Raw genomic sequence first — 72,089 nt, 5'->3', positions numbered from 1 at the left:
TTCTTTTATAATTTTTTTAAACAGTTGTGCTGTTTCAAAGGGGCATATGCACCCCAATGTTTGTGGCAGCACTATTGACAACAGCCAAAGTATGGAAGTATGGAAGGAGCCCAAATGTCCATCTACGGATGAATGGATAAAGAAAATGTGTGTGTGTGTGTGTGTGTGTCTGTGTGTGTATACACACACACACAGACACACACACACACACACAATGGAGTATTACTCGGCAATCAAAAAATGAGATCTTGCCATTTGCAACTATGTGGATAGAACTGGAGGGTATTATGTTAAGCTAAATTAGTCAGAGAAAGATGAGTATCATATGACTTCATTCATATGAGAAACTTAAGATACAGAACAAATGAACATAAGGGAAGGGAAGCAAAAATAATATAAAAACAGGGAGGGGACAAAACATAAGAGACTCTTAAATACAGAGAACAAACTGAGGATTTCTGGAGGGGTTGTGGATGGGGGGATGAGCTAAATGGGCAAGGGGCGTTAAGGAGGACACTTGTTTGGATGAGCACTTGGTGTTATACATAGGGGATGAATCACTGGAATCTACTCCTGAAATCATTATTGGACTATATGCTAACTAATTTGGATGTAAATTAAAATAAATAAATAGTCGTTACCATAGAAAATAATAAAAAATAAATGAGCTATCAAGCCATGAAAAGGCACGGAGGAAACTTAAATGCATATTAATAGTGAAAGAAATCAATCTGACAAGTCAGCATACTTTGTGCTTCCAACTATATGAAATTCTAGAAAGGGCAAAATTATGGAGACAGTAAAAGTATCAATGGTTTCGCAGGGCTGTGGAGGAGAGAAGGAAGAGATGAAGAGATAGAACAGAGAATTTTTAGGGCAGTGAAAATACTCTGTATGATATTATAATGGTGGATAAATGTAATTCTACATTTGTCCAAACCCATAGAATGTAGGACATAGAATGTAGGGTTTAGAATGTGCAAACCCTAATGTAAACTATGGACTTTGGATGATAATGATGTGTCAATGTAGGTCTATAGATTGAAACAAATGTACCCCTGGTGTAGTGTGGCCATAGTGGGCAAGGTTCTTTGTCTGTGGAAACAGGAATACATGGGGATTCTCTGTACTTTATGCTCAATTTTGCTGTGAACCTAAAACTTCTCTAAAAACAAAGTTTATTAATTTGAAGGGGGGGAAAAGAGTGGTTTTGTTGAGCTGACCTGAGTTTGAAGAAAAAAAAAAAGAATAGAAAATTTAGGTTATGTAAGAATGTTTGCCACCTTGATTAGTTGGGTATCTTTATTGATTCTTGTGGCATGATATATATATAGGTTGAACTGTTCTGGTGAAGAATCATACAATTAATCAAATGGAAATGAGTCAAACAGAAAGTTAATCTAACATTAAATTATCTGAAACATCCCCTATTCCATAAAAACAGGCTGAAAAACATTGACACATACTCCATCTCTCTTCATTCATTTTACTTCTTTATAGAGAGATGTGCATAATTAAAGTGTCAGTGTTTCCAGGAACACATGGCTAAATAAGACATTCATGTCACTTTGTCTTTCTGATAACTTCATGGAAAGTTATTCAATTAATTAGACTAACCCCCAGTATAAAGGGAGACATCTCTATGTAAGTCGCTATGAGGCAGGAGTGACTAAATCAGACTGCTGGAGTTGCCTTTGAGCCAAGTTTTGACAGGTGTTTTGACCTCTTTCTCTTTTCCTTTCTTTTTTTCTTTCTTTTCTCCCAACCCCATGGAGTTTTGACTTGTTCAAAATGTGACAGTGAAACAGAATAGGCTACATTTGACTGTTTTCTAAAAGAAAGGAAAACATTTGGGAGTGGGAAATCAACCACGGTGCATTTCTGATCTGTCTGATACATGCTATGCCTCTTAAATGCATTGCCTCTCAGTTCCAAATCGCCCCTTCTTTGTTCTCCTTTGAGATATTGAAACTATACCCTGTAGACATTTCTCCCTTATAGCTGTCTCATTGTTAGGGTTTGTCACTAGAAGGAGCTGGAGGGACATTGTAAGAGGAAGGGGTTTCCTGCTTCTGTGTACTATTTCCAAGAGCATGGCAGGCAGCGAATCAGCATCTAAGAGGTCTAATAGTACTCTCTTCAGGAAGCTTCATAGACTAGCTATGGCTTTCACTATCCAGTGGGATTTTTCCCATCTGGCAGGCCACTTTTGCATATGAGTTCTGGCCTACTCATTCTGGCAAATTTCTTCATCTCTGGAAGGCTGGTGTTCTTGTAGTAGCAACATACTCTCCAAAGGGGTATGAATTGAATATGGGAATGGGAAGCTATATTAAGTCTGTCCTTCTATGTACACTCCCTCAGCTCTTCAGGATACTAGTAGCTGATTTAAGCCCTTTCCACTTCTGTAAAGTTTATAGTTTCCTTTTAACCTTCAACCACCTACTTGATCATTCTGTACATAAAATCCCAACCCCCCCCCCTTAAATTTCCACTATGGTTTATGTCTTCTGACTGATACACATGTATTAAGTACCTATTGCTTGACAATAGGAAGTCCAAACATGGCGGTTTAAGTCCAATTATTTTTATTAGAGGAGGCTAGGGCAAAAGCCTGCTTCTTCCATAATATTGCTTCGTAAGAAAGCAACTGTTTAAATTGAGCATGCCATCAATGAAGACTAATAAAAAAATTTTGTATATCCAAGATTTGTCCCGGCTTTTCATGGTGCATGTGTGTATTTATAGTATGTGATCTCTACAGATAAACCCACTAACTCTTCAGTTTCTTGAAACTATTATATTATCTGCTATACTTACTGGCACAATTCTACTTTCTTTATCACTAACATGTGGAAAAGGACATTATGGTGAATTAATCCAGCGACTACTACATGAATGCATTGTTTTATAATGGTCTAATTGTCTTACTTTTTTTTTTTTTACCAGAATAAAATTGCATTGTACTTCACATATAGAAGTCAAGCAGCTAAGTATTTGGATATAAATGCATATCCTGTCTGCTGGATAAGATAAATTGCAGAATTCATAGTACTTTTTCTGCTGCTTCTCCTAGGTATAGATTTCCCTCAAGGTAAAATTTGAATGTTTGTTAGAAGGATTTTTATGCATGAGTATAAATATCAGAAAGAAGAGAATTTTTCCAATAATTTCTCCTTGATTTACCATAGTGAAGGGTATCTAGCACCTGTTTGCTAAATGGTTTATCTACTTGACTTAGCACTATGAGAGGGGATCCTGGCTATACTTTAAAATTCAAATATCCTGAATCTCCCCCTGGTTATTTGTTATAAATTACTCCATTTTTTCTTCTTCAGTTCTAATCCTTGTTTTCTCATTTTACTCCACTTTAAGTCATATATCACCTGTATTAATTTCTTTGTTACTGCCCTCACCCTACCATGTTCAATGACTTTAAATGGAAGACAGTAATATATAATGAAAACCCACTTTGTGTTCTAACTGCTTCTTGATTAATATTTTATCTTAAGTTACTTAAATGCTCTGAGCCTTTCTTTAAATTATGATAATAATATGGTCCATGTGATATTTAATTATATAATTATATTAGTTAGGGTCTGCCTAGATAATGCTTTGTAACAAAGAGTCCCATAATCTCAATAAGCATTTATTTATTGTTCAAACCTCTAAAAGTCTTGTAGGACAGTTCTACTGAGGAGATAGTTCAGGTACATCCCCATCACTCTGGGAACTACAGCTACCTGGGCATAATCTTACTATGAGTGATGCTAAAACTGAAAAGACTGTGCTAAACCAAAGTTTAAATACTCATATTTAAATGCTTTGTTTACATTACCTCCACTAATATTCCATTAACCAAGACAAGCCATGTGACTATCCTCAAGTCAGTGAAACAAGGATGTACATTCCACATATTCTTCAAGCAAGCACTGCGAAACACACAGGAAAGTATGCAGATGTATTAATCTATTACAGGAAGGAAGTGAAGATTTGAAAACCACTGTCCAATCTAACATAGTCTTACCTCTTGTTTGTAAGCACTTACTTCCCTGTTACATGCAAATTCCTCTTCCCAAAGAAGACACATCAGTAATGTCAGTGTTATCCAATAACTGCATGAATCTCAGTGTTTAAAATCTCATGTTCTGCATCATAGCTGTATGTAGTTCCTCTTTTCTTGGAAACCTATGAAGTAAAAGGATAACGTATTTTCTCCCTCCCCCAAGTAAAACAGGGATAGAAAAACCATGTAACAATCCCATTTGGAAAGGAGCAAAGAGGTACACAGAAGACTGGCTCAGAACAATTCCACAGTCTTTCTGGGTAAATGTTGAAAAGTTTTGCCACTCAACATGGTAGGAATGCTTCTTGATTAAGCTTCTATTTTGCTAGTCAATAGGTCCTAAAACATTGTTCTTAACAATTCTTGGCTCTGCCCCATGACATCATGCCTGTTGTACAATATGGTGTTCTACTGCATATAGATTACTTCAGGTTGCTTACTTTTACCTCCGACATTGCAAAAGACCTTTCCTTAATAGCAGCTTTCTTTTAGAACACTGGTTACAAAAGCGATTTGTGTATGTGCTTATGCATTGCAATAAGCCTGTGAAAATATTTGCTTTCTCCTAAGACATTAGGAAAATGCAAACACAAAACAAGAAATGTGATCACCCTCTCACCTATCCGTTTGTCATAAATAGTTTATATCTGGTGTTCTAGAGTTTGCAGAGAAACTGCCACTCACACAGGTGATGAGAGTCTAAATTGGTAAACTTTCTTGCAGAGCAATTTGTTAAGTATCTACAGTAAAAAGTATGCATCTTTTGAATATTTGCTGGGAGTTTAGCCACTGAACACATTGTCAAAAAATGCCAGTTCTTTATGTGAAGGGTTTACTGCAGCATATTTGCAATGACCAAAATTAAATAAAATAAATAAAAATTGTTTCATTAAAAGATTCAAAAATAATCTAAGTTTCCAAGAATACATCACCAGTTAAGTATAGTATGCTACTTAGGTACAACTAAGTACAGAAAGTTGTGCAATTATTGAAAGGAATAAAGAAGATCAGTACTGGCAGAAATGAGATTATGTCTAAGATATATTCCTAAATGGAAAAGAAAAACAAAGTGAGGCCTTTTATGTTTTAAAATTTGTCAAAGCACTGATTTGTTGATAGATACACCGTCCCATCCTCCCTTCCCTATCCCAACCTTCCCTTCGCTATCCCTGTCCCCCCGCCCCCCCACATACACCCTTTTATTTCTGCTAGAGGAATACAAAATAAAGGATAGAGATAAGATGTGGTTTGGGGGAGAGTGACTACTCTTTTTTAATGACTTTCAAATTCTTTGAATTTTCTAAAGTGAGCGATGTTACTTAAAAAATGGAAGGAAAAATAGAAAAGAAAGTTACTCTGCCGATGATGTGTTAGTTAATGGTTCGGAAAATATTTGGTATGTGGCAAATGAATCTATAGATCCTGAGATCTTCTGTGGTAGGGTAGTGGATGTGAAATAGGATGTCGTGGAGAGAGCATGCTTTGGACTGGCTGCTACCCCTGAAGCAGAGTGAGAATATCAGGTGAAGAGATGGGGGTGGTCAGGGGGCTTTCTATAAAATCAGCAGTTTAGCATAGTGATTGGATGAGATATTTATGAAGTCGGTTGGTCTGAGTTCAGTTCTCAGTGCTAACATTTACTATGTGACCTTGGGTATGGTTTTTATTGTTTCCGTGTCTTAGTTTCCCCATCAGTAAAATTCAGTTGATGGTAATAATGCCTATATCTTGGAGGATTTGTGAGAATTAAAATGCTATTCAGAAAAAGCTTTTAGGATTGTGATTTGCGAAGAGTAAGCCATAAATAAATGTTAAACAATATTGTAATTAACAAGATTTTAAGAAGCATTAGTTGTGGTAAAAATAGGCTATCTTTTTGAAGAATATCACTGGCATGATAGGGTGACTGGATGAGGCTGCGAAGAAGTCTACTGCATTTCTGGTAGTGCTTGAACACTTTGATTTTAGCTCTTTCCTGCTCAGAATGGGCCTTTGTTTTTAGAATATTAAGAAAATTGAAGCTGATCACCTCTGGCTGATAGGTCAGATTTTGTTTTCATGTCTTTCTAATAGAAATTCAAAACGAGTACAAAATTCCTTTGGTCTCAATAGATCTGAAAAAAAAAATGTTAAGAATTTGGCTAACTGCATCCAATGAAAGCTTTTCTCCCTGAATACTGAGCTTGTTCTCTGGATAATATATGAATATACTTCTAAGAATTACGTGTGAAAGTCTTCCTCACCTCTACTCTTAATATTAATTTGGGAAAATCATCCAATTTTTTTTTATGTATATTGATGGTACATCATCCTGGTTCATGTTACCTAAAATGAAGCCAAGACAGGCTCAGTAAAATTCAGGTTCACATTACCCTTGTAATGCCTGGTTTTTTTTTTCCCCTTGTTCTTCCAAGTGTATGCTTCCACAGAATTGTAAGCCATGTGCTCTGCTTCTTAAAATCATTGTGTTGTTATTTTTCATGCCCTTAGTGTCATGTTGCCACATGCCATACTGAAACTATCTTCTTTCCCCATAAAAGTAAAACTTTAAACATAAATAAGTAAAATATACATGTAGATCAGCAACTTCTTCACAAATCGTCTGTCAAACGAAACAAAATAACAAACAAAACAAAACAAAACCAAATCCAGACCTGATTAAAGAAGACCTGTTGGGAAAGGGCTATTGCAAGGGAGGAGGAGCTAATGCAGTAAGGAGAACATTCTGACCATAAGGTACGCAAGTGTCTCAAAGGTTCCACAAAAGCAATGATTTTTTGTTGTTATTGTTTTTGTTTTTGTTTCTGTTTTTTTGTTTTTTGTTTTTTGTTTTTTGTTTTTTTACAGAGAGGAGTGAACAGGGAGGAACCAGAGTGGGGAAGTAGGATGAAGGGTGTGCTGTGACCTTGATGGGCCAGAAGACCATATGCTGTTTCTCTGTGGGGCCAGTCTATTCTCAGGCGGGGCTTTTAGGTCATATGCTGGCTGGGGCCAAAGGTTCAAATGAATAGACAACTATTGAATACAAATATGGGCCAAAGTTCAGGGCCCGGGGGATGGGAGGGTGGAGGTGGGGGTGGGGGAAGAAAGAAGATTGACCAAAGTTTGGTTAACAAGCTGTAGAAATAAACAAAGAACAACCAATGCCTTAAGCAGAGGTTATTTATCCCGAGTTCCCTGTGTCAAGGGTGTGAGCCACCATCACCTGGGTTTGCAGAGACACAGAAGCAGGTAGAGTGAGAAAGCTTTCTAGCAGAAAAGAGAGGGAAACTCAGGTGAACTGGTAGGAGGCTGCTGTGTGGGGGAAGCTGTACTCCGGCTAACTAGAGGTGCAGTTCTCTATGTGATTGGTGAGGGGTGCAGTTTGGCTTTCTCATTGGTGCTAAGTTGAAAACAGGTACAAGGATGAGGGAAACTGTTAGTTATTAATTCCTGACCATTAGTTGACTGCTAAAGAAGTAACTGTTTAGCTTTTTGGATTGTCACCAGGGATAGCAATCTGGCTTCCTGGCTGGGTTGTTGTAGGTAAGGGTTTGGTTCCCTGAGCAGGTTGCTGTAAGCTTGGGGTCAAAATTCTGTATTTATATATGGTCTGGCTATTGTTCATTCCTATATTCCTTCTCTCAAAGCTTTTTGTTCTGATGAATCAGTAAGAACAAAACACTTGAGCTAATCACTTACGAGGATAAGAATGGGAATTCTGAGGGTGTGTTTTTGGGTTTTGGGCTTGTCATGGGTAAACAAGGGAGGCATCTAAGGTGGTTCTGTGCAGTAAGCCATTTCCAGGAACACAAAAGGGCGGGGGGAGTTTTTTAGAAAAAATAATTAATGTTTATTTTTCAGAGAGAGAGACAGAGAGACAGAGGGTGAGTGGGGGAGGGGCAGAGAGAGAAGGAGATACAGAATCTGAAGCAGGCTCCAGCACAGAGCTGAGCTGTCAGCACAGAACCCCACGTGGAGCTTGAACCCATGAATTGTGAAATCATGACCTGAGCCGAAGTCGGAAGCTTACCCTACCGAACCACCCAGGCACCCTGGGGGGATTTTTTAACTTTGCTGTTTTCCAGGATCATAGAGTTTATGTAAAATTCAGCATTCTCTGACCCATATATATACAGCAATATACATATGTATGTGGATAGATATGTAAGTGTTAATTATGGACACAAACACCTCATAGAAGTTAATGTGAATATCTCTAACATATCCATCTATATTTGTCTTTAACTACATATAGATATAGATATATTTTAAAATATTAAATATTTAATTTTGAATCTTTTGTTTGTGTATTTACTTTTTGAAAAAGAGATGAATCTAAATATTTGGGAGTATGCCTGGGGCTTTTCGGTGTTCCTTCCTACGATACATCAATGAGGTATTTGAGGAAATTTAGAAAATATTCCTCACCTAATGAGGTTGCTGCTTTTTAAATTGAGAATGCACTTCAGGCCATCACTAATATAAGACTCCTTCCTCCGTTACTGAAATTAATAGATATTTTATCCCATGTTGGTCATAGATGTGATTCCTCAGGCTTTGTTTTCCTTACCCTTAGTGTTAAAGACTCAGCCATCTTTTTATCCAAGTCAGTTTCTATGACTGTGCTATCACGGACTTGTGCACCTTCAGGGAACAGTGCTTAGAACGGATACAACAGACGCTATACTTTAGGATCTACCGAGATTGCATTGTAATTCAGAGCTAAAAAGAAATTCAGAAAAGGTTCATTCATAGGATTCTTCATTATCACCTTCATCGATTTCCTCAAATTTAACTTCATGTGTCTATAATGATTCAATAGAAGAGCCTCAGGAAATTTGAAAGGGCTGTTTAAAACAGCGTGACTGCCTTGTTTGTGTGGACATCTCTTTGATCATCTAAAAGTGAAATAAATTAGATGGTGGCATTTCCATTGTTGCCCTCTCACTGCTTAATCTATATCAGAGCAATATACACGTTATCAACCCATTTCAATCTTAACTCGATGTGAGGCTTTCAAAATTGAGCCATAAATCATTTTGAAAAAGGAATCCAAAAAAGGAAACAAAGATTTTCATGTAAGAAGCAGCATTCTAAAATTTAATTTTGCAAGAATCTTATTTAGAAATGTGAGATATAACGTGCATGGCATGGAACAGCTAATGGAAAGCACAGGGTCATGTGGAAGACAAGGATGTGGCCTGTGGATTAAAGAGGTATACTCTAGTGTCCCTCCTGTGAAAGAGACCACTAGCATAAGTTAGAAGATGCCGGAGAAGCTCCCTTTCTCCCCAAGATATGTGACCTTGCCAGTTTAAATGTTGAAGTGTACCATGTATATATTAGAATCATCAGATATAAATGGAAGAAATGACTATGTAAGGATACGTGAAGCATTAACCTTTGTAAAGTGAAGAGGTTTTTTTGTTTTTGTTTTTTGTTTTTGTTTTTGTTTTTTTGGTTCTTTGTTTGCTGGGTCATTGCTGCTTAATTGATTGAGCATCCAACTCTTGATTTCAGCTCAGGTAAGGATCCCAGGGTTGTGGGATCAAGCCCTGTGTTGGGCTCCAGGCTGAGCATAGAGCCTGCTTAAAATTCTCTCTCTCTCTCTCTCTCTCTCTCTCCCTCTCCCTCTCTCTCTCTCTCTCTCTCCCCCCTTCTCTCCCTCTCTCTCCCTCTCTCCCTCTCTCTCCCTCTCTCCCTCTCTCTCCCTCTCTCCCTCTCTCTCCGTTTCTCTCCCTTTCTCTCCCTCTCTCCCTTTCTCTCCCTCTCTCCCTTTCTCTCCCTCTCTCCCTTTCTCCCTTTCTCCCTCTTCTTCTACTGTGCTCTCTCTGTTTCTCTAAAGTTAAAAAAAATGGACTTTTGAGAGCAAGAACATTTTATAAAATTATGGCCAATAATCAAATGCAAAATATGAGCATCTTTAGAATGAGATCAGCGAAGGATAAAAGTAACAGAATGGGTAAGTGAGAGATATCTGATTATTGTCACAATCACTCTGGCTTAAGTACTACGAAAACTTCGCTATTTTAAATCAGATTCCAAACAAAACCAAACACTAATTAATTACATCATGGAAAATCTGAGAACTTTCAAAACAAATTTGGTTTAAAAAAGTAAACTACTAACCCATGTTTTCAGTGTAAATAAGGCAAGCAGAGATGAAGTAAGTGGGAGTGTGGGTAAACTTGTCCCAAATTTCCCATTTACTAAATTTGGCTCTACAAATGCATAGCAACTAGACTGGGGTACGTACTCTTTACTGAGTACAGTTGTTCAGTTGAATTCAATTGTTCAATTGAATAACAGCACTATCCCCAGTATTGTACATGTGCCGCCTATATCCCCTTCTCTTTACCAATTTGATGCGTGCTCACCTGACTTCCACAGCAGAACCTGTATTCCTTTACCTGAGATCTTTCTATAGTTAGTGAGCAAGGTTCATCAACCTAAGCATGGGCCATTTGTGCTGAGGCATTAGGACCACCTGGGAGCAGTACTTACTCAATGACTAAAGGGAGGTTATGAAAAAATTACACCACTCTTCTTTTCCCTTGTGTAGGGTGACTTGGAGGCATGATCTTCACACTGGCTCCTAGGATTTCCCCAGCAGAATTAAGCTTCAGCAATCCCCAGTAGTACTGGGCTTGATTATGTGCTTTCACTCCAGTATCTCACTTCCCTACTATTTCCTTCATCTGTCAAACAAATAACTTGCAAGAGATCCTGGTCTCAGGGTCTACCACAGGGGAACCTAAACTCAGACAAAGTGGACTAAGTTACCTTATACATGTAAATATATCACGGTTAAATCCTCTAATTACAAAGATGTTATGCTAATATAACCTGTTTGGTGAATGTACCTTTGAAGTCTCCTCTTGGGGAGAGAGAATGAGAGACAGCGAGTGAGTGAGCAAGCTTGGGTGTTTCAGTGGGTATAAGAAAACAAGATTCATTCTGATACAGCCATTTTCAAGAAGTAAGGGATGCTGTGAGCAGCAGCTTGTGGTTGAAGTTAGTGATGTGGGCACTACTGCCGAGGCATAGATTTGGCCTCCGGTCCATATGTATGCACAGCTGGCTGGGCTGCTGGAGGAGCCTAGTGTAGAAGGACAGCCTGCTGGGCTTGAGATAAAACACACCTGCTCCTCATTGCTTCCTTCTGGGACCTTCTATGCTAAAAGGGATCATCTCTTTTTCAATAAACACTGGGCTCTGTTATGGGAATACATCATGCAGGACTGAAAAGAAAGCCAGAATCCACAGAGGAAAGTTGGTAGAACATTATTCCAGGCAAAAAGAGAGTTGTAGCTGCCAATTTATATTGGTCTCATACCCACTATCATTACTAAGACATCCATAATCCTAAAAAGACTTTCAGTAGAAAAATAAGCTTAATTGTCAAAGGACCACAGATTTGCAGTTGGTTTCAATGGTCCTTTGCCAGTTACACTACTTGACATTTGAAGTCCTCCAAACAAAAATATTAAGAAGATCTACTGGAAACGTTAATTGTTGTATAAATAGATCACCGGTCTCCTTAAAATTAAGAGTATTTTTAAGCAGTATTTTGACCTATGAAAAATTAATATAGCCAACAGCATATTCTATGTGATTCAAATTCCCCCAGATCTTTTTTTTTTTTTTTCTTATGTGTTTGGTTTGTATTCAAGAATCAGAAACTACTACTCAAGGAAGCAAAATGGTTCTTGAATAAATATGTAAATTTTGCCTGATGTAAGAATTTCTAATAAATTCATTGTTTCATGGTGTCTTAGAAGGAGTTATTGGGAGTTATGTCCCTATGAGCCAGAACAATCTGAGAGTTGGGAGAAAGGGGAGATCCATATGCCCAAGATAGCTCTGGGTTGGTGAGTCAGTCTGTCTTTTTCTCGCTCTCTCTATCTCTTTTCCTGCCAGAGCATCTTTTCAAAGACCAGCTTACTGCCCCTTTTCTAGGAGACACAGCTACTTTTTCCTCTTGCACATTCACTCTGAAATGTGCACTGCAGGGTTTGTGGTTTACTGGAAGACTATACTTGAGTTGTCTTTCTATTTCCTGTAGCTATTTCTTCTTGACTCCTGGGTATCTTGATTTTCATTTGATCCACAGACTGGTTTCTAATGAAGAACACCTAAACCACATTTAGGTAGAACATAGCTGCAGTTTATACAGGTTGGAAAACCAAATATAGAGAGAGGTTTTTACAATTTTTTTTTAGGGATTCTGTGTTCGTCTCCAAAAAGTCACTACCTAACAGTATTTCCTCTCCTTCATACTGAAGAAGTTAAGAGCAATTTTTTGAATTCAGACCAAGGGAGAAATAATAAATTCTGTGCCAATTAATGGTAATATTAATGAACTCTTGCCATTATGTAATTATGGAGCTTTTTGTAAATGATGTCAACTTTGATTTTGCCAATACCTTACAATAGCTCTTTTAATGATAGCTTCAACCAGGAGTTGTTTATAAATGTCAGTGTATATCAATTTGAGAAAGAAAATCCTATGAAAGGATAGTTCAGTTTCTCTAAGCCACATTCAATAGAAATATAATGCAAAACACATGTGATTTAAAATGTTCTAGTTGACAAATTAAAATTTTTAAGTAGGTAAATTGATGATACATTTACTTAAATACATCTAAATGTTTTTATTTTAAGTTCTAATCAATATAAAATGATTAATGAGATATTTTATATTTTTTGGTACTAAGCCTTTGAAATTTGGTATGCAATTTATGATTGTAGCACATTGCAATTTGGACAGGCTACATTTCAAGGACTCAATAGCCACATGTGGCTAGTGACTACCATGCTGGATAGTAGGTCTATATAGTATCTAGATACAAAATCCAAGGATGAAAAGTTCTCTTACTTTAAGACCCAGTAAAACACTGTATTGCTCTGGTGGCATTTTTGAGAGAGAAAGCTTCTATAAAACAGTGATAAAAACTCACAGCAGATAATGCCTTTTTCCAAAATAAATTGCTTATATTTAAGAATTAGTTGTACTGCTCAGTGCTGTACATTTGGAATTGTCTCAGTTTACTCCTTGGCATCTGCAGAAGGATACAGTGACTTTTACTGCTTCTTGGACATGATTTGTTTAGCATTTTGTAGGTAAGCAATGACAAAAATATATGGAAGGTATACATATTAAGGGAGGTTTACATTGTACATTTAGGTGTTTTTAGAATAAGAGCAGTTGTTGTTTTTTTTTGTTTTTCCCCTCCTCCCTATCGTATAATCAGTTTGTTGAGATACCATCATGGTGACAAAGAGTGCTGCAAAATTGATAGGGCGGCCTCTCCTAAATCAAGTTGACTTTATAATCATTAGAAAATGGAATAGAGACCATTTTTAATGGTGTCATTTTTGTTGTGTTCCAGTCACTGTGGGCTGCAAAGAATACAGAAGTGTGCACTGGCTCCAACTTGGATGCCTTAGGCATGAAACCGTTCTGCTCTACATACTGAGAAGAAACCATTTCCACTTAATCCTACATAGCCATATCAACAAAACATTCGAAGCTAGAATGCAGTTCCTGTGATGCTTATAAAAACATAAAACACTTTATTTGTTAGGGCATTTATACCACATATATTTCTGACTATGGGTGACAAAATACGAAGTGAATATATGCTATCAGTACGTTTTTACTCGTTTTTTTTTTTAAATTGGAGTAATCCAGTATTTCTTTCCAACTCTTTGTATTCCTTCTTCATATTCCTTAAAGATTTTGCTCAAAAAAAGCAAAATGTATTATCCTGTCCAGGAATGTTCCCACAATGAAGAATATAATTAGAGTTTTCCATTTGTCAATATTTCCTTCTTAGGTAAACAAGAACTTTAGGAATCAGTCGATAAAATCTCAACTACAGAAAACCATTTTATTATAACAAATACTCTATATTAAGGTTTCTCAATTTTTCACAAATTGTATATAATATTTTTTTTGCTAAGCCCTAAGTCAAATACCAAGGGAAGTTTTAATAACTCATGAAAAGTAAAAAATACAAAAGAGAAAAAAAAACTTTTCTTTATAAGAACTCTAGGAAAATAGTGGGTTTTGCTTGTAATTGAATCATGACACTTTTAAAATAGAATTAACTCTAAAAATTTGCCTTATTTTATCAATGGACATGAGATTTTAAGTTATGTATAAAACATATTCAGAAATCTTTCTCAACCCACAGGATCTCCTTTTCACAAAGTTCTGGATCTGTTGGAAGAATGTCAAATCCAGAATACATGAGGCCAATTATCTAGGAATTGTTAGAAGCTTAGAAATATGATGTGGTAAAAAAAAACAAGGGGAAAGGAATGTAAAAAGCTGATGAAGAGGAGATATTATTGAAACTGTCTTAAACTCATTTTTAAAAGCTGGAGAACAGTTTAACTAGAATGTTAGACTTTGTTGGTGGAGGAGTTATGGAAAATTTGTGCTTTTGGAAGTGTTCTAAAATTCATTAGGAAAAGCATTAGGAAAACGGGTTTTCTGAAGTGGAAAAAGATTTCATAATTTCATATTTGGATGAAGACCCACTCCCAGAAACATAGCCATTGAAAAATGCATATTATATACAGAAAAAAAAATCCACATGAGACTAGCAGTGAAAAGAATGTATGAGTACAAAATAGAAATTGACCAGAATGTCACAAATTTTAAGTAATTTAAAATCTATTGTCTTTATATTTATTGGCTCTTTTTGGTGCAAGTGTGTGTGTGTGTGTGTGTGTGTGTGTGTGTGTGTGTGGTGTTCAATATGAAAACTTTCATGAAATCTGTTTCCCAAGCTGTGTTTTCCTATAAGATCTTAAGTCCTTAGAAATGATTTTTTTTTTGTATTTTTTTTTTACCCTACAGAGTTTAATTTGACCACTTGGTTCTGTAGTGATTACTTAATGTGTATTTTGCATGATAGTTTGCAGTTGTCACCCATTATAAGCAATGCATATTTTTAGAAAAAATATTTGGCCCTGAGATATTATATTCACATAAGCATCTCAAAGTTCCTGCCAAGGCACATCTTGCTTTCCCTAATATGATGCATTTAATGCTCCCATATTAATACTACCTAGAAATCAACATTTAGTCTCCATTATTTTTGCACAAATATTCTAAGTACATTCATATTTAAATGTTTCACACAGCTAATTCCTGCTGCCTAGAAGTTCTGTTTGACTCAATAGGACTTGAATGTTTAAACAGTCTAACTTTTATGTCATTGCTTCCCAATAATTTATTGCCAGGAGGCTAGCATTTGATTTGTTTTTCAAGCAATTCTATATTTGAAGGAATAAAGAAAGGGATGTAAATACCTTATATAATAGAAGTGCTTTTTTTCTAATTCAAATATGCATCTTTGTTCAGAGGCTATATTTTTGTTCATTAACTGAATTAATCTAATATTCAATTATTTAAAATAGTTCAATAACTAACTATCTAGAAGCTACTATGGACAAGGCCAATGAGCAAGTGTTTATGGGGTGGAGGTGTGGGGTGATATAAAAATGAGGAAGCTTTATGTTATCAAGGAAAGCTTAAGCTATTAATGAAAAGCTATACATAAATAACTATAGTACAAGGAAAAAGTAGTAAGTTCATGAGAATGGATGGAAGTATTTTATATTCAGAAGAGAGAAAACTCACTCAGCTGTGATGAGTGGAGATTTCATGCAGTTGGTGACATATTAGAAAAATACAAAAGAGGACTAAGATTTAAACAGAGTACCATACTCAATGAGAGTAACAGTTCAAATTAGGAAAAGCCCTTATTGTATATAGGAAATGAAGCTCACTGTGAGGAGAGCAAATGTCCCCTGCAGTAGGGTACCAAACCATTTTGTGAAGGGCCTGGAAGAACCCAGGAGTCAGTCTTTGGTTGAGGTGTTCTATTCCCAGTATTTGAGCAGAGAAATCATATTACAAAATAGTGAACTTGGAGGGGCACAGTACTGTGTGATTAATGGAAGAAGGCTGGTGGCAGTCTTGTTAGGGCAGGGAAAAGCTTGTGAAGGATGCAAAAGGTATTGTGAAAAACAGTCAACCAAGTGTTTGTCATAAAGGAGTAGGAAAACTCAAAGGTCCATTATAAAAGTTAGGTGAAATCACCAGGAAGAGAATTGGAGGCTGAGGGAGGAGCTACTGTGTGAGAGGGAAGACAACCTAATAACAAAGTACAGAATGAGATGTGGATGTGCAGATGTCTAGTGGGCCAGAAAACATGAGGACTGGAACACAAGAGTGATCTGGGCCATTTGAGAGGCAAGTCTTTATTTATTTAACTACTAAACTTTGGTAGGTGAATATTCACTGATGTTGAAACATCTTTTAGAAATTGGGAGGGTTGGCCATGGGAATTATGACATATAAGAATATGAAACTTACAGAGGCACAAATCCCATCTGTGCTCTGGCTGGTCATGTACATGAAAGCAAAACAGGGCAAATGAATGGATGTGTTAAAAATGTGTGTCTTAAAAATTAATCTCTTTATACTTACCTCTAGTTTTGGAATACTACAGATTTTTGGTGACTATTTGGCAAATTGTGACGCTTTGTCATGCATAAAATTGAGATTAAGATGGGAAAGAAAAGAAATCTGGACACAGTAACAATGAAATACTCAAGAGATCAGATAAATATCAGAGGTAAAGCAAGTCATGGGTAAGAATCAAGGCAGCAGGCCATAGAGAGATAATAATGTGCAAGGATCAGAGAAAGCAGTGTGTCAGGATCCATTCAAGAACAAAACTTAGAAGTTCACATATTCTGGAGAGCAGAGTAAAAATGAGAGGTTCAAAGACCTGGGAAATGTGTACACCAAAAAGCAGAGCAAGCCAGCAAGAGGCACCTGGAATGAAGTAGTTACTTAATACCCAGGAAATGTCTAGCTGATGTGAAAAATTTAGGCATGCATAAACTAATAACTCAAGTCACTTGTAGGGATTAATTTATTTGCTCATATTTTGTTTTGTTGTTGTTCTATGGCAGCAAGTAAAAATTCTTATGGAATCTCTGTGTGTCCCTGACTTTCAACTTCGGCTACTCATTTGAATGACCTGAAGTGCTTTAAATTTTACAGATGACTATGCGACTCCCCCCAAAATCCAAATTAGCTTTCCTAAGTGTAGTTTGGGCATCTGTAGTTTTGGACCCTCCCCATGTGGTCCTACTAGCCCAGATTGAGAAACCCTGCATATGTAAAGCTGACCATAATGGAATTGATCACCGGAAAGGAGAGTAAAGGAACCTGTGTGCTGCTGGTTGTCTCTGCACCAATTTGATCTAGGTTATGAAGCAGAATACCTAGGGGATAATTCTAACAATACAGAAGCCTCAGTCCCACCCCAAAAATATTAAGTGGAATCTGATTGTTGAAGGTAGAACACAGGTGATTCAGACACACTAATTCTCTTTTTAAAGTTTCCTGCCATTAGGTCTCCCTAACATATATACTCCATAAATCACTACTACAAATAAAGATTTTTGACTTCTGCTGAGTTTCCAAGCTTCTTATGAAAGATCATACTGTGACCTGTTTAGGACTCATGATGCAGTGCTATTAATTTCTATTTCTATATTACATAATACTTAATTACCATAAATTAAGAGCAATGTGACAAGATTTTGGTAGTCCCTAAAGATTTATAAAGAATCAAGTCATGGTCTTTGTCTTTAAGAAGCCGCCCACTGACTGGAGGAAAAACAAGTAAATGATTGTGACAACGTGGGGGCTGATTGCTCTAATAAAACTGTGTGGAGCATGTAGGACTGGCACAAGCAGTAAGGAAGTCAACAAGACTGCCTCAAAAAAGTGAGAGCACTTCCTTGGTAGGAAAGATCAGGAGAAGACAGAAAAACAGTGTGTTAGGTAGGAAAATGGGCAAACAAACTAGGAAGTAGACAACACTCTAAATCATGCAAATTTCAAGGTTTAACCAAGACATGGGCTACTTTCTCTGGGAGCTTCATGATGTCTCTTGCCTTCCACCTCCCTTTGGAGTTCAGACTAATAGAGTATATGCATAAAGGCCTATTAGTTTGCCACAGGACACGTGAGAGGATTCAGGAAGCAAATGTGTATCTTTTAAGCCAGCAGTTCTTCCTCTTACTAAAACAAGACAAAATTATTTTTAATCTCTGATGAGTCAGGTTGACCAGTCCTCCCTCTTTGGGTACTGGATTAAACGTGTATGATAGGGTAGGGGAGAGGGAGAAGAATAGAGACTTTTTCTCTTGGTCCTTCTATGACAAAGACCATTAGTTGCTGACTAATATCCATTCTCTACTTCCTTAACAACATAACCCAGGTTTTATTGAGACTGACAATGTACCCAGTCTAGAAGCAACATTCATGAGTCCCATGTCAGGTATTGATGTCTATGGGACAGAGTTCTGACTAGTGTGACATTACTGGAAGTTGGGCAGAGCTTGCAGGAAGTTTCTCTGGAAGAGTGTCATTCTTTAAGGACCTATCAGTTTTTATATGTGGTTGTGCTGTTTCCACTGTCTTGAAACTCAGATGTGAGTGTTGCTGGAACAGCACCCATTTCATGAAAACAAATGTGAGGGTATAGGCCTGAGTTATACATAACAACATGAAGTATGGTACCAATATCGGATGGCCTATCTTCAGACTATCATTACTAGAAGAAAACACCCAGTTCCCTAATTTGTTTAAGCCACCTTGTTGTTGTTCTTGGAAAGAGTAGTGATATCTCTGCTGCTTACAGAAAAATTACAATTTCTGATACTTTTTCCCACAAGGGAAGAAATGACCAAAGTAATTCCCCTTCTCCATAAGGCGAGATCAAAATTTTAGCATGTAGGTATACATGCTTTACGTTTTACTTAATGAGAACCAGTAAAATCCACTGACTTAAAAATGTGTATGCTACACCAAATTGCATACCAGTCAATAACTAGAAAAACACTGTTTATGACCTAAAGTAAGAAATGTCACTACAAAATCCCAAAGATCTGAACTAGTTCTCTTATAAGAGAAACATTTCATTCTTAAGCAATACTAATAAGACTCGCTTACCATTGCATGTTAAGTCAACTCTTAAAATTATTTGAGAGAAAACTCCTTTCAGTTTTTTCCAATTATTAGGTGAGTAATTTGCAAAAGGCTGCCCCAGGAAGTGTCCATGAGAGGATGTGCCAGTCCCTTAAATGGAAGTGACAGCTGCTGGATAATGCTGGAGTTCTGGCTTATGCCTTCTGCCCACTCACTGTGACAGACTTGTGATGAGTCACCTTATGCTATGAGCATAGACACATCCCTTATGAAGAAGAATGAGAAAAATACCAATAATATTTCTTTTTTTAAGTTGACTGAGCAGTTGTAAGAAATCTGCACAATTATCCTCACATCTTTTTAAGGAGTTGATCATCATTGTGGACATTTCATGCTTTTAATGGCTTTGGTTTAAAATTAATGACAATCCTCAAGCTCTAATGATAAACTTTACAGTAATGTTTTCCACAAGCATTTAGGGATGCAACATTAGCCACTGATCTGACATTACTCAACAGTAACAATATCCCTCCATAGACTTTGAATGCTCAAGGAAAACAGCATCAACAAAGCAATTTTTATTAATAAGAAAAAGGAATTAAACCACAAAAGATATGTTATTTTCTCTGTGTTTTCTTCTAATAGAAAATTTTATTTTATAATGCCTCTGGTGTTCAGGTATAGCTCTCAGTCCCAGAAATACCTAGAGATTGTGGGCACTGGGGTTTAGGGTACTTAAATCAAGATACTGGGTGTGGGTCTGTGGTTCAGCTGTGGGATCTCAACATCACACTTTATAATTTTCAAAAATGCTTTTGCTCGAAGCAGATGTGTAAATTTGGGGTTTCAGGCAACGTGGAATGTTTTTTTTTTAACATTTAGTGAAAAATCATTTGGGTTATCTTTCTCTATACTTAGGGGATCACATTTTCCAGATTATTATTCAGTCTTTAAGGACCACTGTGACTAGAATACACTACTGAGCCCACATCCTAGCTAAGTCCCCCAACTGAGAAGTAAATTAAAGAATTCCACAACAGCCTCCATGATATTTTGGATTAGAAGTAGATTTAATATGTGTAGTGCTTTAACTTGGAAAACCACTGGATAAATTTTATTACTGATAAATTCCGCATAGCTGGGAGCAGGGGAAGACCAGCAGTGCCAAGACTGTTTTTCCATACTCATTTAATGGGATAATGTGGCCTTTGTTTCATGCATAATAACCATGTGAATATCAACAAAGCAGAAAACTTCAATCTGGTCCTTCCATCCCTTTTTACTCAAATATAAATTTCTCCTACACCAACAGGCACATTTTTATTTTTATTTTACCAAAGCTAAATGCAACAAAGAGCCTTCTCTTTTCTTGTCACTCATATCTCTTTCTGTCTTATTATAACCCACTTTACTGTGCTGGAGACTGAGACCCAGAGCTAGGACCAGGGCTCAGGAAAATGCTAGTGTGTCAGAGATCAGTAAGCTTTTGCGAAATCCATTTTCCAGACTTCTTAGCAGTTATATGTGACTAACACATCTTTCCCTTTCCACTAACATGATGCACGTGGGTTTGGTAACCTTGGCAGTCATATGTTCAAAGAGATGAAGCCATGGGATAGGAGAAAAGTGAGTCTCTAAATTATCAATTGGAGGAAAGCTGTTTGTCAATTAAGAGTGATGGTTTTACTTAATGTATTCAAGAAATGAACATTTGTCATGTCATTATCATGTCAAATGTCATGCTTGAGTCTTTCAATATTGGGGGGTTTGTTTGTTATAATAGCTAAAATTACTTTAAACAAGCAGAAAACAGATGATTAATATTCTTTTATCTCACTGATATCCTGCTCATTTGGAAGGTCTCTGTAGGAAACCTGTCTCTTCATTTCTTAGTTATCTGTATTAAATCTGTCCCCACTCACTTTTGCCTATGATCAAGGTTTACGTACCTCTTCCTGTAACCATAGCCTATTTCCTCTTTTCAAAGAGACCTATCCCTGTCTCATGTCTTCATGGACTTTATTCTTTGGAAAACAATTAATTCACTCAAATATGTAAATAACTGAATGTTGTTTAAAACATTGCCTCTCAAGTACTAACACCTTGGTATTTTAAGAGATTCATAATAGACTGATTTAAATGAATGGCCAACATGAAAAATATAAGCCAAGGGACCAACTTTTTGAATATTTTTGGTCCTCTCTATCACATTTCCTAACATATTCCCTATCTAGCAGTATGCAAGATGAACCCTCAGCCTGACAATCAGTTGGTAGCACCAGATTGGGGATTGTATCCTCACTGATTCAGTCATACCCTCACCACCACCATCCTCCCATCTACTCACCCCACTCTCTGCCCTGTCATGAAATTTTGAAATTGGTAGATTTTGAAATTGGTATTCTTCCAGTGCAGCCATTGATTCCCTGTTTGTTTTCTCTTTCCTCCCTGATGCCCTGATGACCCATGAAGCAGGAAGCCAGGATGATTTCACCAGGGAGTGTGGATTGATCTTCTGTGAATTTCCCAACTTAAAAATCAGCTAGGAACTACCAAAGCCTCCATCAGAATAAACTGAAGTATGTGACTTCATGGTGATTTACCAAATAATCCCCTGCCCTTCCTATTTTACTAAAGTGTCCTTGATTTATTAGAGAGAGATTCAGTGGAGAAAGTCAGGTCCATTAACACAGTAGGTCAAAAGTGTTAATGCGCTCTTCAGAAAGTTTGCCCACACAGCCGCATACAAAGTGGCTGTTGTGCCAGTGATTCGTTCCACATAGATGGTTGTTCTGGACAGTGCAGTCTGAACAGAAAAGAGTCTATAAACCTGGAAATGCCCAGTGGCCTCTATTATTCTGTGTGAATGCCTACACAGGTCTAAAAGCCTGGAAGCATATTGGGTTGTGTTAAATGAATGCCAGCTCAGACTTCACTCTGTCCTTCTCAGAAGGTGCTCGGTCTGCTTCACAGCGAGCTTGTGGAAGTGCAGGGGCTGGGAATGCTTGCCAAATGGCCTCCTCTCATCAGGGCCTCTAATATCCAATTCATTTGTATCTGGCCCCCATGCATTAGAGCAAATTGCTAAAAATGCCATAAAAAGAGTTATTGTAGGGTTATTGAAGTTCTGATAGGTGATTGATGCCTTAATTAGGCCTGTTAATAGTCTTCATAGTGGTCTGTAGTAATAACTAAACAGTCAGGTTGGGATTTAGGGTCACTATATTAGTTTGTTGAGTGCCACTAAATGAGCTTTTCTCTTCAGAACCAAATTATGGTTTTATAGCTAACTCATAAACTTAACTCAGCTCAAATACTATTTAAAAGGCTCAGAGAGGTGCTTTATTTACCAAGCTCTGAGCCACTAAGTTCTAAGCTGTAAAACTTGAATTCCAGCTATTAGAATCTTAATCTTTACTTGATAATAACTCCTTTTTAAATAATGTCCTACATTTTATAAAAGCACAAGGTAAATTCAACTATCCTAAAGAGGAAGTTGTGAGTATACACATAGTACCATAAAGTTACATTCACTATTTCTATCAATTTAAAGGGAAACATTGATAAGTGCTTTCAGTGCTATGTGTTCCCACTGGATTAAGCCTAATTCCAATCATTGTGAGAGGCACCAAAAAATATATGTAGTTTCAAAGGCTAAGAAAAACAAATTCCTTAATAGTCAAAATTTAACTTAGGAGAGTTTCTTTCACTTATTTCAAACCTATACTTTTTCTGTTACTATATTTAATTCTATATTTGACCTACGGAGACTTCAACATTCATCGCATTTACAAAAGAAGCATTTTTCCTCTGTGTATAAAAGAAGGTTAGCCTCTTTAAATTCTCATCTAAGAATAACGTACTTAAATATGCTGGTTCTATTTTTTACTTTACTCCTAAAAGGTATTTCCAATGAGACCGTACATAGGTTATATAAATTGAGCCAAACAGTACATGTGGACAGGTAGGACAGGCATCACTTCCTTCGTGTGGGAAAGACAGACAAAAAAAGTCCATGCTTGTGTGATTCACCATGCGGATCAGTTGCAGAGTTCCTATTTTAAATCCAGAAGGCCTTGATTCCATGTGCTAGGCTTTTCCAAGACTAATTCTCATAGCATAATGATTAAGTGAGATAAACAGATAGAATTAAAAATAAAGTTTTACAAATATGGTCCCTCTCCCCCACCTTCGTGGGCTTCCTGAGACTTCAGATAAGATTGGTTGTGGGGTTCATCATACTTGTGGGGAACACAGGTGCAACTGGGGGGCTAGCATTCAGAGGCTGTGCTGGCTTCAAATGTAGACATTGAATCCAAACCAGAGATCTAGAGAAAAGAGGAGGTAGATAAATATGGAGGTAGATAAAGGACAGTTAAAAATGAAACAAAGGATTAAACTCTGCTTTAAAGCACTTATGCTTAGATCGCCCTTGACATGTTATTGTAGTTATTTCTCTACCTTTCTATTTCCTTGCCTCAAAATCCTTGAGATACAAGACTGTCATCTATACCTGCCTGTTAGAAACCTAGTTCTACTTTGGCCACATAGAGGTTGCTCAATAAATGTTTATGCAATGAATGAATCATTTAGTCCTTGGGAAATGTAAAAATGTACAAGTAAGTGGAACCAGATTATGAATTTAAAAGGTCCTTTAAGCCTCTCCCAGGGATCTGTCAAGAAGACTCTCCACCCTTAAGAATATTCTTATAGGTCTGGAGAATTTTGCCTTCAGAAATATCTGACTAAAAATTCTGGTGTAACTTGAGTGCCTCTTTGGCTCTGGAGAACGGAGAGCGTTCTGAGGTGGCAGGTTCATATCTATCATTACCAATTAGTCTCCCCCTAGGTACTCTGAGGTTTGGACTTTATAAATGCTTACTCATTGCAGCCTCTTCTGTTGTCAGGAGATTTTAACTTAACTCCAGATATGATCTTTTCCAAATACAGAATCTACTTCACAATACATCTAAGGACTCTGTTTTCCAATGTTTTTATGAAACTGCCATCCTCTGGGAAAATTAAATCCATATGTAGTTTGATTAAGAAAAAATGGTTTCTCTATTTTCTCTTTGCTATGGCCCAAATAATTCAGCTGCTTTTTGCTGGAATTCCCTACACAGTTGCCTCTCCACTTTATTTGGTGGAGGAAGCCTGATTAGCAGGAATAACTACCTTACCTCACCTCCATGTGGGGGGAAAAAATAAAAAAGGGACCGGTTTTGGTTAAAGCTCTTCTGGTTAAGAATTCACTCAAACTAGTGGTAGAAAAAAAAGAGGAGTTGACTGGACTTGGGGCCTGGAAAACAGCCAGGATATAAACTGTGTCTCCCTTTCTTTTAAGAATGTATTATCTTACATTCCTGTTTCTATTTGGGCGTTTCATTAATCCTTGTGTCAGCCAAATGCTTTCTCCTGCTTCTCCATATAAATGGGAGAATGTGGTCCCTTCACAACTCATGAGTTTAGTTTGAATGTTAACAGAATGTAGCTACATACCATATTTAAATCCCAGTATTTAAATCCCATATTTAAATGCTTGAGACAAAGAAACTAATTATCCCAATGGGTCAGCTATCCACCTCAATCACCTGTAACAATAGGATGACCATGGTCATGGATGACCCTACACATGGCAGAGTAGATCCTTGTCAAGTCTTAAGACATGTTATACATACTTTGTGGGATAGACCTAACTGGAACAGCTGCCTATCACAAAACATATTCCATCCAACAAAATTGGTAGTTTATCTATGGCTTAGCACTAAAAATTAGAGGCAGGGGCACCTGGGTGTCTCAGTCAGTTGAATCTGGCTCTTGATACCGGCTCAGGTCATGATCTTGTGGTAGTGGGATCAAGCCCCATGTTGGGCTCTGTGCTGCCTGCTTGGGATTCTCTCTGTCTCACTCCCTCCACCCCTCCCCCACTCATGCACATGCATTCTCTCTCTCTCTCAAAATAAATAAATAGATAAATAAACATAAAAAAATTAAATTTATTTTTAAAGTGTGCAACTTAGTTGGTATCACTGCCAATAGTAATCATTAAGTTCAAATATTTTTTAACACCTCTTAGAGAAATCTTGTACTTATCAGCAGTCACTCCCCTTTCCTACTTCACCTACTCCCTGACAACCATTAATCTACTTTTTTTTTTTTTTTTTGTCTCTAAAGATTTGTATTCTGATTTGTATTCTGGACATATAATATAAATTAAATCACATAATGTCTGGCCTTTTGTGTATCTGACTTCATCAAATTATCAAAATATATTCAGGGTTCATCCATGTCGTTGCATGTATCAGCACTTTGTTGCTTCATATGTTCATTATATGGGTATACCACTATTCTTTCATCATTGATGGACATTTGAGTTGCTTCCATTTTACTATTATTATTGTTGTTTTTGCTATTATGGATGAGTCTGCTATGAACATTTACATATAGGTTTGTGTGTGAACATACCTTCCACTTGTGTTGAGTGTATACATGAGGGAGGAATTTCTGGGCCATATGGTATAATGGTTAGTTTTATGTGTCAACTACAGTATCCAATTATTCAATCAAACGTTAATATAGGTATTGCTGTAGAGGTATTTTGTAGATTTGCCCAATAAAATCGGTTGACTTAAAGGAGATTATCCTTGATAATGTGAGTACTCCTCATTCAATCAGTACTTAAGAAAAACACTGAGGTTGCTATGAGAAAAAGAAATTTTGCCTGAAGACAGAAGCACCAGCCCCTGCCTGAGAGTTTACAGCCTGCCAGGTTGGCCGACTGATTCAAATTTGACAGTCTCACTATCATGAAGCAAGTTTCTTTAGGTGAATATACCCGTAAGTCCAAATGGTTGTGTTTCCCTGGAGAAAACAGACATATTCAGATTTTTGTACTGAGAATGGTTTTGAGGAACAGATATTAAGGATGAGTTTTCTGCATTGGTTCTGGGTTTTTTGGAATTGATTATCTAATCTGACTATATTTCAAGGTACTAATGACTATTTCCAGTGGTAAAAAGAACACTAGTAGTCCATGTGGCAATGGAAATTTGCAAAATATCACCGTATGATATTCTGGATGACTATGTGTTTGGTACTGTAGGGCATTTTTGTCAAATGAAGGAGTAGAATGAGATTGAATGGTTATTCCTAACTAATGGAGAAAGTGAGGGACATAAAGGATAGATCTGGACTTAAGTTTTCTAGCTTAAGCTTTACATAAATGACCTAAAAACACCCGTGTGTGTCCTGAAAGAAACACTTACCTCCTGCAGCTGTAGAGGTGATATTTCTGAAAAGCACACCCAGACTCTTACCTTAAGAGTGACTGAATCACAACATGAACTGAATTCCTAACCTCTCAGGATTCTCATTAAAGTGAGGATATTGATTGGGAGAAAAATGGGATCTTGAAAATTAAAATAGGAGCATGTAAAGAAGGTCTCAATGAAGCTGGAGATACAAAACCCGTACGTTCTACTGAGTCTTATTTGACAGTATTCCAGTACCCCTTTCTGAGGAGTTTAACCCCTGTCAGGAGGAGTTTAACTCAGATTTGCCTGAAGAAACTCTGGTGATCTTCTCTGTGGAAATGCCTTACAAGATACTGTTCTCTCTACCCTTCTTTTCTCCAATACCTATAACTGGACTTATGTTCCAGCAGGTGGTCCAGAAGGGTAAGGTTAATGTGTGAACTACAGAGAGATGGGCTACACATGAAAAGAACTGTCATATTTTCCTAATATATATGGAAAGAAATCTGGGGAATAATTAATATCAAATGTGCAGGGTAATAGTGGAAAAGGAAAAAAAATGGATTAGTCCAAAGCAATTCATATAGAACCACTAAGCAGAGAATCTGGATTCAGTGTTGCAGCTGAAGGGGTTAGAATGGGCTCTGACAAGTTGATTGGTTGGTTGGGTGAAACATGGCCGGGAAGATGACCTACACTAAATAAAGTTGAAATGAGAAAACAGTCTTGGAATACTGTAAGAGAGATCCAAAGATGTAGGGAGATTGGAATAGTAGAGTGGATTTATCATGTCTGGGAATACTGTAGGAGAGATCCAAAAGCTTAAGGAGATTGGAATGGTAGAGTGGATTTATCATGTAAGACCTGGTCACTCATTGTGGAAGGGTCCACAGGACACATCTTTCCCCATTATTATGAAAAGTAAATTTGTGAGAGATACCCCAGCTTCCTTGAAGACTGCTATAATTGTTCTTCTCTGTAGGTCTGAAATTAGAGTGGGAAATGTTGCCACTGAAGTGGGATTATTAAATGCAGTGAGAGATTGTTAGATGCCAGTGGCAGTATTTCATTGCCGAAGACATTTAAATACCAAAGGCAGACATGATGGCTTTAAAAGACAGAAAGTCAAAGCAACAATCAAAAGAGTCTAACTCACAGAGACAACAAAAATATTGTTCAGTTTATCATGATGTTCGTGGAAGAAAAATAGATGTATAATTTACTGAAATTCTTGCTTGATCTTTGTAAGCAGAAAACTTCTAGGTCAAGTGAACAGAAGTCTAACTTGAATCACCAAAACAGTCACAGACTCTCAGTTCCTACACTGGATCTAGTTTATAGACCTAAAGCCCCTTCAGTGAAAAGGGAGGCTGAGTCTACTTAAAGAAGAACCCTACTTCCTTAAAATTAATATTGATGATTTATTAAAGCTGTCATACGGATAATCTTCCAGCATTCTCCAAAAGGGAAATAGGAAAAGAAGAAATTGTCTCCCTTTTTTGGATCACTGGACACTACTTCTGAATTGACACTAATTTCAGGAGATCCAAAATATAAGTGTGATCTACCAATCAGAGTAGACATTTATGGAGATTAGATGATCAATGGAGTTTTAGCTCATATCTGTTTCATAGTGGGTATAGTTGGTTGTTGAACCTATTATTTGGTTATTTCCACAGTCACTGTATGCAAAATAGACATGGATGTACTCAGCACCTGGCAGAATTCTTGTATTATTCATAGTAGCCTCTTTGATACTGTGTATTTCTGTGGTATCAGCTGTAATGTCTCCTTTTTCTGATTTTATTTACTTGAGTCATCTGTTTTTTGTTAATCTAGCTAAAGATTTACCACTTTTGGTTATCATTCAAAAAAATGTTAGATTTGAACTTTTTCTTTTCTTTCTTTTTTTTTTTTTTTTTTGGTCTCTATATTGTTTATTTCTGCTCTGATCTTTGTTATTTCTTTCCTTGTGCCAAATTTGGGCTAATGTGTTTTTTTTTCTGTTTCCTTCAGGTGTAAAGTTAGATTGTTTGAGATCTTTCTTTTTCCTTAATATCAATGTTTATTGCTGTAAACTTCTCTCTTAGAACTACTTTTGTTGCATTCCATAAATTTTGGTATATTGTGTTTCCTTTTTTATTTGTCTCAAATATTTTTTGGTTTTCCTTTTGATTTTTTCTTTAATCTATGGGTTGTTCAGGGGTGTGTGTGTGTGTTTATGTGTATGTGTGTTTTAATTTTCACATATTGGTGAGTTTTCCTCCTGTTACTGATTTATAGTTTCTTGCTGTTTGATTTAAAAAGATAATTTTTTTAAATTTAATTTTTAGTTTTATTTTTTTCTTAAGTTTTTATTTAAATTCCAGTTAACATACAGTGTAATATTATTTGCAGGTGTACAATGTAGTGATTAAAAAAACACTTGATGCAGGGCACCCGGCTGACTCAGTCGGTTAAGCGTCTGACTTCTGCTCAGGTCATAATCTCATGGTTCATGAGTTTGAGCTCTGTGTGGGGTTCTGTGCTGACAGTTCAGAGCCTGGAGCCTGCTTTGCATCCTGTGTCTCCCTCTGTCTCTGCTCCTCTCCAACTTGTGCTCTCTCTCTCTCTCTCAAAAATAAAAGAAATACTAAAAATTAAAAAAAAAAAATACTTGATATGATTTCAGTCTTCTTAAATTTGTTAATATTTGTTTTGTGGCCTTACACATGACCTTCTAGAGAATTTTCTGTCTGCACTTAAGGATGTATATTCTGCTGCTGTGAAATAGAATGTTCTCAATGTCTATTTAGTCCATCTGGTCTAAAGTGTAGTTCAATTCCAATGTTTTCCTATTGATATTCTCTCTGGATGATGTCGCCATTGTTGAAAAATGGGTTTGGAAGCTCTCTATTATTGTATCACTGTCTCTTTCTTTAGTTCTGTTAATTTTTTACTTATATTATTTAGGTATTCTACTTGGATACATATTTATTTACATTTGTAAATAAAGATACATATATATGTATATACATATACACACATATATTTATCTTTACATAATAATTTTTCTTGTCTTTTCATAGATTTTTGACTTAATGCCTGTTTTGTCTATCAGTGTAGCTACGCTGCTCTCTTTTGGTGTCGACTTGCGTGGTTTTTTTGTGTCCTTAAAGCTAAAGTGAGTTTCTTCTAAGCAGCATATATATATGCAGCATGGAGTTGGGGTTTCGTTTTTTATCCAACTGGCCACTTGGACTGCAGAATTTAATCCTTTTGCATGTAAACAATTATTGATAGGTAAGAACTTACTATTGCCATTTTGTTACTTTTTTTTGTTTTTGTTTGTTTTTTTTTTAATTCATTAGGGGTTCTTTTGTTCCTCTCTTGCTGTCCTCCTTTTGATTTGATAATTTTTGGAGTCCTTCCAAAATTTTGGAATTTGATTCCTTTCTTTTTTTCTTTTGTGTCTACTATAAGTTTTTGCTTTGTAGTTATGAAGCTTAAAAAAAATCTTAATGTTATAATAGTCTGTTTTAAACTATTAACAACAGTGTCAATGGTATACAAAAACTACATTTTTGCTCCCAACATTTTGTTTTTTTAATATTTATTTATTTTTGAGAGAGACAGAGAGTGTGAGCGGGGGAGGGGAAGAGAGAGGTGGAGACAGAATCTGAAACAGATATTCCTTAGCAGGGTGAGGACTTTTCCTTTGATTCCTTTTAACAAGAATTTTTATCATAAATGGGTATTGGATTTTTAAATTGTTTTTCTCTATTAATTAACATAATTGTTTTTTTTCTTTTTTTTTAGCTTTTTGATATGGTGCATTATATTGTGTGATTTTGAAATATTTAACAATCCTTGAAACCTGAAATTATCTTATTTGATCATGGTATATAAGTCTTTATGAACATTTGGATTCTGTTTACTAATGTGTTATTTAGGTATTTTGCACCTAGATTCGTGAGAATTATTGGTCTGTAGTCTATTTGCTGTGGATGGCAGGGGGAGACTGCATTTGTTTACATTTGGTACCAGGGTAATAATAGTCTTATAAAATGAGTTGGGCTATGTTCCCTCATTTTCTGTTTCCTGGAAGAGGTTGTATAAATTTAGTTAAAATTTTCTTTAAATGTCTGGTAGAATTGTCTGGTGAAACCAGATGTGCTTGGAGATTTATGATTTGGAAGCCTTTTAATTATGAATTTAATTTTTCTGATTTATATAGGGCCCTTTAGATAGTTTATTTCGTGTTGTTCTGAGTCTTGGTAGTTTATGGTTTTTGAGGAATTGATCTATTCCTTCTAACTGGTCAAATTTATGAGTGCAAAGTTGTGTGAAGTATTCTCCTGTTACCTTTTTAATGGTTGAAGATCTCTAGTGATATTCTCCATTTTATTCCTGATAGTGGCAATTTTTGTCTTTTCTCTTTTTATATCTGTCAGTCTGGTTAGAAATTTATCACTTTTACTGATTTATTTCAAAGGACCCGCTTTTTGTTTTATTGATTTTTTTTCTCTGTTTCACTATTTGAATTTTGTTGACTTCTATTCTTTATTAGTTCCTTCCTTGTGCTGGTGTTGACTTTATTTTTCTTTTTCTACTGTCTTGTGGGAGGGAATAAGCTTATTCATTTGATGACTTTCCTTGTTTCTAATGTAAGCACTTGTTTTCATAATTTTTTTTCTCATCACTATTTTAGGTTTTGCTATACCTCTTTATTCTTTCCTATTCAGTTTTTCTGTTTTTAAATCTCCTTTGAGGCCTATGGATTATTTAGAAATCTGTTTTTTTTTTTATTTTAATTCCTACATTCTTATATTTTCCTGTTTTTATTCTATTATTGATTTCTAGTTTTATTCTGTTATGGGTAGAGAACAGAGTATGTAAGATTTAAATTCCTATGAATTTGTTGATTTTTTAAAAAATGATTCAGGATATAGTCTATCTTGGTGAATATTCCATGGGTACTTGAAAAAAAAATTGTATTTTGGTTGGTGTGTTTTTATACATGTCAGTTAGATTCTGTTTGTTGACTCTTTTGCTGTTTTTTTGTCTAACAGTTCTGTCATTTGCTAAGAGGTTGGTGTTGAAGTCCCCAATTATAATCGTGCCAATTTTTCATTATAGCATTATCTGTCATCACTTCATGTATTTTGAGTCTCCATTGTTGGGTACATACACACTTAGGGTTGTTGTATTTTCTTGGTGGGGAGGATTAATCCATTAGTCTTATATAATGCATCTTTTAGTCTCTAGGAATTTTTCTTAAGATTTTCTATTGTTAAGTAATCTCTACACCCAACATGGGGCTTGAACTCACAACCCTGAGGTCAAGAGTCCTACGCTCTACCAACTAAGCCAACCAGGTGCCCCTTAAATAATGGTATTTTCTCTGGAGATTACTTTGTCTGCTATTGATATGGCTCCCCCTTGCCTTTTTTGATTAATGTTTGCATGTATATCTTTTTAAAAATTTTTTATGTTGATTTATTTTTGAGAGAGAGAGAGAGAGAGAGAGAGTGAGAGAGAGACAGGCAGAGCATGAGCAGGGGAGGGGCAGAGAGAAAGGGAGACACAGAATCTGAAGCAGGCTCCAGGCTCTGAGCTGTCATCACAGAGCCCAGCTTGGGGCTCGAACCCATGAACTGTGAGATCATGACCTGAGCCAAGTTGAAAGCTTAACCGAGTCGCCCAGGCGCCCCTGCATGTATATCTTTTAACTATCCTTCTATATTCAGTATACCTATGTCTTTGAATTTGAAGTGACTTTCTTGTAAACAGTATATAGTCATGTCATGTTTTACTTATCACCTTTGCCAATTTTTGTCTTTTAATTGATGTATTTGGACCATTTACTTTATGGATAATTACTGTTATGTTACAGCTTAAGTCTGCCACTTGATTATTTGTTTCTCTGGTTCTTCTTCCCCTTTCTCTTTCTTGCCCTTCTTTGGGCAGCTTGTATTGTCCAAACTGGGTGAATTTTAACTGTTTTTAGGTATATACCTTTGTGTAATTTTTGTGATTGCCATGTGTATTGTAATATACATATGACTTATAATAGTCCTCTGGTAGTAACACTTTGAAGGATATATGGAAATGGCATTTCCACTTAGGTCCTTTTACCTTCTCAACTTTTAAGTATCATTGTCTTGGGTATCACATATTATTTTGTTTCAATCATCAAATGTAATTTATAAAATTTATAAGGAATAGGACAGCCTATTGTATGTTCCTGTATCTCTGTTCTTCTGATTTTTGTTCTTCCTTCGTTTTGTCCTAAGATTCCTTCCAGTATCATTTTTTTTTTTTTTAAGAATGTCTATTAGCCAGTTTTTAGGGACAAATCTACCTACTAATAACAAACTCATTTTTGTTTTCATTCTTTGGACAATGTTGTTGTTTTTTTTTTTTTCCATTTTCATTACTTTTCATTACTGAAGTATAGCTTTACTAGTTAAAGAATTTGCAGGTGACAGTTGTTTTCTTTCAGCACTTAACGAATATCAGTTCAGTTTTCCCTGGCCCCCATTATTTTATATGAGAAATGCACTGTCATTTGAATTTGTGTTCTATGGATAATGTGTTGCTTATCTCTGGTAACTTTTGAGATTTTCCATTATCTTTAAGTTTTCTTTTCTTTATGTTTTTTTGGGGGGTGGAGGCAAAGAAAGAGAGAGAAGGCATGCAGAGGAGGGGCAGGGAGAGACAGAGAAAGAGAATCCCAAGCAGGCTCCATATTTGGCACAGAGCCTGACACAAGGCTCCATCCCACAGACCATGGGCTCAAGACCGGAGCCCAAATCAAGAGTTGGATGTTTAACCAACTGAGCCACCCAGGTGCCCCTAAGTTTTCAAAAGTTTAGTTCTAATGTATGTTGGCAAAGGTTTCTTTCAGTTTATCTTGATTAGCGGTTAGTCAGCTCCTGGGATTTATAGGTTTTGTCTTTCACCAAATTTGGAGAGTTTTGTATTATTTCTTCAAATCAATTACCTCCAATCTCTTTTGCATATCATGAAAATATGAACGTTGATGGGGCGCCTGGGTAGCTCAGTGGGTTGAGCGACCGACTTCGGCTCAGGTCATGATCTCACGTTTGTGAGTTTGAGCCCCGCGTTGGGCTCTGTGCTGACAGCTCAGAGGCTGGAGCCTGCTTCTGATTCTGTGCCTCCCTTTCTCTCTGTCCCTCCCCCACTCATGCTCTGTCTCTCTCTGTCTCAGAAATAAATAAACATAAAAAAAGTGTTTATTAAAAAAATATGAATGTTGGACCTTTTGTTTTTATACCACAAGTCCTTGAGTCTTCTGTTTATTTTTTTTTCCAGACTTTTTTTCTCTGTGATATTCAGATTGGGTGAATCCTATGTTTTCATTTTCAAGTTAATTGAATCTGTCTTTTGTCACCTCTATTACTGAGGCCATCCAGTGAGTTTTCTTTCTATCTTGTATTTTTCAGTTCCAAAATTAATATTTGGTTCTTTTTTTTGAACTTTATTTATTTATTTTGAGAGAGAGAATGCAAGCAAGGGAGGGGCAGAGTGGGAGAGAGAATCCCAAGAAGGCTCCTCACTGTTAGCATGGAACCCAATGCAAGGCTTGATCTCACAAACCATAAGATCATGACCTGAACTGAAATCAAGAATCAGATGCTTAATTGACTGAGCCATCCAGAAGCCCCTAGTTGGTTCTTTTTGTAAAATTAATTTCTACTTCTTTGTAGAGGAGATATATATAGTTGTTTAAAAAGAATTGTTAATTGTTGAAACATTTTTATTATGGCTATTAAAAATCCTTGTCAGGTAATTCCAATATTTGATTCACCTCGGTGTTCATATCAGTTGATTGTCTTTTCATATTCAAGTTGTGATTTTCTTGCTTCTTGGTATAACAGACGTTGTTTTTGTTTTTAATTTATCCTGGACATTTTATCTATTATGTTAGGAGACTGGATATTATATGTCTTTCATTTTAGCAGTATTCACCTGTTGAGGTTTAACATGTGGGTGTTGGTCTATTTTTGTGGGCTGTGGTTCCAATATCAGTTTAATTTTAAGAGCCTTTGTAGTGTTATTTTGTCTGCTTGGTTAATCTGCTGCCACTGGGGTTCCCACTAGTTCCTGCTGTTTTTCCCAGATCTGAATGCAGGCTGTCTCTCAGTGAAGGAGTGAGTATAGTAGAATCTGTTCACTGTCCACTCCTCTTCTTCTCCCCTATTGCTCTGATGTTTCCGGGGGGGGGGGGGGGGAGGAGAGTCTCTGACCCACAGAGACAAAGAGGCTTCCAAAACCAGGACACTCTTTCCAGCTAGTTGTCTCCTACCTACTCCATCTGTCCCCTGTTTACATCAGCATCTCTTAGAGGAAAGGAAAAAGTCTCAGACTCAGCAAGGGAGAAGGCCTCCACTGGTAGCTTACTGCTGGCAGCGATCCCAAATAATTCTCCTTGTTGGTGGTGTTGTGCAGCTCAAATGATGTTGTCAGAAGGATGCCCTTCTATCTGGGGGAAGAAGGAGCTGCTTTTTGTTGCTAGCTCAGACATGCTGGGTCTGGGTGGACTTCCTCTGTTGGGTGGGGAGATACAAGATACTATTCTACTGCGCCGTTCCTCTCATTCTGGGATCCCAAACCAGACCACATTCTTCTTACCACCTCTCAGAGTTCTCTTTTGTTGTTTCTTGAGTCATTTCCGGGGTTTTCTATTGTGCTTAGCAGAGAGGGACAGGGAAAACAGATCCACATCATTTTGCCCCTATCAGAAGTCTCTAGATATCATTCTAATAAACTGACGGAAAGAAAACAAATCTCACATTCATTGTGAGCCAATGCAATGTAAAGAAGTTAGGAGATTTTTTTTATTTTTATTTTTTATTTTTAGTGTATGGTAGACTATTATTCCTGAGATACATTTATTAAGTTTTCCATATATTGGAAACCTAATGTGGTTTACAAATGGCTCAGATTTCAAGATTTCCATTACAATGATGATGTGGGCTCTGGTGTTTATACCTTCACATAGAAGAGAAATTTGTGTTGTTACTCTGCCCAAGGAATGTTGTCACTCTCATGCCAGAACTTAAGGTCTTTCAGTAATATAGAAATTGGAATAAAAGAAGAATGATGAGGTGACTTTTAATGAATAATTGCACATTTGGTAAGGTGTTGGAGAAGGAGGTTGAAGCCATGCCAACACTCCTAACTTGGAGGGTAAAAACAAGCCAAAGGAGAAGAAATAAATGCGTGTGATAAGGAAGCTGCCAGGTGCAGAGCCCCCTGCAGCAAGGCAGAGTACTGGTCACCAGTTTTTTATGTGGTAGATTTTCAGAAGGCCAAGCACTGGAAAATATCTCCACAACTGTTATCATAGTCAGGGGCTACACCTGATGGCCACAATAAACAAGCTTGGCTTTTGAATGAGCTACGTCGGGGAAAAAAAAAACCCTTTAGGTTCATGGGAAGCCACCTCAAGTCCAAAGAAAGTCCCTACCGTGAAAAATCAGTAAGTTTATCTGAAGTAGTTTCTCTATAGAATCAAGAAAATAATTAGGCTATTACTGAGTTGTGTATTCACACATACCACAAAGCACATAAAAAATTGATTGTGCAGTCATGAAGAAGTAATAGAATGAGATTTCTAGAAATGAATGGAGGTTACAAATATTGCTAAGTAAGATGAACAACAGCTTGGATTGTGCAGAAAATCAAATAATGACTTTAGACTCTGGATTCTGAAGGCCTGAGATGCATGTATTTGCTCCAACACTCACATGCTGATTGATGTGGAAGGAAGAAGGGCAGGCAGAAAAGGACAGAGAGGAGAGGCGAGGCAGAGAAATGGATACAGATATAATTATGGTATAGACCTTAAAGGGCTGAGAGAAGTTTTGTTTTGTTCATGTTTTCTTTTCTTTTTCTCCTTCTATAAAATGGAATAACCCTAATGGTTTGTTAAATTAGGGCAAAGAAACTAACTGAAAATGTAAGAGCAGGAAGAGGACATCCTAGAATAAATAGTAACAGGAGGAGGTCTGGAAGAAAGGCCACAGGAACAGGGGATTCTTTACTGAAATAATAAAGGAGAAGGATTTTGTGTCATTCAGGGTCTCATCAGGAAAAGAGAAACCAGTTTAAGAGTTCACAGCAGATGCTGTTACGGCAGGAGTTGGTTGTACCCATAATGGAGGAATTAAGGAGCAAAATGGACAGTGAGATCACAGTAGTAACAGACTAGCAACAGCAGGAAACACCCTGCTCTCAGGCAGGGGCCCGAGTGAGAATGTGATGTACCAGAGCCCACACACCATATACTACAAGCTGGAATGGTTGCAAGCCTGCCTGATGGGAGCTGGAGGAACTGAGGAGAGGCGACCACTGAAAAGAAAATGCCCGAATCCCCATAATATTTTGGAGCAAAGAATGGCAATATGGGCTGTGTTTAGCATTGGCTAAGTGATGGGAGGATTCAAGGATGCTAATGAGGATGCTGTTAAAAATTTGTCAGTATTTATTCAGACCACATAGAGAGTTGGGTGATTTAAAAAAAAAATGGAAGGGGGAAAAAAAGGAAGAGAAAGAGAAATAACAATGTGTCTGTCACATCAAACGTGACATTGGGTATAGTTTGCCGAAGTGGCTCAGATAGGAATCAGATTGCTAGAGGTTCAGGTAGATATAGTTTGTAACGTATGGGCTGCAGATGACCACCAATTGAGCCAGAAATTAGAAACGAATGCAAGAAGAGAGTAAGAGAGTAATCGGGAGTAGTTATAACAGAGTGAGTGAATTTTTTTTCAATATAGTAAAAGTTATGCCCACATTCAGAAAATTAAAGGAAATGGCAAATTTCCATTGACAGGTATTTAAGAGAACCTTATATAATTTTGTTTAAAAAGTGGTTTCAGTCACCTGTTTACATACCCTTCATTTTGATTCAGATGATTTTATTTATTTATTTTGAGAGAGAAAGAGAGAGAGAAGAGAGAGCAGGGGAGGGACAGAAAGAGAGCGAGAACCCCAAGCAGGCTTCACACTGTCCTACATAACCCGATGTGGGGGCTCAATCTCACAAACTGTGAGATCATGATCTGAGCCGAAACCGAGTCGGGTGCTTACTGAGTCAGATGCTCACCACTGAGCCACACAGGTGCCCCCGATTCAGCTGATTTTAAATGCTAACATTGAATGAGTAGGATTGAAATCAAGATATTTAGAAGATCTTATAGAAATTTTGCAGGTATAGGGGTGCTGTCAGCACAACCTGCTTGGGATTCTCTCTCTTCCTCTCTCTGCCCCTCTCCTGCTTGCACACTCTGTCTCTCTCCCAAAAATAAATAAACTTAAAAAAAATTTGGAGGTGTAGCCTTGGCAACTGTATCTCCAAACATCCCAACAAGAGCCTCATGTTAATCCCTGGGAACATTTCCAAGCACAGTCTTACAATAGCAGTTGTGAAAACTGGGAGACAAGATTGTATACTCACAATGAGGGCAGTGTGTTGTCAGAGAGGATAAAAGCAAATGATGTACAGGTGACTTTAGCATAGACAACTATGTGCTTACATCTGGGAAGTATTCCAAAGGACAGATCCTGAAAAGACACAAAGCCCTGGCAATGGACTGGGCAGATAATCATGCAAGCTCTGTGATTCTATACCACTTACAATTTAGAGCAACTCAAGGGAGAAAACTCTAACAAGGAAACCACTGCAATAATTGAGCCATAATTATTAGCATTTTAAAGAGAACATTAAAATTAAACTCAATGTACTGTATCTGTTCTCTTTAAAAATGGGGCACCCTGTGGAGAGAAAGAACTCTGAGTAAAAAGTCATCCCAATTATAATGAAAATTAAGTAATATTGGAAATCTGGAGGTCAGGCGAGGTGTGGTAAGGTCATCTTCAGTATTTTGATTTATTTCAGAAGACTTGGCTATTTCTTGCCCACTCACAGCATTTGGAAAGAGTTAGTCCTATTTAGATTTCTTGGGATGCATTCTGTGTTAGTCTGCTTGGGCTGCCATAACAGATTACCCTAGACTGGATGACTTCAACAGCAAACATTTGTTTCCCACAGTTCTGGGGGCTAGAAGTCCAAGATCAAGGTACCAGTTAATCCGGTTCCTGGTGAGAGCTTTCTTCCTGACTCGTGTGGATGTCCTCCTTCTCACTGTGTCCTCACATGTCAGAGACAGAGAGAAAGAGAGAGACAGAGGCAGAGAGCAAGCTTCTTATAAGGTCATGAATTCTATCAGATTAGGAGCCCATCCTTATGATCCTACTTAATTACAGCCTAAAAGCCGTGTCTCTACATTGGATGTTAGAGCTTCAATATACCAATTTTGGGGTGACACAGTTAATCCTATGGCACATTCTAATAGTTTATTTGAGTCAGAGTCCTCAGCATGGTCTGTAAAGCCCAGGATGTGTGGCCTGGGCCCTAGGCTGATTCTCTAACATTTCTGTCCATTCTATATAAGCATCCTAAGCACTGGCTATTTCTTAAAATGCTAGATATAGTCTCCTCCTGGGGCCTTTATATGCAGTGCTTTCTCAGCCTGCTGACATACTACTTTCTGTGCTTGGCTTCCACTCTTCAGTCATCTCTGCTCAAATGTTGCCGCTTTCAGTCTTTAGGTACTTCTTGTCTACTTACATCAATAGATTGAAAATTCAGTGAGGAGATGCACTGTTTTGTTACTGTTTATTGTACAGTAAATAGTAAATAAATGTTTGTTGAATGAATAAATGAATCTAGAACCAAGTCAAGAATGTAAAAAGCTTGTGAACCAACTCTATTTTAATTACATGCCAAAGAGGAATGAGTGTGTAGACGTCTTCTCATTTGTTTATAAGTAAAAGTCCCTTGGACCTGAGAGCCACTCATGAAGAAGGATATGCCCTTCTCTCTCTCTCTCTCTCTCTCTCTCTCTCTGGCCTTTCCAGCACACATTCACGAGTACACATATCTAACGCCTTTTTAGATTTCTCATATAATCAGTGTCATGGGAGTCCACATTACTACTCACATCTCCAGTTTGGAGTATGCTCTCCCAAAAGCTTTGAAATGGCAGTATTAAAGGGGTCTCTCAAAGGGGGTGAACCCTTATAGTCTCGTTTTGGGAAATCCAAAATTTATTATCCCAAACAGATAAAACAAGAACAACGACAACAAAAAACAACTCAATAATCTTTGTTGTAAAAAGCACAATTTGACTCTGGCTACTTTGAAAACACAGTTTGCTGGAAAACTGTCAGCAAAGCTGAATCCACAGATGATCCCTCCTCACCTCTTTGCATGGTATCAACATTCCTGGTAACAGCAGGGAGCAAAAAGCACAATCAGGGTAGCCGGGTGGCACATTTATAGAAGCCCATGGCAATTTACATAAGCCACTGTTCCAGAGGAATGGCTCTATCTTCTCCCAGTCCTGTCATTCCTTCCTGTGCTGAGATGGCCACCAGGAAGAACATGAGGCCGTGTACACAGGTGACACTATGCTATTTACGGTCTCCGAATGCAGTACCCACTCTTAACTTGCAAACTCAGCATACTTCCTTTTATTTACAATCTGTCATTTCTTGCTTCTCCATTCCTCAAAACAAACAAGCTTTCACAATTTCCTAGACCTCCATAATCATGAAATATAGGCAAGTCAACCCAAAATGCTGTTTATATTGGTTGCATGTGGCATTTCTTTTTATAATATATTTGGCATGATAAGGCAGTTATAAAAATGCATACTTGCAGTATCCTTTTTCAGTTTAACCAGGTTTGAATCCATTTGAATATAATTGAGACATCTTATTTATCTTACATCTGTCAGCCAGCTATGTAAACTCATTTATTTTCCTATTAGCCAAAGCAATTTCAATAGAGCATTTAAAATTATCCAAGTAACTTATGTCCATATGATCACCTCACATAATATTACCAGCTTTCTAACAAATGATGCTAACTTTTTAACTTACATGATGACATATAAGTTTCACTAAAAATTACCATCAATTTTTATATAAAATGTTTTCTTATGCATTGTATCTGATCTTATGAAGGATATTGCAGCATGCAAGGGAAGCAGAGAGACTGAACTTGGAAATGCCAGGAACCTAAAATGTCACAGAATGTTATAAAAGGAAGGAATGGCATGTCCAGGAAGTCACCACATTGGTGACTTCAGTGTTAGTCCCAGCATATTTATCAACAGAACTTTTTTTCATTTACAAAAGTATCCCAGTTTGAATATTATATTATTGCTCTCATAATGACATCAAGAGATATCAAGCTATTGAACTATTCATTAACGGGGCCAATTCCCCAAGATGAAAGAGCTATATGGGGGTGGTGAGGTGATTCATAACATCTAACTGATTTGTTAAAATAAGCCTGAGTGTAACTTATGAATCTGCTCATTCTTTCTTCTGCATTTTCTTTTGGGGAGAAACACACAGAGGGTAGGAACCCTTGGAAACTGAAGTTGAAATTTTTACCTGAGACTCACTGGGAAGAAATTTGTGTACACATCCTAGGATATGGCTGATAAAATGTATGAACAGAGAAAGGTTTAAAACCACTGCAAACTAAGTACAAAATTGAATGCAGGAAATTCCATGACGCTGAAAAAATGCCCTGGAAAACTGAATGAATAAGACGTCTATAACTGGCCTCTCTAGTGATCAAAACCTTAATCTAAAGAAAGTGTTTTTTCATCTATATGGACATAACATTGCTTCCATTGATGAAGTGATCCAAACCAAGGAAATATTTGCTGTTGTGCTCCCACACAAATGCAGGGAAAGGTAACAGAAGCCTGACAGCTGCTGCTTCCCCCTCTTAGTTTAGCTTCAGAATGAGAACTACTGCTTCAGATCTGAGCCAGGAGACTTCAGTTATTATGTTTAGTTTCGCTATTGTTGTCATCATCCTGAAAGAAATGGTAATTTGCGTTCTGCAGATCCTTGAGAAAGAAATACTCATGTGTATTGCCTGAGTTCACTGTGAACAACTCTCTAGGCAGAAGTGAGATAAAACTGAAACAAATTAGTTCGACAACAGGAAAATATGTATAATGCAAAGGATAATTATTTCTTTTTTTTCTTTCTAGTATTCCATTAGTTAGGATTGTTATCTTTTGTGTTAAATTTCAGATTTTTCTACCAAGGCAAGAGAGTGTTCTGCACATAAAATAGAAAAAAAAATGGCTAGCATTAGAGCTTTCTTAATGTTTCGAATAGGTAATTTTTGCTTTAATAAATATAAATCATTATTCTAACAATTTATCTGAGATGCTGTGATTGCCTTGATACTGGAAAACAAAAGCTTATTATATATATGTATATAAATATATATATGTATATATGTATGTATGTATATATATATAAATATATATATTTATATATAATTATATATAATTAATTGTATATAATTATATATATATAATGTATGTATTAAAGTTTAAAATAATACAGGTGTGCAAATTATGGCAGCTTAGTATGTGAAAGATGTCTTTATTGAAGCATAGTTACCATACGGTATACCATATAATGATTCAACAATTCTATACATTTCTTGGTGCTCATCAGGATAAGTGTACTCTTAATCCCCTTCACCTATTTCACCCATTCCCCCTCCATCTCCTCTCTGGTAACCACCAGTTTGTTCTTTGTACATAAAAATCTGGTTTTTTGTTTGTTTGTCTCTCTCATTTTAACAATGTTATTCTATAAGTATGTGATTTTTTTCAGGAGTGGGGGGCAAGCATGAAACTATTATACGATAAAGGCAGCAAAAATTTCAGAACAGCCAGGCCCACCCGAAGAAAATAAGGGAAAGGGAGAGACAGGGAGAGAGAGAGATAAGCAGAGAGACAGAGATAGAGACAGAGAGAGAGACAAAGACTGAGAAGGAAAAGGCAAACCATTTGAAGTCAAGAATTTTGAAAAGTTAATAATAGTAGAAGTGGAAGGAAAGTGCAAGGATGGAATTAATCAAGGAAAAAAAAACCAGAGAACACATTTGAAATGAATGTAGCAATAATATGTAAATCCAAATGTGATTTATTTCAAAAACAGTAAAATCTAAGCTAGTCAGGAAATGATAAGGGAGAAAGTATAGACACAAAAGATTAGACAGGAAATGGAAAAGAACCAAAGAAACAGAGGAAATTAAATGAATTAAACAATTTATCACTTTTTCGAATCAATTTGAAAGCTGAATATAATAAATGAGATACTGGGAAAATGCAAATCGCTAAAATCAACAGTTGAAGTGAAAGGAAACATAAACAGACCAATTTCAGGAGGGAAATTAACATGCTCAGAAAGAAAACAGCCTCCTTCTGACCACTGCATCTCTAATATCCTGCAAAAGGCCAAGAAGCAGAGGTTATTACTGGTGAATTTTATTGATACTCCAAGAAATTGATCATGCTGATGCTATTTAAACTTGTCCAGAGTACCGAGAGCAAAGGAAAAGTTCAAAACTATTTTTAAAAGTCAAACATAGCCTTGATATCAAAACCAGACAAATCAGTTCAAAGAAAGAAAACTCATTTAAAAATATTGATTTGTAAGTCTCAAATAAAATAGACTCCAGCAAAGAGCTAAATTAGGAAATACCATAGAAAACTAGTTTGTTTCCAGAATAAAAAATAATGTTAAGAAATATATGTATATAACATAACATGAAACATATACTAGTATAAAAACGTATGCAACATAGCATAGAATTAGTATACAAACTATACATTTAATTAATATAAAAACATTTACAAAAGCTGGATTGATGGCCAAAAGACATATGATAAAATTTAAAATATATTTTTCATTAAAATCACTTACCTTTCAAGAAAATAGGATTTGGTTAGTGTAATCTTTAATAAAGGAACACTGAAAAAACATTACATTCAGAAAGCATAAATGATTTGTATCACTACCACCACTATTACTTAAAATTATTTCAGAAGTACTAAATACACAAGAAAACTGCGCTTAAAATATTCATAAAACATCTTCTTTAAGGAAAAGATCCACTTATCCTTATTTATAGATGATGAGGGGTGCCTGGGTGGCTCAGTTGATTAAGCTTCTGACTCTTGATTTCGTCTCAGATCACAATCTCACAATTCCTCAGTTTGAGCCCCGCGTTGGGCTCCGCGCTTAGAGTGTGGAGCCTGCTTGGGATTCTCTGTCTCTTTCTCTCTCTCTCTCCGCCCCCCCCCAAATAAATAAATAAATAAGAGATGATGAGATCATATAGCTGGTCATTCAAAATATTTAAATCTAAACTCTGTTAGAAACTCTGAATTCATCAGTGTAGGTACAAAAGTAATGTACCCAGCATTCATATTTACAAACAGCAACCTCTTAGATATTAGAGATTCCATTTACAGTAGTAAACATGTGCAAATTATAGAAATAAACATAAAATCCAAACCTAGAGGAAGAAACTTTAAATACCCATCAGTTGTTCATAACTGTGTAATTAACCACCTCAAAATTTAATGGCTTAAAACACAATAACATATTCACTCTGTTTCTGTTGGTCAGAAGTTTGAGCTGTGCTCAGTGGGAATGACTCCTCTCTATTCCATGTGGTGGTGTTGGCCTTAACTGTGTCTCCCTTTGACCCCTCTTCCTCTAGGAGGATAGCCTGGGTTTATTCACAGGTGGCAACAGCCTTCCAGGTGAGAGTGTAAACCACAAGATTATTTTAGGTTTAAACTTGGAACTTGCAGGGATCCACTCAGAAGTTGAGAGTTGGTATAAAGATTATTTCAAGCTGAAAATATTTGAGATTTAACAGATGTAGAAAGAAGCTTTCTCAGAGCATCCCTGATCTGACCAAAAGCAGAAACTTGTGAGAAGTGAAGACTGACATAAATTGCCTTTTCAGGGCACCATCTACTCCCAGGAGAGAGGCCAAAAGTGAACTTACTAAAAATCCCTCTCTGGGCCCTGAAGAAGACCACTCATACCTGTATAGACAAATGTTATCACAAGCTTTCTTATTTCCCATTTGTTCTAAAGACAATTTTCTTTCCCTCCCTCCTTCCTTCCTTCCTTCCTTCCTTCCTTCCTTCCTGCCTTCCTTTTAACATTTATTTATTTTTGAGAAACAGAGAGAGAGAGAGCACAAGCTGGGGAGGAGCAGAGAGAGTGAGTGAGACCCAGAATCTGAAGCAGGCTCCAGGCTCTAAGCTGTCAGCACAGAGCCCAACAGAGGGCTTGAATTCAGGAACCATGAGATCATGCCCTGAGCCCAAGTTGTACACTTAACCAACTGAGCCACCAGGAGCCCTGCATTTCTCTTTCTTTAAAAGACCTATTTGTACTTCCAACAGAAGCCATTTCTCTTCTTTCCTTTCCCCTACTAATGTAGGTTTATAAACCTTCACCTTTAACCATTTAACAAGCTAGCTACTTCTTTTGTTGGCTCCTGTGTGTGTATGAATAAACACATTTCCCCTGTTACTCTAGATTTTGTCAGTTTAATTTGTAGATTCCAGGTACCAAACAGATAGAAGAAAAAAGTTTTTTTTTGTTTGTTTGTTTGTTTGTTTGTTTGTTTGTTTTCCCCTAACAGACTCAAGGTACAAGCCCAGCCTGGGAAAATAGATTCCATCCCTTTTGGGGAAGAGCTACAAAGCATTTGTGACCACTTTTAATTTACTTATATTTACAAAGGGAGTTAAATAAGACACCTAAATGCCTGGTTCTTAGTCAATGAGAGAAAATGTTGTAAGCCTTTCAGCTCTTTCAAAAGGCATCTATAAAATTAATGGGATTGATAAAATATTGGCTAATTATTTTGTTTCTTTGACACTTGATGCTAAACCTCATATGGGAAAATATGTAAGAGTTGGTATAAATAGTGACAAAAATAATTATGATAATGGTAAGTCATGATTAAAGCATAAAAAATTAGTAGTAATGTTTCTACAAATATAAAAACATTACAAAAACACAGTAACAGAAACTTTTGATGTCGGCACGGAAATTAGAAAATAGGTAAATGAAATGGACTGAAGATTTCATAAAATATACTAAGCATATGGCAAAGCCATCATTTAAAAACACTAAGAAAGCTATGAATTAGTCAATATACAGTTAATGGACAAACCAAGTAAAAATAAAATGCTAGATCTGTACATTTTTTACACCACACTCCCTTGCAGAAAAATAAAGCTAGAGGACAATAGAGAGAAATTTCTTTTATAATCTTGGAGAAGAGGTTTTCATAAATAAAAAAAGAATACAGAATTTATAAGATAAATTGTATTATGCAGAATTAAAAATGTACGTATAGAGGGGTGCCTGGCTGGCTTAGTTGATGGAATGTGGGACTCTTGATCTTGGGATCATGAATTCAAGCCCCACGTTGGGTGTAGAGATTACTTAAAAATAAAATCTTTTATTTATTGATTTTTAAATAAAATATTAAATCAAATCTGATAAATATCTAGAGAACAATTATTACTCTATAAAAAATCTACCACAAATCCAATAGCAAATAGAATGGGCAAAGGATATGAGTAGGGAGTGCAGTGGTTAATTCTGTGTCTCAATTGGACTGGTCTCTGGGATGCTCAGACAGCTGGTAAGACATTTCTGGGTATGTCTGTGAAGGTGATTCTAGAAGAGCTTAGCATCTTATTTAGTTGGCTGAATAAAGCAACCTGTCCTCACCAGTGTGGATGAGCATCATCCAATCTATTAAGTGCAAAATGGAACCAAAAGGCAGACAGGGTGAATTCTCTCTTCTTGAGCTGGGGCTTTCATTTTCTTCCAGAGTTCCTGGTTCTTCAGCCTTTGGACTCTAGGAATTGCTAGTTTGAAATACACAAATGATTATTACAACAAAACAAACTCTATAAAGGTACTTAAATTAAGTGCCCAGAACTGAACCCAACATACTGTTACTGTGCTAAACTATTATAGAATAGAGAGTATTTTTCTGCTTTTATCGTAAATAACAACAGACCAAGAAAAATAAGTTAGCTGCTTGTTCCAAGAAATACTTGTTCCTATGAACCGACTGAACACTTAAACCACAACAATTTCCTTATTAAAGCTCGTTTTAAACACCCTTGTTTCACTTCATTGTGTCCATTAATCCAAAATTATTAGGTCATACATTTTCCCTGCTTCATCTCAACCAGTTCCCCATTTTGCAAGACTTAGCTCAAAATCACCAACAAAGGCTAAATCCAGATTTTCCCATTTTGAGACACTATTGGTTAACAGGGTGATTCTCTACTGCTCAACTCTGAGTAACAGATTTTATTGAGAGTCTTTTGGGGAGTTGATAGGTGACTACATCAATAAAGACAGTGCAAAAAAAAAAAAAGAAAAAGACATTGCAAGAGATAGGTCATTTAAGCAAATGTTGAAATGAAGTGTTCCTGGGTTGGCAGTTAGCCTTCTGTGGGCTGCGACCCATCTCATCACCTTTACCTAAATGATAACATGTTTCAGAACCACAGTCATTCAGTGTCACTTTTCTGTATATGGATATAGAAACTGGTTCTAAGGATGTTAATTGAATAGTCAACATTAAAACATGGAATTAAAGACATGGGGCTAGAATCGCTGTTTCTGAACTTTCAAACTTAAACGTTCTGTTAAAATAATGCTTATTGCTGGAGAGCTCAGTCTTTTTTTAAATAAAATATAAGCCTCAAAATTATCCTATTAAATTTGAAATGTTGGCTGAGGCATTTTAAAAATGGTACTGTAAGTAATAATGTTACCTAAATGTGGTTCATTTATTTTAGGGGTATATGTAAAATTTTACAGTAGAGTTTCTCAAACTTACTTGACAGTAAGCATTTCTTAAAATTATTATTAAAATTTATGTATGTTTGGCCCCTCCTCAGTCTATTGAACAAGCTTATAAGAAGGTGCCCGGAACTTGCTTTTTTATCAAGTTGTCAGATGTTTCTTGACTTAAAGCAAGTATGGGAAATGATGATGCATTTTAGGCCAGTGGCTCACAACCCTGTCTGTACTTTTTAGTAACCTGGGAAACAGTTTTAAAAACACTCACGGCTACCTATATCCTAGATCAATTAAATTAAGATTTTAGGGGGAGATGGGGTACCTGGGTGGTTCTGTCGATTAAGTATTTGACTCCATTTTGGCTCAGGTCATGATTTCAAGGTGCGGGTTCAAGCCCTACATGGGGCACTGCGCTGATGGTGCTGAGCCTGCTTGGGGGTCCTCTCTTTCTTTATCTCTTCCCCTCCCCCACTTGTGTGCACACGCACTTTCTCTCAAATAAATAAACTTAAAAAAATTAGGAGAAGAGATGCAAGCATGTACATTTTTGTATCTTCCCGGGTTAAGCTAATGTGCACATAGGACAGAGACCTAGTGTATCAAGCCAATGAAAAAAACTTCTCATTTATGTGCATACAAATCTTAATAAAATGTAAATTCTGATTCAGTGGGTGTGGGGTGGGGTCTGAGATTTTGCAGTTCTAACAAATTTCCAAGGGAGGCTGATGCTGCTGTTCAGCAGACCACATAATGAGTAGCAAGAAATTAGAACAGTGATTCTCTAAGCCTGATCCCCAGACCAGCAGCATCAGGCTCACCTGGGAACTTGGAAGAATACAAATTCTTGGGCTCCACCCTGCTTCTACTCAGTCAGAAACCCTGGGGCCCAGATCTTGGCTTCACAAGGCACCACCCTACCCCTCACAAAAATAGCAGATTCATAGTCATTTACTTTATACACTGAGCTTCCAGCAATGATTTTGCTCTAGAGCAGTGATTAATAATTAAAAATACATATGTAGCTAAATAATTAAAAACCCCACATTTACAGGAAAATTCTGATTATAGAATTAAACAGCTAAATTTTAAATTGTAGTTCAGTTTTCTCTTGCTTATGGCAACTTGGTGAATCATGTAACCTTGAGCCTTCAATTTGTTAACTGAAAAAATGCTAAAATAACCTTCCTTAGCTACTTTACAGGTTAGCTGTGAGGAAACAAGTTTTTACAGGTAGTGGAAATATACACTTGGTAATGACAAGTAGGTGCATAAAGAAATACATAATTAAACTTTTAAACTTGGTTCTGGCTGCACAGACTTTTCAATCTACTCAGAAACAAAAGTTCATTAACCAACACTAAAGAAAGCAAAGGAACAAAAGAAAGTATAGAAACATTTACAGAAGACCAATTGGGTGCTTTCTGTATCGTAGTTTATTTTTCCAGCATCCTAATAAATTACAAGTGAGTAAATTGGGATTGCAAAGAAATTAATTGAATTGCCTTTGAAGCTACATTAATGGGCTTTTGTATCAAAAGATCTAGGTTTGAGTAATGCCTGTCAGTAGCTATGTGACCATTGATTCAAACTGTGTTGTAGTGTGTCTTTAATGAAGTGGCTATAATATCTGTCCTACAAAATACTTAGTATCTATAAATTTAATGTGAAATTGCTGTAAAAATTTCAAAGATTTTTAGTGATGTGAGGCATTGTCATGCAAAATAGCACAAAATAGCATGTAAGAAGCCTTATGATAAAGACTTTAATATTTTCATATTTGCCTAAATTTGCCTTAATTTCTCTGACTTATACATACATGTATCATTGGTAATGTTGAGTTGTAGAATATAAATTCATCTTCAATCTTCATTTCCATACATTTTAATTTCATAAGTTATTTCTTACGAATATTATTTATTCAGTAATCAGGAGAGGACTCTGAATATAATCATGTTGAAGTTTTCTGTCTGATTGCTGTGTCATTTTCATTTTATTGGGAGGGAATTCATCTACTAGTGTTGGTTTTACTGGTAGCTTCTATAGTTGAATTGTATTGATATATTCAGAGTTTTGTTGTGCCGGTGTTTAGGGACAGGCTCTCTCTCCCCATCAGATCCTCACTCTTGTAGTTTTGCAGTTGCTTTCACACAACTTCGCAGGGCTCCCAGTTGAGAACAGCATCCTGCCTGTGGCTCAGTTCCTTCTCCACGGTGACTGCAGGATTGCTGCTGATTCAGTGGCTGAGCTGGCAGGGGTGTCTCTCTCCTGCTGCTTCCGAAGAAAGCGGATGTGTGTGAGCCATGTTGCCAGGCAGGGGTTGTCAGAAACATTTTTTAGCTCTCTTACTTTTACAAGTAAAGGTCCTTTATCATGCCCTGCTTTTAACACAGTGATCCTGACTCTATTTCCTCACCTCTTGTGGAGAATGTTTATTCCTTATAACCCTAGATGAGTCAGATTCTCAGCTGCTTCTGCCTGCTTCTGTACCTGGAGCCTGGAGTGCTCATGGCTTTAGTTCTGCTTTGTGCTGTGTTTTCTGATTTTTAGAGACATTTATTTACTTAATTTTAGAGCATGGCCATATCTTTTTTTTTTTTTAATTTGCCTTTTATCAATCATTATTCTATCTTTAGAGATGAGGAAAAGCCTCAAAATATAACTTTTAATGCCAGCTTACTAGGGAACACGGTGTCAGTTTTATGAACTGATGCTAAGAGGTATAAGGGTTAGAAGAGGGGAGAAGGTATCACGGGAAAAGGTCTGCTAGCACCCACATAGGCAGAATCAGATCATTACATGAATTTCTGTGTGTTGGCTCTGTGGGTACTGAAGCAATGCCTGCTCAGCCTCAGTGCTGAGGGGGCTGAGACAATCCTTTGTTCCTCTTTTACTGTTTTCCACGTCATTGCTTTTCCTCATGTGTTAGCCCTTGGGGAGGGGGTAGTGATCTTGTTTGGTCTTTATAGCACCTATAAATTGGCCATTCTTCAGTTGAATGTCTCCCCAGCTGACTGTGACTAAATCGGATCAACCTTTGCAACTTGATGGACTTTCCTACACTCTGTCATCAAGAAGGCTGAAAAAAGAGGGACAGGAAAGTTGTCCATGTGTAGGCTTTTCCTAAGGACACATTCACTTGCCCCATGCCCTGACTGCAAAACTCACCTGTCCAGCACTAAGTTATAAAATACATTAAAAAACAACAACAACAAAAAACAAACAAACATCAATTAGAAGTCCTGAGTAGAGTTTTTTGTCACCTTTTCAATTGATTGGGTTATATTAACTATATTAACTCTTGGGCATTAACTGAATAAAATTATTTTGTCATATTATTCCTGGTTTTATTTCAAAGGAGGTATAGGTCTCCTTATCATTGGAAACTTATCCTGAATAGTGTCCCAAAATGACTCTATGAGAAAAATCATCGTGTATGTGTATATATATATATATATATATATATACACACACACACACACATATATGTGTATATGTATATGTATATATATACACAGTAGTATGTATACACAGTATATATTTATAATATATATAATATATTAAAAATATAAATATATAAATATATATGTTTATATAGTATATAATGCATATATTAAAATTTAACTGGTTTATTCTCAGAATCATTACTGAGCTTCTGAATTTATTTTTGAGAGAATGGGAAATATATGTAGATTTAGAGGTTTTTATTGTATTATAAATTATCTGGAAGCATATAGAAGTCATTGCAATATAGTTTATCTAAACATAAATAGAATATTTAGAAAAAATAAATATAATAATTATGTTTTTTTCATTAGGGTGTACTTTTTGTTTTAACTGGCAATCTGGAAAAATAATTATCTATCAATTATGTAAGTAGTGGATTAATCAGTGTGTAGGTTAATAGTGATTTAAAATAGTAATAGTGTGGGATGTTTAAAAAAGGAACAGACTATTAAATTTAACTTTTTTTTTCCTTAATAATATTAGCAGAGGTCAGACCATCAATGAAGGAGAGGCTTTGCTTGCTTAACAAAGCAAGTTTTGAAACGCTTACTTTATTCTGCTCCTGGATTGGTTCCAGCAGTGAGAAATTCTTTGGAGAATGTATTCAGTATGCATTGTGTTTCCAGGAAGGACAGAGTTGAACTGGCTCACTCCCACCCTGTTAAATTTGGGCTTCAATGCATGAACCCAGGAACTTGCATAAGACTGATCTCTGAAATAGCCTCTGATTGCAGAATGGAAGAAATGGGCCAAAGTGAAACCAATCTGTTCCCAAGAAATGAGCTAACATCTTGTTTCTCATGGTTCAGACGTCCACTCTATGAAAGAATCTTATCTTGGAAGGGTCTTCAATCAAGAGGATATGGTGGAGGAGTTGGATACCCTCCAACAGAGAGTTCCCTGAGCCCTCCATATGTGTTTATAAGGATGTTTTGCAACATGAGAGCTGGCTGGGAGTAAAGACTGAAAAGATATAGATAAACCCTAAATTTTATGGTATAGTGATAAGAACATAAAACCTGAGCTCTTTTTTTTTTTTTTTGTTTATGTCTTTTTTTTTTTCTGAAATTTATTGACAAATTGGTTTCCATACAACACCCAGTGCTCATCCCAAAAGGTGCCCTCCTCAATACCCATCACCCACCCTCTCCTCACTCCCACCCCCCATCAACCCTCAGTTTGTTCTCAGTTTTTAAGAGTCTCTTATGCTTTGGCTCTCTCCCATTCTAACCTCTTTTTTTTTTTTCCTTCCCCTCCCCCATGGGTTCCTGTTAAGTTTCTCAGGATCCACATAAGAGTGAAACCATATGGTATCTGTCTTTCTCTGTATGGCTTATTTCACTTAGCATCACACTCTCCAGTTCCATCCACGTTGCTACAAAAGGCCATATTTCATTTTTTCTCATTGCCACATAATATTCCATTGTGTATATAAACCACAATTTCTTTATCCATTCATCAGTTGATGGACATTTAGGCTCTTTCCATAATTTGGCTATTGTTGAGAGTGCTGCTATGAACATTGGGGTACAAGTGGCCCTATGCATCAGTGCTCCTGTATCCCTTGGATAAATTCCTAGCAGTGCTATTGCTGGGTCATAGGGTAGGTCTATTTTTAATTTTCTGAGGAACCTCCACACTGCTCTCCAGAGCGGCTGCATCAATTTGCATTCCCACCAACAGTGCAAGAGGGTTCCCGTTTCTCCACATCCTCTCCAGCATCTATAGTCTCCTGATTTGTTCATTTTGGCCACTCTGACTGGCGTGAGGTGATACCTGAGTGTGGTTTTGATTTGTATTTCCCTGATAAGGAGCGACGCTGAACATCTTTTCATGTGCCTGTTGGCCATCCGGATGTCTTCTTTAGAGAAGTGTCTATTCATGTTTTCTGCCCATTTCTTCACTGGGTTATTTGTTTTTCGGGTGTGGAGTTTGGTGAGCTCTTTATAGATTTTGTATACTAGCCCTTTGTCCGATATGTCATTTGCGAATATCTTTTCCCATTCCGTTGGTTGCCTTTTAGTTTTGTTGGTTGTTTCCTTTGCTGTGCAGAAGCTTTTTATCTTCATAAGGTCCCAGTAATTCACTTTTGCTTTTAATTCCCTTGCCTTTGGGGATGTGTCGAGTAAGAGATTGCTACGGCTGAGGTCAGAGAGGTCTTTTCCTGCTTTCTCCTCTAAGGTTTTGATGGTTTCCTGTCTCACATTTAGGTCCTTTATCCATTTTGAGTTTATTTTTGTGAATGGTGTGAGAAAGTGGTCTACTTTCAACCTTCTGCATATTGCTGTCCAGTTCTCCCAGCACCATTTGTTAAAGAGGCTGTCTTTTTTCCATTGGATGTTCTTTCCTGCTTTGTCAAAGATGAGTTGGCCATACGTTTGTGGGTCTAGTTCTGGGGTTTCTATTCTATTCCATTGGTCTATGTGTCTGTTTTGGTGCCAATACCATGCTGTCTTGATGATGACAGCTTTGTAGTAGAGGCTAAAGTCTGGGATTGTGATGCCTCCTGCTTTGGTCTTCTTCTTCAAAATTCCTTTGGCTATTCGGGGCCTTTTGTGGTTCCATATGAATTTTAGGATTGCTTGTTCTAGTTTCGAGAAGAATGCTGGTGCAATTTTGATTGGGATTGCATTGAATGTGTAGATAGCTTTGGGTAGTATTGACATTTTGACAATATTTATTTTTCCAATCCATGAGCAGGGAATGTCTTTCCATTTCTTTAAATCTTCTTCAATTTCCTTCAGAAGCTTTCTATAGTTTTCAGCATACAGATCCTTTACATCTTTGGTTAGATTTATTCCTAGGTATTTTATGCTTCTTGGTGCAATTGTGAATGGGATCAGTTTCTTTATTTGTCTTTCTGTTGCTTCATTGTTAGTGTATAAGAATGCAACTGATTTCTGTACATTGATTTTGTATCCTGCAACTTTGCTGAATTCTTGTATCAGTTCTAGCAGACTTTTGGTGGAGTCTATTGGATTTTCCATGTATAATATCATGTCATCTGCAAAAAGCGAAAGCTTGACTTCATCTTTGCCAATTTTGATGCCTTTGATTTCCTTTTGTTGTCTGATTGCTGATGCTAGAACTTCCAGCACTATGTTAAACAGCAGCGGTGAGAGTGGGCATCCTTGTCGTGTTCCTGATCTCAGGGAAAAAGCTTTCAGTTTTTCCCCGTTGAGGATGATGTTAGCTGTGGGGCTTTTCATAAATGGCTTTTATGATCTTTAAGTATGTTCCTTCTATCCCGACTTTCTCAAGGGTTTTTATTAAGAAAGGGTGCTGGATTTTGTCGAAGGCCTTTTCTGCATCGATTGACAGGATCATATGGTTCTTCTCTCTTTTTTTGTTAATGTGATGTATCACGTTGATTGATTTGCGAATGTTGAACCAGCCCTGCATCCCAGGAATGAATCCCACTTGATCATGGTGAATAATTCTTTTTATATGCCGTTGAATTCGATTTGCTAGTATCTTATTGAGAATTTTTGCATCCATATTCATCAGGGATATTGGCCTGTAGTTCTCTTTTTTTACTGGGTCTCTGGTTTAGGAATCAAAGTAATACTGGCTTCATAGAATGAGTCTGGAAGTTTTCCTTCCCTTTCTATTTCTTGGAATAGCTTGAGAAGGATAGGTATTATCTCTGCTTTAAACGTCTGGTAGAACTCCCCTGGGAAGCCATCTGGTCCTGGACTCTTATTTGTTGGGAGATTTTTGATAACCGATTCAATTTCTTCGCTGGTTATGGGTCTGTTCAAGCTTTCTATTTCCTCCTGATTGAGTTTTGGAAGAGTGTGGGTGTTCAGGAATTTGTCCATTTCTTCCAGGTTGTCCAATTTGTTGGCATATAAGTTTTCATAGTATTCCCTGATAATTGTTTGTATCTCTGAGGGATTGGTTGTAATAATTCCATTTTCATTCATGATTTTATCTATTTGGGTCATCTCCCTTTTCTTTTTGAGAAGCCTGGCTAGAGGTTTGTCAATTTTGTTTATTTTTTCAAAAAACCAACTCTTGGTTTCGTTGATCTGCTCTACAGTTTTTTTAGTTTCTATATTGTTTATTTCTGCTCTGATCTTTATTATTTCTCTTCTTCTGCTGGGCTTAGGCTGCCTTTGCTGTTCTGCTTCTAGTTCCTTTAGGTGTGCTGTTAGATTTTGTATTTGGGATTTTTCTTGTTTCTTGAGATAGGCCTGGATTGCAATGTATTTTCCTCTCAGGACTGCCTTTGCTGCGTCCCAAAGCGTTTGGATTGTTGTATTTTCATTTTCGTTTGTTTCCATATATTTTTTAATTTCTTCTCTAATTGCCTGGTTGACCCACTCATTCGTTAGTAGGGTGTTCTTTAACCTCCATGCTTTTGGAGGTTTTCCAGACTTTTTTCTGTGGTTGATTTCAAGCTTCATAGCATTGTGGTCTGAAAGTAAGCATGGTATAATTTCAATTCTTGTAAACTGATGAAGGGCTGTTTTGTGACCCAGTATATGATCTATCTTGGAGAATGTTCCATGTGCACTCGAGAAGAAAGTATATTCTGTTGCTTTGGGATGCAGAGTTCTAAATATATCTGTCAAGTCCATCTGATCCAATGTCTCATTCAGGGCCCTTGTTTCTTTATTGACCGTGTGTCTAGATGATCTATCCATTTCTGTAAGTGGTGTATTAAAGTCCCCTGCAATTACCACATTCTTATCAATAAGGTTGCTTATGTTTATGAGTAATTGTTTTATATATTTGGGGGCTCCGGTATTCGGTGCATAGACATTGATAATTGTTAGCTCTTCCTGATGGATAGACCCTGTAACTATTATATAATGTCCTTCTTCATCTCTTGTTACAGCCTTTAATTTAAAGTCTAGTTTGTCTGATATAAGTATGGCTACTCCAGCTTTCTTTTGGCTTCCAGTCGCATGATAAATAGTTCTCCATCCCCTCACTCTCAATCTAAAGGTGTCCTCAGGTCTAAAATGAGTCTCTTGTAGACAGCAAATAGATGGGTCTTGTTTTTTTATCCATTCTGATACCCTATGTCTTTTGGTTGGCGCATTTAATCCATTTACATTCAGTGTTATTATAGAAAGATACGGGTTTAGAGTCATTGTGATGTCTGTATGTTTTATGCTTATAGTGATGTCTCTGGGACTTTGTCTCACAGGGTCCCCCTTAGGATCTCTTGTAGGGCTGGTTTAGTGGTGACAAATTCCTTCAGTTTTTGTTTGTTTGGGAAGACCTTTCTCTCTCCTTCTATTCTAAATGACAGACTTGCTGGATAAAGGATTCTTGGCTGCATATTTTTTCTGTCTAGCACCCTGAAAATCTCGTGCCAATTCTTTCTGGCCTGCCAAGTTTCAAAAGAGAGATCAGTCACGAGTCTTATAGGTCTCCCTTTATATGTGAGGGCACGTTTACCCCTTGCTGCTTTCAGAATTTTCTCTTTATCCTTGTATTTTGCCAGTTTCACTATGATATGTCGTGCAGAAGATCGATTCAAGTTACGTCTGAAGGGAGTTCTCTGTGCCTCTTGGATTTCAATGCCTTTTTCCTTCCCCAGTTCAGGGAAGTTCTCAGCTATGATTTCTTCAAGTACCCCTTCAGCACCTTTCCCTCTCTCTTCCTCCTCTGGGATACCAATTATGCGTATATTATTTCTTTTTAGTGTATCACTTAATTCTCTAATTTTCCCCTCATACTCCTGGATTTTTTTATCTCTCTTTTTCTCAGCTTCCTCTTTTTCCATAACTTTATCTTCTAGTTCACCTATTCTCTCCTCTGCCTCTTCAAGCCGAGCTGTGGTGGTTTCCATTTTGTTATGCATTTCGTTTAAAGTGTTTTTCAGCTCCTCGTGACTGTTCCTTAGTCCCTTGATCTCTGTAGCAAGAGATTCTCTGCTGTCCTGTATACTGTTTTCAAGCCCAGCGATTAATTTTATGACTATTATTCTAAATTCACTTTCTGTTATATTATTTAAATCCTTTTTGATCAGCTCATTAGCTGTTGTTATTTCCTGGAGAGTCTTCTGAGGGGAGTTCTTCCGCTTGGTCATTTTGGATAGTCCCTGGCGTGGTGAGGACCTGCAGGGCACTTCCCCTGTGCTGTGGTGTATACCTGGAGTTGGTGGGCGGGCCGTAGTCAGACCTGATGTCTGCCCCCAGCCCACCGCTGGGGCCACAGTCAGACTGGTGTGTGCCTTCTCTTCCCCTCTCCTAGGGGCGGGATTCACTGTGGGGTGGTGTGGCTCGTCTGGGCTACTTGCACCCTGCCAGGCTTGTGATGCTGGGGATCTGGCGTATTAGCTGGGGTGGGTAGGCAAGGTGCTCGGGGGCAGGAGGGGCAGGCTTAGATCACTTCTCCTTAGGTGATCCACTTCAGGAGGGGCCCTGTGGCAGCGGGAGGGAGTCAGATCCGCTGCCGGAGGTTTGGCTCCGCCGAAGGGCAGAGTTGGGTGTTTGCGCGGAGCGAGCAAGTTCCCTGGCAGGAACCGGTTCCCTTTGGGATTTCGGCTGGGGGATGGGCGGGGGAAATGGCGCTGGTGAGCGCCTTTGTTCCCCACCAAACTGAGCTCTGTTGTCAGGGGGCTCAGCAGCTCTCCCTCCCTTTGTCCTCCAGCCTTCCCGCTTTCGGAGCAGAGCTGTTAATTTATGACCTCCCAGACGCTAAGTCGCGCTTGCTGTCGGAACACAGTCCGTCAGGCCCCTCCGCTTTTGCAAGCCAGACTCGGGGGCTCTGCTTGGCTGGCGAGCCGCCCCTCCGCCCTGGCTCCCTCCCGCCAGTCCGTGGAGCGCGCACCGCCTCGCCGCCCTTCCTACCCTCTTCCGTGGGCCTCTCGTCTGCGTTTGGCTCTGGCGACTCTGTTCTGCTAATCCTCTGGCGGTTTTCTGGGTTATTTAGGCAGGTGTAGATGGAATCTAAGTAATCAGCAGGACGTGCGGTGAGCCCAGCGTCCTCCTAAGCCGCCATCTTGCCGCAACTCTCTAAAACCTGAGCTCTCAAGTTCATTTCTTAGTACTTTCTCTTTTGGAATCTTGGGCAAGTTAGGCTTTAGTGCCTTAATCTGTAAAATGATCACAGGTATATAAGCCTCATACTGTAGCTAGTGATTATCAAGTCAGGGGACTCCACACAGTTAAGTAAAGAATATGAGGGTGGGAGATGAGAAATGGATGCTGTTCCTCCCCCCTCCAATGAAGGACCTCTGGATTCATCATCTGTACCAGTGAGGTTTAGTTTGAAGAAGGGTTGACTAAGAAAAGAAAACCAGGGGGGCGCCTGGGTGGCTCAGTCAGTTAAGCATTCGACTTCAGGTCAGGTCATGATTCAGCTCAGGTCAGTTCGAGCCCCGTGTCCTGCTCTGTGCTGACCTCTTGGAGCCTGGAACCTGCTTCAGATTCTGTGTCTCCCTCTCTCCCTCTCTACCCTTCCCCACTTGTGCTCTGTCTCTGTCGCTGTCTCTCTCAAAAATAAATAAACATTAAAAAGATTTAAACAAACATAAAATGAAAAACCAGGGATTATGAATGTAAAATATAAGGGACAGAGTAATGTTTTTTTCATTTCAGGTTTTCAATCCCAGAAAATTTAGGATTATGAGGTCATAACAGGGAGAGACAGGCCTAGCAGTATGGGGTTGTCATAATGGAAATCTCAGCAAAACTGTGTGGCTCTCAAAGAAAGGAGGAGAGAAACAAGAGTCAGGGCAGAGCTGAAAGTAGGTGTACAGAGGTAGTGTGGTATTTCTAAAGAGGGTGGAATTTGAGGTCAGAAAGTGAGTTTGAGAAATGGCTTGGGTAGCCTTTGGCTCAGAATTCACCTTAGGCTCAGAATTCTCATTGGGGAGCAGCCACTGTAGCCAGACCTTTCTCTTTCATCTTCTCCCTCAGATTCTGCCCTGCATCCATGCTTTACTGTCTGCCGTTTGTTTGAACCTAGAAAGCTCACCCATGTCTACTTTGGGCACATGGTTCTGTTTTCCCAAAGTGTTCCCAAGGGGGCTCGGAGTTCCAGGACAGCAGGGCCCAAATCCTCCTTTTTAATACCTCCAGAATTTAACACAGTCACACATAGAATAACATTGGCACCCAAAAAGTGTCTTTTAATGCATAGAACAAGAAAGGGAGAACAGAAGAAAGGAGGAAGGAGGGAGTGAAAGTGGTTTAGTATTGATTCATCCCTACCCAGTCACACACGTATAAGACAAATTCCACTGGTAAGATCAAATCTGTGGCTAAGGAGCTGAGTGGTGAGTTAGGGATGTGGCAAGGCAATAATAAATTGATGATACGTCTCATTAACACAGGTATTCAAATCAGTGAGCTAATAAGCTTGCAACCTAGGAAGGTGAGGATTGAGAGAAAAAGAGAAGGAATATAGGGAAGTGTGTGCTTTAAGGCTGTGAACCCCAGCTGTGCCCTCCAAAGTAGGCAGTATTCACTACCATTCTATATTGACTTTCCACATAATATCTGTGGTGATAAAGGTAAAAAAGATGAGCAAGTTAAACAGCAGAACAACCCAGGCATCAGGCAAGTCAATGCTTTAACTTTCTGCTAAAATAGCACTTAGCCAGGCAGTTTACTTTTTGGACTCTTTGGCCTGCCATATGGGTAGCAAATTCCCCCACAGCCATTAACTGAAACCCAGTTGAAGTACTGGAGATGATCCAAGAAGTGTTTCCTTTCACCATCACTTGTCAAAGCTAAGATCCTACACCTATATAAAACTGTGCCGTGGTTTGACTGCAATTCAGAGATCTCACGAGGGCCCTAACAGGTTTTCCCACTGTAAATTTCACCACCCCATCAAGCTACTCCTAACTGTTCTGAGCCATATAAAAACTCCCTCTGTTAATATCCTTCATCTCATACTTAAATCAGTGGCACTTAGACTTTCTCTTAGTAAAATAACTATTTGTTGGTGTCAGAGTTGTTAATGCAGAATTTAACGTGGAGCATCAGTGTGATAGAATAGCTCCAGAAAAATGAGTTCAGATGGAATGGATTGGAGTTCTGTGTTGAGGCTGTACTGATGCTAGTTCCACAATAGCTGACTGGGAAAAGAAAACAATGAATAGAGGGCAGAAAATTGGGTTCTAGTTTTAGCATGAAAAAGCTGTGTGAACTTCATCAACTCAGCTCACCTATCTCACCTAATGTTTCTAATATACAAAACAAGGCAAGGGATGCCTTTCAGTCTTAAAATTATTCAGAGTGAAATAATTTATGATTCTTGTAATTTTAATCTTGATAAATTAAAAATGGTTTTCTGCATCAAAGATTGAAAGAAAAACATCAACAAAAATTTTTGAGGAGCATGGATTCATGTAGCTTAATATTGCACAAAGAGCCTGTGTTATTCATTAGGGCATTGATTGGTTTTTGACTTGATGTAAGAGAAGAAAGATCTATAATAAATGAAGAAATAATGTGAAAGCCACATCCTTAAAAGTTCAAACATATTCCCATATGTGTATGTCCTTTCTCTACTTTATTTAACACAATTTGAACAAAACATTTCATTGTTATGCCCCAACTACTCTGCTGGCTGAAGTAAATATTGGATTCCCCAGATATAAAAAGATTTTTCACCTTTCAAAGGGACTTTGTAAGGTTCCAGTGACCTGTTCCTTAGGCAAACAAAATGTCTTTTTCTGCACATAATTTTGACTTGAGAGAAGGTAAATTGAAATGACATTTTAAAATTTAAAATTAGTTTTAGTAAATCCAATATTGACAGTGTACTACTTGGGGGCACCTGACACTCGAAAGATCAGAGATCAGTTTTTCCTCAGAGAAATCCTGCTTTGTTTGTGTCAAGAATATTTATTTGTTTATTTTGGAAACCTTGACTGTGAAACTGAACATCAGAAATAGCAAGTTGATAAAAATAATATGATGCTTATTTTTTTTTTACGTTTTCAAAGTACTTCCATATGACTAAATTTAATTATCATAATTTTTGTAGATTTTTAAAGTGACATATAGCATAAGGTTAAATATATAAATCTTGTGTGTGAATTTTTCTCAAATGTAAAAACATCTGTAAGTACCACCCAGATCAAAGTAAAGGACAATATTAGCAGATCAGAAACTTCCTTTGTGTCTTAATCCAGTTAATTCCTACCCCATAGTTATACAGAGTCTTTTATAACATAAATTTTCTGTTTCTGAACTTCACATAAAGAATTATATAATATGTGCTATTCTTTTCATCTGGCTTCTTTATCTCAACTTTATTATTTCTATCAGATTTATTCATGTTGTTATATGAATGTTATATGTTATACCAGAATTTTTTCCAGAATTTCTGTATTTTATTATATCCCATTAATAAACATACCCAATTTATCAATTTTAACATTGATATGTGATTAGACTATTGCTATTTCATTATGAATAACACTGCTATCAACGCTCATGTACTTACATTTTGGAATTTATTTTCTGTATGTGGGATAAAATTGTGTGTACTCCATTTAGTAGTAGTTACTGCCACAAGTTTTCCAGAGTAGTGGCTGCAATATTTATTTACATGCCCACTAGCAGTGTCAACACTAATTTCTGTTAACATATTATCAGTGTTTTTCAAATTAACGTTTTCAGTTTGAATATGAGCATAGTGATATCCTGTTCTGTTCTTAATCCCCCTAATGTAAGTTATATGAATATGTTTTTGTATTGTGTTCTATTAAACTTATCTCTTGAATTAAGTTCTATTAATGCAGAATTTTCAATTCTAAAATTTCCAGAATATGTTTCCAGTTTCCTGCTGAAAATATTTTTTATTTTTTCTTTTAATTTTTGTTTAAGGTTTTCATTTATTTGAGAGAGAGAGAGAGAGAGAGAGAGAGAGAGAGAGAGAGAGAGCGCGCGCACACGAGCGCATGAGCGGGGGAGGGGCAGAGAGCGAGGGAGACGCAGAATCTGAAGCAGGCTCCAGGGTCTAAGCTGTCAGTACAGAAACCCACGTGGGTCTCAAACTCGTGAACCATGAGATCATGACCTGAGCCAAAGCTGGACACTTAACTGACCTAGCCACCCAGGCACCCCAGAAAATCTGTCTTTTTCTATATTTTCTGAACATATATATGTTTTTAAATTTATTTATTTATTTATTTATTTATTTATTTATTTATTTATTTATTTTTATTTTAGAAAGCGTGCACACATGAGCAGGGTAGGGGCAGAGGGGGAGAGACAGAGAGAGGGAGAGAGAGAAAGAAAGAAAGAAAGAGAAAGTGAGAAAGAGAAAGAGAGAATATTAAGCAGGCTCCATGCTTAATGTGTGGAGCCTAAGGTGGGGCTCGATTCCATGACCCTGGGATCATAACCTGAGTTGAAATCAAGAGTTGGATAGTTGACTAACTGAGCCACCGAGGTGCCCCTATATTTTCTAAACATATTAAGTATAGTTATTTAAAATTTTTTTTTTAACATTTATTTATTTTTGAGACAGAGAGAGACAGAGCATGAATGGGGGAGGGGCAGAGAGAGAGGGAGACACAGAATCGGAAGCAGGCTCTAGGCTCTGAGCTGTCAGCCCAGAGCCCGACGCGGGGCTCGAACTCACAGACCGTGAGATCGTGACCTGAGCCGAAGTCGGACGCTCAACCGACAGAGCCACCCAGGCGCCCCAAGTATAGTTATTTTAAAATTCTTACCTGATATTTCCAGTATCTGGATCACTGTTCAGTATTTTTATATTATTTAATTTTACTCTTGATTTTTTGGTCATTTGATTCTTTTTCTTGACATGCCTATGAATTTTCCATTAAAACTGGGATATTCTATGCTTTGGATGATGCTTTTTTCCAGAGAAGGTTTAATTTTACTCTAGCATAGAGTACAAGTAAACTATCTTATTCCATTGGAGCCTTTGTTTCCAGTTTTACCAGGGCTGCTGTATTTCAGGTTGTTCTTATCCTCTGGTGTGATTCCCACTCATTCAGTGTAGCTCTTTCAGTGTATCGCCTGAAACTACTCTTTCCTCCTTTCCACCCTTTCTTCACCTCCATGGCCAGTGCTGAATTTTAACTTCATTGTAGCAAGGCTGCCAAACTATCTTCTCAGCCCTTTACCTCATCAGATACCACTCTCCACTTGCTCTTTCAGAGTCTCCGCTTACACACCAAAGTGTAACAATTGGGCCATGCTCAAAGTGGGAATGATGTCTAAATTTCAGGCTCACTTCTTTTTGGTTATTCCTGCCTCTGGTCTTTTGCCCTTTATGTTTTTGTCACCCTAGGAACCCCAAACTCCAGATTCTGTGTCCCTTCCCCAGTTTGACTGCTCAACTGTTCAGGTTACTATGGGTTTCCTTTTCCTAAAATGTGATTGGCAGGTTCTGTGAGGCAACAATGGAAGTGAGTGGAGGCTTTCCTGGGTTGTGCTTCTCTTCTCCTGCCTGCATGCCTTTATCTTCGAACAGCTGTTTGTGCATTTTATCCATCTTGTATAGTTTCTCTTAGTGGGGAGATTGACTTCTTACATGTCCTATTTTCATGGTTGCAAGTCAGAGAGCATTTTTTTAAGTAGAGTGATAAGCATTGTACTACTGTTTTGAAAGATGGAAACAATAAAAAAAAATGAAGAAGTAAGCATTTCCTGTGCTTACAGAGCAAGGCTTTTGTGGACTGGGAATTAGGATTTTAGTCTCAGAAACTTGTGGTCCAAGTTTTTTATTTGTGTGTGTGTCTTTTACTTTATACCCTTTAGATTTCAGATAAATTGAGCTCCCATGGTTAGTTTTTATCAGATTATATTGAGAGGGAAAATTAACAAACCAACAATCCCAGTTTGTAACAAAATACAATCTTGAGTGTATTCTTATGAATAGTAAATTAAATAGTACATTCAAAGAATCGGGAAGCTTTTTCTTTAATTAGCAGCTACAGATGAAGTCCACAATTAGAAGGAGTACATAGAATACTATAAAAATAGGGTGCCTGGGTGGCTCAGTCTGTTAAGTGTCCAACTCTTGATTTCAGCTCAGGTCATGATCTCTTGGTTTGGGAGTTTGAGCCCCGCATTGGGGCTCTGCGCTGGCATGAGGAGCCTAATTGGGATTCTCTCTCTCTCTCTCTCTGTCTCTCTCTCTGTCCCTCCTCCACTCACATGTACATGCTCTATCTCTATCAAAATAAATAAACTTAAGAAAAAGAATACTGTAGAAATAAAACTAATTCCTAACTTCTCTTTACATTAAATCTAATGATATAACCTTGTCCAGAAGTTATATGATGCTGATATTGACATTAATCATGAATGAGTGTATTTATATCATCCGAACCAATGGCTGACAAGTGGACCCTTTAAATGGAAAATGACATTCATTTTATGACATCTTACAAAGCTTATGGTGATTTTCATTTACTGTCTCAAGTATTTTATGGTAATACTATAAGGTAGTTCCATATGTTATAAAGATGAAAGAAAATGGATGCACAGATATAGTCACAGGAATTAACCTGGGGCAAAGAGGAATTTATGACAGTCAGAAGTGAAACTCGTATTTTGTCTCAACCTTAGCCTCAGTCCCCTTTTGCTGTACTGGAAAACCTGAATGTATGATGGATACAGCCCAAGAGCTTTGCTTTACCCTACATCTCTTGAGCTACCCTCAGGCATTTGAAAATACAAAATAAACTCCATGAGGAAAGGTTTCTGAGGCTTATGATGAAAATGTTGTGGAAAGTGCCTGCTATTTAAGTATCACTGGAAAATTTCTGTTTTACTTTCTCTGTATTTTCATAGGAATTCCAGTATTCTGTATAGATCCTCTCTTGTTTCAGGAACTTAGGGCATTCTCAGTGAGAATTTCATATGAGCACCATTCACTTAGATCTCACCATGAATGATGCATTAGTGTGATTCGTTAGCCTTGGGATCTAGTGTCCTTCCATGGTTTTCTTCTGTGTTCTATTGATAAAGTTTCAGGCACTTTCCCTCCTTATAATTGCTGCTGCTTTGCCAGACACAACAAGTCCTCAAAGTGCTTTACAACTGTTTATGAGGTTTTCTTTCATGTAAAACAGTTATGAGCTGAGTGATGCCCCCAATTAGAATTTCAAAGTTTCACAAAAATCAAGAGAGGTTGTCTTTTCCTTGTGTGTCACACTTTGTCAGAGAAACCCCGAAGAAGTCATACTTGATATTGAATTGTGACAAAGTTTAATGAAAAAGACCCTGTCCTCCCAGTGGATATTAATTTTCTGATGCCTAGCTTAGGGAATTAATACTATTGACAAAAACAATGATGTATTCACCATTTCACTTCCCTTCTGATGAATAAGCCATCATTAGTTATAAAACTCTTTGCTCAATTGACTTTCCAGTTTCATTTCAAGAAATTATTATCAGAATAGCTCAACAATCTTGAAGCTCAGAAATATCTGAATTTCTCAAAATACAGTTGGAACCTCCTACCAAAGAGATTGTAACTGATTTCCTTTACAGATGGAAGAGACTTGCTAGAAAACAACTGCACATAATAAATAAAATAAAATGCTATGTCAGATCCATAGAAAAGGTCATTAGCAATCATAGAAACAGGTGTTCATGGTTGGCCTAGCCTTTTTGTAACTGGACTATAATGATCCTCATTTCCTAATAGCTGGTTTATCTAGAGACAGCAATGTATTTTATAGATTTGAATCATTAATTTTTGAATGGTCATAGTAATTTCTGATTTTTACCAAACCTCATTACATACTATATAGAATTTGGTGAAAAATGAACTCTCTCTTTTAATGAAAGCTTTCTTTCTGATTCTTGGTATGGAAAAATGGATTAAATTGTGCTAGAAAGGACTTTTACAACAGCAGGCCACAAAAAACCCATTTAACACTTTCCTTGAATCGTATGAGTGTTCAAAGATTACCATTTCAGAGGTTTGCTAATTTTCAAAAAAAAAAAAAAAGAATGATTCAGATAATTGCTATGATTTCTTTCCTTAGGTGTTATCACTTGTAGTATGCTATTATTCTGTCACAGAATAAAAGGTTAAAAAAAAAAAAGAAAAAAAAAACAGCTTTCGTAATTTCCTGAAATGAGCCTTCTTACTTTGTGTAAGAATTCAGAAAAGACCAAGATTTAATAAAATGCATTTTGTTGAGAAATGAAAATACTCGAGGAAAAGGAGTGGGTGCGGGCAGGGAAGAGATTCAATTGTAGTTAAGTTTTTACCAGCAAATGCGCCATTGTGGTTGAGTAAATATAGTTACCTTTAGAGAAACAGATGCACAAATGAGTTTGTGCTTCGAATGCCAACTGCTTTAAATCTAATTCTTATATAACTTTTGAGACCTAAATCTGTAGTTTCCCTTTTGTTTTTAGGCCAAGAAAAACACTGCCGCTTGAAAAACCTACAACTTTGTGGCCTGGTGGACTAAAAATAAATGATATCATCCCAGTTACCTTGTTCTATGATGGCAGCTAATCAGAAATAGATTATTTTGTGTGGGTAACAGGAAATAATTTGATGTTTAGTGAGATAGGCATTAGATATCTCTTCCTTTTAAACCAAGCCAGTTCCGCTAAATCTGTAGAGAGGTCAGCATAGCTCTTGAACTTTCAGAGTTGGGGGGGGGGGGGAAAGAATGATAGCATCAATCAAGGCAATTATGAGCTTAATGCAACATTCAGATGTGAATAGGAATCGCTTTGAGGAATGCTAGCATGTTTTCAAACATTAAGGCAAGTATTTCTTCAAATGCAGAAAATGTTTATTTAAAGATTTGGAGACAAGTCTGTGGAAGAAGTTAATTTGACCCTAACATGAGATGTAGCTCAACTTAGTAACATGAAGGTAGCCATCAGATGGTAAATAGTCATTTTTAAGCACATGACAGTTTTTCTCCATATTTGATATATAATCTTGTAGTCTCTCTTTTGTGTGCATAAACTTGTTTGGTTTATTATCAAATGATCACCATGCCTATCAATGGCTATTAGAGTACAGTCACAACCATGACCTCTGTGCTTGTGTTTTTGTACACCATCTAGCCCTTCAGGCTTTCTTTATTAATATATCCCCCATAGCTCAATTCCACTCTACTGATCTTATCTCAGTGTTTTTGTTTTTTACTTCAATTATGATAATATTTGCTTGTGTATGAATATTCTCGCTGGAGGGAGTCTTAGTTCTCTATGTTGTCAGTGAGTCCCATGGAGGGGGATTATTTCCTCATGGTTCATCAAGCTAAAACTGAATGGTTTCAGGCTGGAAATAAAGTCTTGTTTTCTGTCCTCTGCATTAAGCTGGAAATTGGTTCACAATCTTTGATTTGATCACAAGACAATATGGATCATCACCTCTGTGTGTAAACTAGTTGTAGTGACTTCTGTCATCTTCCCATTTCTCCTGGAACCCAGCAAGAGAATTATATATTTTTATGTAACATTATAATTAGCCAACGTGAGGATAATCAGTGGAGAGTTTATAAAGTGTTATTAGTCTCCCTGACCCATTAGCTAATACTTCTTATATAGTGCATAATTCTGTTTATATTTATTTCATATATAGCATTGATTTAAAATCATTATCAGATTGTCTCATCTAAGAAATTTTCCTGCTATTTAAAGTTCTTAACTCTCTGGGGACGCCTGGTTGGCTCAGTCCTTTAAGCATCCGACTTCGGCTAAGGTCATGATCTCGCAGTTTGTGGGCTTGAGCCCCATATCGCACTCTGTGCTTACAGCTTAGCTTGGATTCTATGTCTGTCTCTATCTGCCCCTCCCCCGCTCACACTCTGTCTCTGTCTCAAAAATGAATAAACATTATTTTTTTTTAATTTAAAAAATTAAATTCTGAACTCTCTGAAATGCATGAGTTCACCAAGATCATCTTAATTTGGATGTCGTGGCCAAATTTTGGTGATCTGGGTTGTCCAATTATCAGAATATCAGAATTGGTATATTTTCTTATTTTGTACTACCTAATGCCTACAGTAAGATATTCATTCATTTTTTGTTCTCTTTATTCACATTGTTCCTTGCCTACTTTTCTTTCTTCCAGCAGTTGCTTTTCAAAGGTTTATTATATACTGAGGACAGACATTCCAAATATATCCTAACATAAATAAGGCTCATATTTTCCAGAAGTTCAGAAAACAGTGGGGGAAGCAACCCAAGTCAGATCTGTACAGCAGTGAAAGTATCTCTCTGGTGGAGTGCTTTAGAGAAGGTTGTGCCACTTAATTTACCAGGAAAACTGGAGAGTGTTCCTTGAAAGGATGACACTCAAAATATAGACATAGAATAGAGGAAATATGAAATTTCTGTTAAGAGGGGCCCAGCGATTGCAAAGCCACAGAGTCACGAAAGAACACAAGCTGTTTAGAAAGTGTCAGTGGACTCATATGCAGCTGTGATCTCCTTGCTCCCTTATCACAGTGAGGAGGTGGTGGGGGTTGGCACAGAAGGGGATGCTTCTATGGGACAAGTTAATAAACGGTTACTGCTGTAATTGTGCTCTGAAACTGATTGGTTGTAAATTTTTTTTCCTACAAGTTGCTATAGGAATATAAACAAGTATTCAGATTACCAAGCAAATAATTTTGAGAATAACACAAGCACAAAATATACTCTTAGACGAGATCGGGCACATTCAGGGTGGCATGGCCGTAGACAAAATATGCTTTTGGAAGTGACATGTCATTCTTTTTGTTGAAAGCAATCCTTTAAAATCCATTATTTACAACCAATCACTTAAGAAGCCAAACTGTGGTTCACTAGGTCCTTTAACTGAGGAAAGATGGCTTTCTACTCAATCTACCCACTGGCTAGAATCAGTTAATCATATTTATGTTGCCATGGTGGACATTTTTAAAAAAAATTGGTATCCTTTCCCTTCTTTGTGTTTTCTTTACTGTCAGTGGCTGTTCCTAGTCAGGATAGATTGTTAGAAAATATTTGTTCTTGGCAGTCTAATCCCCTTAGAATACTGAGGAACCTATGGACATCATTCACCCATTAGGATTAAAGGCTAAGTGTCATTAGTGGATTGCATGGACAGGTGTACTTATTTTTTTCTTCCTCTCCTGGCAGTAGAATCTAATTAGAGAGCATCCTCAAAGCAATAAGAGGAGGTCCACAGTGGTACTCACTGAGATAAGAGCCTTATGGTACTGAAAATTCCTGTTGCTACAGTGAATAAAACACACTTTAAGGTGTCACAGTGAGCACATGCATGTATGCTTCTCTAACTTCAAGAAGATTTGGATCAATGTTTCTCACATTTAAGTAGTACACTTATACTTTCCTAAGAGACAAATATCTGTGTATGTGTATCTGTAAATTCATGTGCATGTGTTTATAAAATTAACACTTGAGAATAAAATTTAAAACCCAGGATGAGAAGCACCTTAGTAAAAGGTAACGTTGACTTCTATTTCTAGCCACAATAAATAATAGACACTGGATTTACTATGCCAAAACAACTGAAAACTAGACAACATACATAAAACCATGTTTTTCAGACATTAAACACTGGCAACGCAGAAATTATACTTGACACAGAGGAGAAAAATGAGGCAAGCCCAAGATGTTTCCAGTGTACTGACTAGTAAGGTTGCAAGCTGAAACAAAGGTACTAGGAAACCAGCTGGAGGCCAGAGGTATTTCTCAATTAAAGAGACAGAGTTCAGAGTCTGGGAGTTCAAGAAGAGATATCTGCAGAGGCTCACCCTTGAATCTTCAACTGAGTACTGAGTGTGTGTGTGTGTGTGTGTGTGTGTGTGTGTGTGTGTGTGTGTATATATATATATATATATATATATATATATATATGACTTTTTGTTTGATTTCTTTCACTTACCATAATGTTTTCAAGGTTCAAAATGTTCACCATGTATTAGTACTTCACTCCTTTTTATAGTTGGAATAATATTCCATTTTATGTATATACTACTATTTGCTTTTCCATTTATCTATAGATGGAAATTTGGGCTATGTTCACCTCTGGCTATAGTGAATAGTGCTGCAATAATGTATATATATGTGTAATTTGTTTAATAACCTATTTTTAATTATTTTGTGCATGTGCATATCACGTAATGCCTCTTAGGATTTTGATTTGCATTGCCCTAATGATTAATAATGTTGTGCATCATTTCATGTGCTTGTTAGCAATGTTTTTGTATATCTTTTTTAGAAAAAGTTTATTCATTTTTTTTACCCTTTTTTAATTCATCTGTCTTTTTGTTTTTGAGTTGTGAGAATTCTTTATATATTCTGCTTATTAGACCCTGATCAGATATGTGCTTTGCAAATATTTTCTCTCATTCTGTAGGTTGTCTTTTTCACTTTCCTGGTAATGTACTTTGATGTACAAAAGTATTTTTTTTATTTTAATGAATTATGATTTATCTGATTTTCTTTTTGTTACGATTTTAAGGTCATATCTAAAAATCCATGCCAAATCCATGGTCATGAAGATTTATCCTGTATTTTCTTCTAACATGTTTATGGTTATAGCTCTTATATTTGCGTCTCTGATCCACATTTAGTTAATTTTTTCATAGGGAATAAATTCTTAAATCTCAAACAGGGTAAGGATTTGTCTGTTTCCAATGACTAGAGTGGAAAACCTTATAATTCATGATGTATAGGAGTCTATTTGGAATTATTATTCAGCAGGGTAAAACTAGCCTTAGACAAAAGGTTGTGTCCTCTTTCCAAAGTTAAAAGAAGCCTGGCAACAATTGTTCTGTTTCCAAGTAAATCCATTGTATCCTGTAACAATGCACAAATATATTTATAGAAAACGAAAAATATTAATAATCCACAAAGCAAAATTCCCAAAGACCTAGCATGCAGTGAAGCAAGAAAATAAGTCCCATAATAAAGAGAAAAATCAAACAATATAAAGAAAGATTAGGGAGTTACTAGGCAAATGCATTAGATTAGTCTTCTTTATAATTGTATCCCATATGTTCAAGAAGTAGAAGAAACACAGAAGACAGTAGATACATGAAAATTATTTTTAAAAAAACATCAAAAGTCTGGAATTAAAAAACTTCAGTATCTGAAATGAAGAAGACACTGGATTGAATTGACAGCAGATTAGCCAGTGTGGAAGAAAAGTTTAGTGAACTTAAACATATAGCAGATTGAAAGTACTCAAAATGAAACACAGTGAAATAGCCCTCAAGAAAACAGAGCAAACATCTTTCTTTATGATTTTTTTCCCTCTATTATTCAATTTTGAGACTTGATTATATATCCTGCATACACATCCATTATTAGATAAGTGATTTTAAAATGTTTTCTCCAGTCCATGGCTTTTCTTTTCATCCTTTTACCAGTGACTCTTGAAATGTAGTGGTTCTTAATTTTGATTAAGTTTGTCATTTATGTTGTTTTGTTTTGTTTTGTTTTGTTTTGTTTTGTTTTCACCTGTGGGTCACGTTTTTGCTCTCCTACCTAAGAAGTCTTTATTTAGGCAATAGCACAATTTCTCCTATGTTTAATTATTGATATATTATTAAGTTTTACAGGTAGGTCTATAATTTTGAATTAATTTTTATATATGAAGTGAAGTAGGAAAAAGGTTTCATTTTGTTTTATTTCTTTTCTTTTTTTTTTCTCTTTTTGCTTAGAGTACTATTTGTTGAAGACACTATGCATTTTCCTCAACCATGTTAACAAGCAATTGATCACATATGTTTTAGTCCATTGTAGTCTCTATCCTGGTACGTTGATATATGTGCAATTTTTATTACAAAGATACTCATAAAGCTGTACAGTAAGATGGTATAGGTCTTCAGTTAATATAGGTTTTCCAAATTTATTTTTCCTTTCCTAACTTTAGCTACTCCAATTTTTTTTTTTTTTTGCTGTTGTTCTTTCATATAAGGTTAAAATTGGCTTGTTGATTTCTACAAAAAATCTTGCTCCAGTTTTTTATTGAAATTGCATATTCAATGTAAGGAACATTTTTATCTTAACAACAATGAGTCTCCCATGAGAATCCCATGAACATAATACATCTCACCATTTATGTAGATATTTGAAAAATTTCCTTGTGTTTTTACAGTTTCACTATATAGGTCTTGCACAGGTATTCTAAGATGCATACCTAAGTTTTTCAGGGTTGGGGGACAGTAATAAGTGGATCTTTTCAAATGGCAACTTCCAGTTTTGTAACATCGATCTTGTATCCTTTGACCTCACTAAATTCATGTTAAAGTTCCTGTAATTTTGGTAGATTCTTTGAAATTTTCCAAGTCAGCGATCTTGTTTTTTCAAATAACAAGTTTACTTCTTCTTTTCCAGATTGTATACCTTTTAATTCTTTTCCTTGCCTACATACCTAGCTAGATCCTTTAGTTCAATGATGCATAGGTGTGGTGACAGAAAATACCTTGCTTTGTTACCCATCATTAGGGGAGATCATTTAGTCTTTTATCTTTAAATATGAGGTTACTTATGGCTTGTTGCTTTGTAACTTTTTTTTTTAATCAGGTGGAAGATGTTCCTTTTTCATGCTAATTTTTGGA

General features: G+C 37.0%; 1 long non-coding RNA gene across 1 annotated transcript; it reads right to left on the bottom strand.

Moving 5' to 3' along the window:
- Nucleotides 1-23,049: 23,049 nt before the first annotated feature.
- On the bottom strand, nucleotides 23,050-62,872 carry LOC122479675. Its single transcript, XR_006296402.1, has 4 exons — nucleotides 62,253-62,872; nucleotides 46,001-46,140; nucleotides 43,154-43,201; nucleotides 23,050-23,404 (listed from the first exon to the last, which is right to left on the bottom strand). It is a non-coding gene; the product is annotated as an uncharacterized LOC122479675 (long non-coding RNA).
- Nucleotides 62,873-72,089: the final 9,217 nt, after the last annotated feature.

Source organism: Prionailurus bengalensis, chromosome C1 (assembly GCF_016509475.1).
Source record: "Prionailurus bengalensis isolate Pbe53 chromosome C1, Fcat_Pben_1.1_paternal_pri, whole genome shotgun sequence".
In the NCBI taxonomy this organism is placed as follows: domain Eukaryota; kingdom Metazoa; phylum Chordata; class Mammalia; order Carnivora; family Felidae; genus Prionailurus; species Prionailurus bengalensis.
This window is presented reverse-complemented; position numbering and strand designations above follow the sequence as displayed.